Source organism: Salmo trutta, chromosome 20 (assembly GCF_901001165.1).
Source record: "Salmo trutta chromosome 20, fSalTru1.1, whole genome shotgun sequence".
In the NCBI taxonomy this organism is placed as follows: domain Eukaryota; kingdom Metazoa; phylum Chordata; class Actinopteri; order Salmoniformes; family Salmonidae; genus Salmo; species Salmo trutta.
Genome location: NC_042976.1, coordinates 36,006,083 through 36,060,667, shown reverse-complemented (window position 1 = coordinate 36,060,667; position 54,585 = coordinate 36,006,083). Strand labels below are relative to the sequence as shown.

Below are 54,585 nucleotides of genomic sequence, written 5' to 3'. Positions count from 1 at the left end.
CCCCTTCCTCCCTTCCCCTCATCACCCTGCCACACCTCCTCTTTCCCTGCTGAGCAACACCCACGCTGCTGCTGTGATCTCTCCTCCTTCCTCCATACTTTCATTCTCAAAACACAACACATGATGGTGGGAATTGATGAGACTGCCCTTTGCAGAGGAGAGGAGGAATTCAAGGAACAGGCTCCATCCATCAGCAGTGATTTGTGTGCCCTACAACCCCAGCGTCCCCCCTACATCCCACCCTCTCTTTCTCGCTCTCTCTCTCTCCCTCTCCCTCTTGCGCTCTCTCTCTCCCCCCTCTCACTCAGCCCCTCGCTCTCTATCTCTCTGTCTCTCTCCCTCTCTCTCTCTCTCTCTGTGTCTCCCATCGCTCTCCCTCTCCCTCTCGCTGTGTCTCTTCAAAGCTGTTTTTACTGCACGGCCCCTGCACATCATTCCACTGCGATGGAAATGAAATGAAGGTGGCTTAACGCAGCTGAACGGAGGCATGCTTTTGAAGGATGTAGCCGGGTGAAGCACCACTGCCAGATTCTTTTCCAGGGGCGGTGGATTTGTGCTGCTGAGGCGAGGACACAGCAATCACTCAGCCATGCAGAAGCCCTGACAGGAGAACTAATCTCTCCACCTGACTTGTGGAAGCTCCAGCTTTTTTCTCCCTGCATTATTTATCCCCAGTGCTAAAGACAGTGGCACAATGGAGCCAGCAACATGAAGTAGATGGTCGATTTGTAGTCTTGGACGCACTGACCATAGTCTGCTGCGCACATGGATGTGTTTAGCTTTGTGAAGATGCCAAAGCTGTCAGGGTGAGTCGGATGGATGCTGTTGAATTTGCCTGTCTACTTCCATGCCACTTGTGTAATAGGTGGTGGTGCATACTTTACCCACAGGCATGATTTACAGAGAAACATGGGATTTAACAAGCACTGTTTAGAATGGAATCTGGTGTAATGATTGTAGAAACGGCACATACTGTTAAAGGATTATTATAATGACAGTCTGAGTGCTGTCGCATGCGATTCCCATGAGAGAGAGAGAGAGAGAGAGAGAGAGAGAGAGATAAGGGGGAGTGATGTGGTCTATGTGTCTAAACTTAATGAGGTGCTTTGCTCAGAATGTGAATATATGGTCAGGTTTTAATCTTGCATTACACTGACTCTGTTGCATATGTGCTGGAGTGTTTTATGGTGGGCTTTATAGCATACGTACATAACCATGAATAAGTGGGTGTCAGCGGCACTCAACTGAAAATCATATTTTGGTTGATGTTTAATTGGATGAATCCTATAGTTGTCTTTTTCCAATGGAATATTCAATATTTATACAGGAGTGTTTATAAAGTTGTATTTTGTAATGAGTCAAACGTAAAATAATGACAAATAGATATGATGATAATAATTAGACATGAGTGTATTCCGTATAAGTGTATATTTAGCTAGAGGTTCTTGTGTTCAGTCAGTAGATTGAACTGAGGAAACTTTTGTTAATGATTGCAATGACTTCAGTTGTGCGCTATGAGGCAGAAATCTTGCCATGTTGTGTTATTTTAAGCCTACTATTTCCATATACTGTTGTCAGCATCTAGCAGACAACAATTCAATATGATATGAAGTGTGTTCAGCCCCCAGGGTGAGTTGCCAATCTATATTGTCAATGCTGTTGCATCTGATTAGGTTGCAGCTTGATCATGTCACCACATTACTTGCACATATTGTAATTTACAAAACTCAACTACAGTACCATGCAGTTATAACTAGGCTATACAACATAAAATGAGAGGAAAGGTGACTGGAATCTGTATGTCTGTCTGTATATTGTAAAAATTCTGAGTAAGATGAAAGGTCTCCCAGACAGACCTTTTGCCTCTGTTGAATCTGGTTCAATCTACAACACCTCATGTCTATGGCTTTGACATCAGTTTATCATCTAACCTCATATCACATTAAATGTCACATTTTCCTGATAAACAAACACTTGTGATGTCAAGTGTCTCAATGAAAGACTTATAAACTCAGCAAAAAAAAAAACGTCCTCTCACTGTCAACTGCGTTTATTTTCAGCAAACTTAACATGTGTAAATATTTGTATGAACATAACAAGACTCAACAACTGAGACATAAACCGAACAAGTTCCACAGACATGTGACTAACAGAAATGGAATAATGTGTCCCTGAAGAAAGGGGGGGTCAAAATCAAATTTAACAGTCAGTATCTGGTGTGGCCACCAGCTGCATTAAGTACTGCAGTGCATCTCCTTCTCATGGACTGCACCAGATATGCCAGTTCTTGCTGTGAGATGCTACCCGACTCTTCCACCAAGGCACCTGCAAGTTCCTGGACATTTCTGGGGGGAATGGCCCTAGCCCTCACCCTCCGATCCAACAGGTCCCAGACGTGCTCAATGGGATTGAGATCCAGGCTCTTCGCTGGCCATGGCAGAACACTGACATTCCTGTCTTGCAGGAAATCATGCCCAGAATGAGCAGTAGGGCTGGTGGCATTGTCATGCTGGAGGGACATGTCAGGATGAGCCTGCAGGAAGGGTACCGCATGAGGGAGGAGGATGTCTTCCCTGTAACGCACAGCGTTGAGATTACCTGCAATGACAACAAGCTCAGTCCGATGATGCTGTGACACACCGCCCCAGACCATGACGGACCCTCCACCTCCAAATCGATCCCGCTCCAGAGTACAGGCCTCGGTGTAAAGCTCATTCCTTCGACGATAAACGCGAATCCGACCATCACCCCTGGTGAGACAAAACCACGACTCGTCAGTGAAGAGCACTTTTTGCCAGCCCTGTCTGGTCCAGCGATGGTGGGTTTGTGCCCATAGGCGACGTTGTGGCCGGTGATGTCTGGTGAGGACCTGCCTTACAACAGGCCTACAAGCTCTCAGTCCAGCCTCTCTCAGCCTATTGCGGACAGTCTGAGCACTGGTGGAGGGATTGTGTGTTCCTGGTATAACTCGGGCAGTTGTTGTTGCCATCCTGTACCTGTCCCGCAGTAGAAAGGCCTCTTTAGTGTCCTAAGTTTTCATAACGGTGACCTTACTTGCCTAATGTCTGTAAGCTGTTAGTGTCTTAACGACCGTTCCACAGGTGCATGTTCATTAATTGGTAATGGTTCAGTGAACAGGCAATGGAAACAGTGTTTAAACCCTTTACAATGAAGATCTGTGAAGTTATTTGGATTGTATGAATTATCTTTGAAAGACAGGGTCCTGAAAAAGGGAGGTTTCTTTTTTTGCTGAGTTTAGGATGATTCACAGAAATATGTCCATACCTGTTGAATGACACATGAAAAGCACATTATTAAATAAATGGCAATGACTTCTACAAGGGACGACTAAAGATTATCGCAAGTCATTTTTGTGCAAGTTAGTAGATTTACCAAATCACTGAATATCTAGATCTGTATCTATTTTATTCTGAATATAACCATAAACAAAACATTGCTGTGTGTTTTGGGGAACACCATGTAAATGTCTTATTTGGAACGAAGGAGGACAGGCCTGTTACTTTAAATGATGTCACTGTTTCTCCACACTGTTGTCTTTCCATGGCAGTGAATGTTTATGATGTTGCTGCTGTTGGGGCATTAACGTCAGTGCACCGCTGTCACTGTTAATAATGGAGCCTATGATTGTCTTCTTACTGTAGTGTTACACAGGCTTCCTCTACTGCCAGCCTGCATTGCAGGCTAGCTGTCCACCCTATAGTTATCTTATGATGGCAAATGGAATGTTTTAGAATGTAATAAGATAGACTGTATGTGTTTCAGAGATCCAGGAGAATACAGATCTCTTTTATATTTGGCTCTGCCTCATGCCTACCGACACCCTGTCGTCTCAGCTGTCACACAGAAGAGCTTGTTCCAACCTTGTTTTTCTCTCACCGCAGCAATGGCACCTTTCTTGTGCAAATGCTCTAAAACACATGGCCAACATGTATTCATGTTTTGTATGAGGGAAAGCTTTGTTTACGTTTTTTGAATCATTATGTGAAGGATACTGAAACACAAATAATATCCCCTTTGATCATTTTTTTACTACAGATGTAGGATCGTGTTGGTGCAATAATCTTGCACCAACAGGAAATGTGGATTATAATTAATGGACATCTTTCTACGGGTTGACACAATTTTCTTAAGGGAAAATCAAGTCTGAAATTTCAAAGTGGAAATGACAAACATCAAAATACTTTTTAAATGTCAAATACATTACAGGCTTTGAATGTCCTGCATTGCAGGAAAGTTCTCCTACAGCAGAGGGTAATCAAATGAATAACCTACATCTGTACATTATGGGTGTAAGTCTTGTTTTTCCACAGTATGAGGGTTAAGTAGGAAGGCCAATCGGTAAGAACAGGACCAGCAATTGTTACACTTCTGGGGGGTTCACAAGCCCAGCTATGTAAACCAGGTTAAAAGGAGGATATAAAAGTGAGAGCTACAGTGTGTCTGTCCATTGCTGTACTATGAAGGTGGTAAAATACACACTTTTTTTTGCAGTCGAAGTTTCACCAAGGTTTCTACAGCCTCAGATATTTATCACTTACAAATAAACACTCCTCAAAGCTTAAAAACTCTGTTCAACATAAACATATATATTTTTACAAAATGCCCCAAACAGATTTTTACTTAGTGACATGTATATGCAAAACTGGTTGGAGCCAGCCAGCATGTCTTTATGGTAAAAGCTCTAACATTTGGTTTATGAAAAGTCATATAAAAATAAGCATTTGGGAGGAAGTATGGAATGGCATGTTTAATGCATGATTCCCCCATGCCTGTGTGTGTGTGTTTTTTTTTATAAAGCGCTCTGTCTAAAATAGAAGTTGTGAGTATACTGTAATGAGATTGCAATTCAGAACCAGTGGTTGTTTGGCTTAAAGCGTCTTTACTCTCTAGAAGCATGAAGCCAAAGCCTACTTAAAAACAAAGCTACTGTATGTTGAATATTTAGACAACTAGACATGATGGCTTACAGCACTTTAGTACTTTCTGTTGTTTTACTCAATTTTCTTCTAGGCGTTCACCATTACAGCTTTAGATAATGACATTCAGGAAATAAGTTTGCCTAGATCAAGCCCATTTTACCTATCCAGTTTCCACATACATAACTCACTGGACTGGACAACATTTGATTACCCTAAATGTTCATTAGAGTACAAGGGAGGAGGTCTGTTTTAGAAATGGGGGCCTCTTGGGGACAAGTATGGCGGAGATGGCATGGCAGAGGATCCAGCTGGCTGGTGAAAAGAGAAAGAGAAATAAAGAGAGTGAGAGGAAAAAAGGATGAGCGAGGAAGAGAAAAAAGGAGAAAGATAACTGGAAAAAGAGAGGTTTCAGGCAATCATTTGTTTTGTTCTCTTGCTTTAAAGCATGAATGCAGCACTACAATAATGTACAGTAGAATTCAAAGGCAACCCTGTGGCCAAGGGTCAATTGGATTTATTTAAGACTTAACATGAGCATTGGGGGGCGAAAGGATCTGGGCAGGGTTTATATTGTACAGTATGAAAGGGTCTGGGCAGGGTATATACTGTACAGTATGAAAGGGTCTGGGCAGGGTTTATATTGTACAGTATGAAAGGGTCTGGGCAGGGTATATACTGTACAGTATGAAAGGGTCTGGACAGGGTTTATACTGTACAGTATGAAAGGGTCTGGGCAGGGTATATACTGTACAGTATGAAAGGGTCTGGGCAGGGTTTATACTGTACAGTATGAAAGGGTCTGGGCAGGGTTTATACTGTACAGTATGAAAGGGTCTGGGCAGGGTTTATACTGTACAGTATGAAAGGGTCTGGGCAGGGTATATACTGTACAGTATGAAAGGGTCTCGACAGGGTTTATATTGTACAGTATGAAAGGGTCTGGGCAGGGTATATACTGTACAGTATGAAAGGGTCTGGGCAGGGTATATACTGTACAGTATGAAAGGGTCTGGGCAGGGTTTATACTGTACAGTATGAAAGGGTCTGGACAGGGTTTATACTGTACAGTATGAAAGGGTCTGGGCAGGGTTTATACTGTACAGTATGAAAGGGTCTGGGCAGGGTTTATATTGTACAGTATGAAAGGGTCTGGGCAGGGTTTATATTGTACAGTATGAAAGGGTCTGGGCAGGGTTTATACTGTACAGTATGAAAGGGTCTGGGCAGGGTTTATACTGTACAGTATGAAAGGGTCTGGGCAGGGTTTATACTGTACAGTATGAAAGGGTCTTGGCAGGGTTTATACTGTACAGTATGAAAACGTCTGGACAGGGTTTATACTGTACAGTATGAAAGGGTCTGGGCAGGGTTTATACTGTACAGTATGAAAGGGTCTGGGCAGGGTTTACACTGTACAGTATGAAAGGGTCTGGGCAGGGTTTATACTGTACAGTATGAAAGGGTCTGGACAGGGTTTATACTGTACAGTATGAAAGGGTCTGGGCAGGGTTTATACTGTACAGTATGAAAGGGTCTGGGCAGGGTTTATACTGTACAGTATGAAAGGGTCTGGGCAGGGTATAAACTGTACAGTATGAAAGGGTCTGGGCAGGGTTTATACTGTACAGTATGAAAGGGTCTGGGCAGGGTATATACTGTACAGTATGAAAGGGTCTGGGCAGGGTATAAACTGTACAGTATGAAAGGGTCTGGGCAGGGTTTATACTGTACAGTATGAAAGGGTCTGGGCAGGGTATATATTGTACAGTATGAAAGGGTCTGGGCAGGGTATAAACTGTACAGTATGAAAGGGTCTGGGCAGGGTTTATATTGTACAGTATGAAAGGGTCTGGGCAGGGTATAAACTGTACAGTATGAAAGGGTCTGGGCAGGGTTTATACTGTACAGTATGAAAGGGTCTGGGCAGGGTATATACTGTACAGTATGAAAGGGTCTGGGCAGGGTTTATACTGTACAGTATGAAAGGGTCTGGGCAGGGTTTATACTGTACAGTATGAAAGGGTCTGGGCAGGGTTTATACTGTACAGTATGAAAGGGTCTGGGCAGGGTTTATATTGTACAGTATGAAAGGGTCTGGGCAGGGTTTATACTGTACAGAATGAAAGGGTCTGGGCAGGGTTTATACTGTACAGTATGAAAGGGTCTGGGCAGGGTTTATACTGTACAGTATGAAAGGGTCTGGGCAGGGTTTATACTGTACAGAATGAAAGGGTCTGGGCAGGGTTTATACTGTACAGTATGAAAGGGTCTGGGCAGGGTTTATACTGTACAGAATGAAAGGGTCTGGGCAGGGTTTATACTGTACAGTATGAAAACTTCTGGACAGGGTTTATACTGTACAGAATGATAGGGTCTGGGCAGGGTTTACACTGTACAGTATGAAAGGGTCTGGGCAGGGTTTATACTGTACAGAATGAAAGGGTCTGGGCAGGGTTTATACTGTACAGTATGAAAGGGTCTGGGCAGGGTTTATACTGTACAGAATGAAAGGGTCTGGGCAGGGTTTATACTGTACAGTATGAAAACGTCTGGACAGGGTTTATACTGTACAGAATGAAAGGGTCTGGGCAGGGTTTATACTGTACAGAATGAAAGGGTCTGGGCAGGGTATATACTGTACAGTATGAAAGGGTCTGGGCAGGGTTTATACTGTACAGTATGAAAGGGTCTGGGCAGGGTATAAACTGTACAGTATGAAAGGGTCTGGACAGGGTTTATACTGTACAGAATGAAAGGGTCTGGGCAGGGTTTATACTGTACAGAATGAAAGGGTCTGGGCAGGGTTTATACTGTACAGTATGAAAGGGTCTGGACAGGGTTTATACTGTACAGTATGAAAGGGTCTGGGCAGGGTTTATACTGTACAGAATGAAAGGGTCTGGGCAGGGTTTATACTGTACAGTATGAAAGGAAGTGAACAATGGAAATATACACAGTGTCGTAATAGTATCTTTGTAGAGTATTTCAATATTTTCTTTATTATAGCAAACAACTTGTGATTTGTATATAACATGCTGTTACATACATTGATACAGTTAATACTGTAAGTACAGCAAAGTACTGCCATGGGTGGTTTGAGTGGCGTGTGTGTGCCTGGGCAATAGTACAATTCCTTTCTCTGTGTGTGTGTGTGTGTGTGTGTGTGTGTGTGTGTGTGTGTGTGTGTGTGTGTGTGTGTGTGTGTGTGTGTGTGTGTGTGTGTGTGTGTGTGTGTGTGTGTGTTCGTGCGTCTGTCTACAACTGATTTCCAATTATATTCCACAGCATTTCTCAACAGGAAACATTCAGAAACTCCAAGTCATCTGTGTAGCTTCCCACTGGGAAGTTGCAATGGCATAGTGCATTTTATTAGTTGTACAGTACAGATAATATTTATAAAGAATACACATACACTACCTTTCAAAAGTTTGGGGTCACTTAGAAATGTCTTTGTTTTTGAAAGAAAGCACATTTTTTGTCCAATAAGATAACATCAAACTGATTAGAAATACAATGTAAATGTTGTAAATGACTATTGTAGCTGGAAACGGCAGATTTTTTATGGAATATCTACATAGGCGTACAGAGGTCCATTACCAGCACACATCACTCCTGTGTTCCAATGGCACGTTGTGTTAGCTAATCCAAGTTTATCATTGTAAAAGTCTAATTGATCATTAGAAAACCCTTTTGCAATTATGATAGCTGAGCAGAAAACTGTTGTCCTGATTTAAAGAAGCAATACAACTGTCCTTCTTTAGACTAGTTGAGTATCTGGAGCATCAGCATTTGTGGGTTCGATTACAGGCTCAAAATGGATAGCAAAAAATAACTTTCTTCTGAAACTCATCAGTCTATTCCTGTTCTGAGAAATGAAGGCTATTCCATGTGAGAAATTGCCAAGAAACTGAAGATCTCGTACAACGCTGTGTACTACTCCCTTCACAGAACAGCACAAACTGGCTCTAACCATGATAGAAAGAGGAGTGGGAGGCCCCGGTGCACAACTGAGCAAGAGGACAAGTACATTACAGTGTCTAGTTTGAGAAACAGACGCCTTACAAGTCCTCAACTGGCAGCTTCATTAAATAGTACCTGCAAAACACCAGTCTCAACATCAACAATGAAGAGGCGACTCCGGGATGCTGGCCTTCTAGGCAGAGTTCCTCTGTCCAGTGCTGGCCTTCTAGGCAGAGTTTCTCTGTCCAGTGTTCTTTTGCCAATCTTAATATTTTCTTTTTATTGGCTAGTCTGAGATTGTGGATTTTTCATTGCAACTCTGCCTCGAAGGCCAGTTTCCCGAAGTCTGATCAATTTGATGGACAAAAAATTTGCTTTTCTTTCAAAAACAAGGAAATGTCGAAGTGACCCCAAACTTTTGAACGGTAGTGTAAGTAGAAGCAGATCAGCCTTTATATAACATAGGACACACATTCGCACTGGAACTGGTGCAGACAGACACAGTTTCTCCCAGGCTAAATGAGGAAGAACATCTCTATTTGATTATGTTCTGGCTCTCCCTGAATAACATGTAGACAGTGTTCAGACAAAGAGCCAGCAGGATTTCAACCACACTCACAACAACAATACTCAGTAAGATCTTGGCGGGTGGTTTAATTCCCAGATGTCAATTTTTCTCAACACAGAGGAGATTAGCTACGACGTAAAATATCCTATAGAGAAACGGTAGAGAGAGAGAGAGAGAGACTGCCTGCCATAACATAGTAGTTTCCCATGGCAACAATATCAGCACTTACAAATAGGGGAATGTAATATTCAGCTCTTTTGAAATAATGGTAAAATATAGATAGACGGTCTTGCCCAGCAGCAGAATCCAATGCACGGCACTAGATACCGATACTCTCCTATCTTACTGTATGGACAACAACTGTGAAATGTTCACACCACTCTGGGGTCTGGATTTGGCTCCATTTACTGTGTTAATTATTCTCTCCTCCTGCTGATCATTTTGCACGTGTGATGTAGGTGGTTTACAACGTTTTGTTACCTTTACATATGCCAAATAATCAGTGAGAGATTCTACACAACATGGACCTATTAAATGGCTCACCATGACAGAGTGGTTCTACATTTCTGCTGCATGACAAGTATTCAAGTGTAGCATTTATACTTTTAGCTTGAAATGACGCAATGTTTTCATAGATTCTCTTTCAAAAATCAAAATAAATTGTATTTGTCACATCACGTGTTTAGCAGATGTTATTGCTGGTGTAGCGAAATGCTTGTGTTTTAAGCTCTAACAGTGCACTAATATCTAACAATTTCACAACAATACATACAAATCTAAAGTAAGGGAATGGAATTATATAAATATTATATAAATATATTAATATTCAAGCGAGCAATGTCAGAGCGGCATAGACTAAGATACAGTAGAATAGTATAGAATACAGTATATACAAATGAGATGAGTAAAATATGTAAACATTATTAAAGTGACTAGTGTTCAATTATTAAAGTGGCCAGTGATTTCAAGAGTTATGTATATAGGGCAGCAGCCTCTAATGTGCTAGTGATGGCTATTTAACAGTATGATGGCCTTGAGATAAACTGAAAAACAGCTTCTATCGGTCCCAGCTTTGATGCACCTGTACTGACCTTGCCTTCTGGATGATAGCGGGGTGAACAGGCAGTGGCTCGGGTGGTTATTGTCCTTGATGATATTTTTGGCCTTCCTGTGACATCGGATGCTGTAGGTGTCTTGGAGGGCAGGTAGTTTGCCCCCGGGTTATGGGGTCAGAACGCATCACCCTCTGGAGGACCCTGCGGATGCGAGTGGTGCAGTTGCCATACCAAGGAGTGATACAGCCCGACAGGATGCTCTCAATTGTGCATTTGTAAAAGTTTTGAGGGTTTTAGGTGCCAAGCCACATTTCTTCACCACACTGTCTGTGGGTGGACCATTTCAGTTTGTCTGTGATGTGTACGCAGAGGAACTTGAAGCTTTCCACGTTCTCCACTGCGGTACCATCTATGTGGATGGGGGGTTCTTACTCTGCTGTTTCCTAAAGTCCACAATCAGCTCCTTTGTTTTGTTAACGTTGGGTAAGAGGTTATTTCCCTGGCACCACATTCCCAGGCCCCTCACCTCCTCCCTGTAGGCTGTCCTGTCATTGTTGGTAATCAGGCCTACTACTGCTGTGTCGTCTGCAAACGTCATGATGGGTGAACAGTCATGATGAACAGGGAGTACAGGTGGGGGCTGAGCACGCATCCTTGTGGGTCCCCACTTTTAAGGATCAGCGAAGTGGAGATGTTTAATCCTACCTTCACCATCTTACATTTACATTTACATTTAAGTCATTTAGCAGACGCTCTTATCCAGAGCGACTTACAAATTGGTGCATTCACCTTATGATATCCAGTGGAACAACCACTTTACAATAGTGCATCTAAATCTTTTAAGGGGGGGGGGTTAGAAGGATTACTTTATCCTATCCCAGGTATTCCTTAAAGAGGTGGGGTTTCAGGTGTCTCCGGAAGGTGGTGATTGACTCCGCTGTCCTGGCGTCGTCAGGGAGCTTGTTCCACCATTGGGGTGCCAGAGCAGCGAACAGTTTGGACTGGGCTGAGCGGGAACCGTGCTTCCTCAGAGGTAGGGGGGCCAGCAGGCCAGAGGTGGATGAACGCAGTGCCCTTGTTTGGGTGTAGGGCCTGATCAGAGCCTGAAGGTATGGAGGTGCCGTTCCCTTCACAGCTCCGTAGGCAAGCACCATGGTCTTGTAGCGGATGCGAGCTTCAACTGGAAGCCAGTGGAGAGAGCGGAGGAGCGGGGTGACGTGAGAGAACTTGGGAAGGTTGAACACCAGATGGGCTGCGGTGTTCTGGATGAGTTGTAGGGGTTTAATGGCACAGGCAGGGAGCCCAGCCAACAGCGAGTTGCAGTAATCCAGACGGGAGATGACAAGTGCCTGGATTAGGACCTGCGTCGCTTCCTGTGTGAGGCAGGGTCGTACTCTGCGAATGTTGTAGAGCATGAACATACAGGATCGGGTCACCGCCTTGATGTTAGTGGAGAACGACAGGGTGTTGTCCAGGATCACGCCAAGGTTCTTAGCACTCTGGGAGGAGGACACAAGGGAGTTGTCAACCGTGATGGCGAGATCATGGAACGGGCAGTCCTTCCCCGGGAGGAAGAGCAGCTCCGTCTTTCCGAGGTTCAGCTTGAGGTGGTGATCCGTCATCCACACTGATATGTCTGCCAGACATGCAGAGATGTGATTCGCCGCCTGGTTATCAGAAGGGGGAAAGGAGAAGATTAATTGTGTGTCGTCTGCATAGCAATGATAGGAGAGACCATATGAGGATATGACAGAGCCAAGTGACTTGGTGTATAGCGAGAATAGGAGAGGGCCTAGAACAGAGCCCTGGGGGACAGGGCTCTGTTCTGTCAGGTAGGACGCAATCCAAGCGTGGGCCGCGCCGGAGATGCCCAACTCGGAGAGGGTGGAGAGGAGGATCTGATGGTTCACAGTATCAAAGGCAGCAGATAGGTCTAGAAGGATGAGAGCAGAGGAGAGAGAGTTAGCTTTAGCAGTGCGGAGAGCCTCCATGACACAGAGAAGAGCAGTCTCAGTTGAATGCCCAGTCTTGAAACCTGACTGATTAGGATCAAGAAGGTCATTCTGAGAGAGATAGCAGGAGAGCTGGCCAAGGACGGCACGTTCAAGAGTTTTGGAGAGAAAAGAAAGAAGGGATACTGGTCTGTAGTTGTTGACATTGACCATCTGTGGGCAACCTGTAAGGAAGTCCAGGACCCAGTTGCACAGGGTTGGCTTGGAGGGTACTATGGTGTTGAATGCTGAGCTGTAGTTAATGAACAGCATTCTTACATACAGTTGAAGTCTGAAGGTTACATACACTTCACAAATTTCTTGTTAACAAACGATAGTTTTGTGCATGACACAAGTCATTTTTCCAAACTGTTTACAGACAGATTATTCCACTTATAATTCACTGTATCACAATTCCAGTGGGTCAGAAGTTAACATACACTAAGTTGACTGTGCCTTTAAACAGCTTGGAAAATTCCAGAAAATGATGTCATGGCTTTAGAAGCTTCTGATAGGCTAATTGACATAATTGGAGTCAATTGGAGGTGTACCTGTGGATGTATTTCAAGGCCTACCTTCAAACTCAGTGCCTCTTTGCTTGACATCATGGGAAAATCAAAAGAAATCAGCCAAGACCTCAGAATTTTTTTTTTACCTCCACAAGTCTGGTTCATCCTTGTGACAAATTTCCAAATGCCTGAAGGTACCACGTTCATCTGTACACACAATAGTACGCAAGTATAAACACCATGGGACCATGCAGCCGTCATACCGCTCAGGAAGGAGACGCGTTCTGTCTCCTAGAGATGAACGTACTTTGGTGAAAAAAGTGCAAATCAATCTCAGAACAACAGCAAAGGACCTTGTGAAGACGCTGGAGGAAACAGATACAAAAGTATCTATATCCACAGTAAAACGAGTCCTATATTGACATAACATGAAAGGCAGCTCAGCAAGAAAGAAGCCATTGCTCCAAAATCGCCATAAAAAAAAGACAGACTACGGTTTGCAACTGCACATGGGGACAAAGATCGTACTTTTTGTAGAAATGTCCTCTGGTTTGATAAAACAAAAATAGAACTGTTTGGCCATAATGACCATCCATCCACCATTATGTTTGGAGGAAAAAGAGGGAGGCTTGCAAGCCGAAGAGCACCATCCCAACCATGAAGCACGGGGGTGGCAGCATCATGTTGTCATGCTTTGCTGCAGGAGGGACTGGTGCACTTCACAAAATAGATGGCATCATGAGAAAGGAAAATTATGTGGATATATTGAAGCAAAATCTCAAGACATCAGTCAGGAAGTTAAACCTTGGTCGCAAATGGGTCTTCCAAATGGACAATGACACCAAGCATACTTCCAAAGTCAAGGTATTGGAGTGGCCATCAGAAAGCCCTGACCCCAATCCTATAGAGAATTTGTGGGCAGAACCGAAAAAGTGTGTGCGAGCAAGGAGGCCAACAAACTTGACTCAGTTACACCAACTCTGTCAATTCACCCAACTTATTGTGGGAAGCTTGTGGAAGGCTACCCAAAATTTTGGTCCTAAGTTAAAATTTAAAGGCAGTGCTACCAAATCATAATTGAGTGTATGTAAACTTCTGACCCACTGGGAATTTGATGATAAAAATAAAAGCTGAAATAAATCAATCTCTCTGCTATTCTTCTGACATTAGCATCGAATAGCCCCTGTGATATGCAACATTTCAGGGAAGTTAAGAACAAATATACACAGGTAGTTAGGAACGCTAAGGCTAGCTTTTTCAAGCAGAAATTTGCATACTGTAGCACAAACTCAAAAAAGTTCTGGGACACTGTAAAGTCCATGGAGAATAAGAGCAACTCCTCCCAGCTGCCCACTGCACTGAGGCTAGGAAACACTGTCACCACCGATAAATCCACGATAATCGAGAATTTCAATTAGCATTTCTCTACGGCTGGCCATGCTTTCCTTCAGCCTACCCCAACCACAGCCAACAGCTCCACACCCCCTGCAGCTACTTGTCCAAGCCTCCCCAACTTCTCCTTCACCCATATCCAGATAGCAGATGTTCTGAAAAGCTGCAAAACGGGACCCGTACAAATCAGCTGGGCTAGACAATCTGAAACCTCTCTTTCTAAAATTATGCGGCGCCATTTTTGCAAGCCCTATTACCAGTCTGTTCAACTTATCTTTCGTATCGTCCGAGATTCCTAAAGATTGGAAAGCTGCCGCGGTCATCCCCCTCTTCAAAGGGGGTGACACTCTAGACCCAAACTGTTACAGACCTATATCCATCCTGCCCTGCCTTTCTAAAGTCTTCGAAAGCCAAGTTAACAAGCAGATACTTCTCAGATAGAGTTCAGTGTGTCAAATCGGAGGGCCTGTTGTCCGAACCTCTGGTAGTCTCTATGGGGGTATCACAGGGTTCATTTCTCAGGCCAACTCTTTTCTCTATATATATCAATGATGTCGCTCTTGCCTTGATCCACCTCTACGCAGACGACATCATTTTGTATACTTCTGGCCCTTCTTTGGACACTGTTAAATAACCTCCAGACGAGCTTCAATGCCATACAACTCTCCTTCCGTGGCCTCCAACTGCTCTTAAATACAAGTAAAACTAAATGCATGCTCTTCAACCGATCGCTGTCCGCACCTGCCCGCCCGTCCAGCATCACTACTCTGGACGGTTCTGACTTAGAATATGTGGACAACCACAAATACATAGGTGTCTGGCTAGACCGTAAACTCTCCTTCCAGACTCACATTAAGCATCTCCAATCCAAAATGAAATCTAGAATCGGCTTCATATTTCGCAACAAAGCATCCTTCTCTCATGCTGCCAAACATTCTCTCATAAAACTGACCATCCTACTGATCCTTGACTTCGACCATGTCATCTATAAAATAGCCTCCAATACTCTACTGAACAAACTGGATGCAGTCTATCACAGTGCCATCCGTTTTGTCACCAAAGCTCCATATACTACCCACCACTGCGACCTGTACGCTCTTGTTGGCTGGCCATCGCTTCATACTCGTTGCCAATCCCACTGGCTCCAGGTCATCTACAAGTCTCTGCTAGGTAAAGCCCCGCCTTATCTCAGCTCACTTGTCACCATAGCAGCATCCACCCGTAGCATGCGCTCCAGCAGGTATATCTCACTGGTCACCCCCAAAGCCAATTACTCCTTTGGCCGCCTTTCCTTCCAGTTCTCTGCTGCCAACAAACTGCAAAAATCACTGAAGTTGGAGACCCATATCTTCCTCACTAGCTTTAAGCACCAGCTGTCAGAGCAGCTCACAGATCACTGCACCTGTACATATCCCATCTGTAAATAGCCCATCCAACTACCTCATCCCCATACTGTATTTATTTATCTTGCTCCTTTGCTCCCCAGTATCTCTACTTGCACATGAATCTTCTGCACATCTACCATTCCAATGTCTAATTGCTATATTGTAATTACTTTGCCACCACGGCCTATTTATTGCCTTACCTCCCTTATCTTACCTCATTTGCACTCACTGTATATAGATTCTTCTTTTCTCTACTGTATTATTGACTGTATGTTTGTTTATTCCATGTGTAACTCTGTATTGTTGTATGTGTCTAACTGCTGTGCTTTATCTTGGTCAGGTCGCAGTTGTAAATGAGAACTAGCCTACCTGGTTAAATAAAGGTGAAATATATATATATATATATATATATATATATATATATATATATATATATATTTAAATAGTCTGGGGATCTATCTGGGCGGTAAGCAAATTGAAGTGGGTCTAGGGTGTCAGGTAAGGTAGATGATCCTTGGCTTGTCTCTCAAAGCACTTCATGATAGCTCATTTAGTTCAGTTACCTTTGCTTTCTTGGGTACAGGAACAATGGTGGATATTTTGAAGCATGTGGGGACAGCAGACAGTGATATGGAGAGATTGAATATGTCCGTAAACACACCAGTCAGCTGGTCTGTGCATGCTCTGAGGACGCGGCTAGGGATTCCGTCTGGGCAGGTAGCCAAGCGAGGGTTAACATGCTTAAATGTTTTACTCACATCGGCCACGGAGAAGGAGAGCCCACAATCCTTGGTAGCGGGCCACGTCAGTGGCACTGTTATCCTCAAAGCGGGTGAAGAAGGTGTTTAGCTTGTCTGGAAGAAAGATATTGGTGTCTGCAATGTGGTTGGTTTTCCCTTTGTGGTCCGTGATTGTCTTTAGACCCTGCCACATATGTCTTGTGTCGGAGCCGTTGAATTGCGACTCCACTTTGTCTCTATACTGACGTTTTGCCTGTTTGATTGACTTACGGAGGGAATAAATACACTTTTTGTATTCGGCCATATTCGAAGTCACCTTGCCATGGTTAAATGCGATGGTTCGCGCTTTAGTTTTACGCTAATGCTGCCATCTATCCACGGTTTCTGGTTAGGGTAGGTTTTAATAGTCACAATGGGTACAACATCTCCAATACACTTCCTGATAAACTCAGTCACCATGTTTCGTGTATTCATCAATATTATTCTCGGAGGCTACCCGGAACATATCCCAGTCCGAGCGATCAAAACTATCTTGAAGCATGGATTCCGATTGGTCAGACCAGCGTTGAATAGTCCTTAGCATGGGTACTTCCTGTTTGAGTTTCTGCCTTTAGGAAGGGAAGGGCAAAATGAAGATAAGATTTGCCGAAGGGAGAGAGAGGGCCTTGTAGGCATCCCAGAAGTTGGAGTAGCAGTGGTCGAGTGTTTTAGCAGCGCGAGTACTACAGTCGATGTGTTGATAGAACTTCAGTAGCGTTTTGTAAGGTGCCACTCCTTTGTCCTACGGTCATTCTCACCTCTTTTCCCTGCAGAAGATCACTACGGCTCCTAAAGCTCTTCTCAGCATGACTAGATCCCTGTCTTCCTACTTAACTTTTTCATGCGAACCGTGAGGTTAATGCTGCCGAACGTAGGACCTCAGCTTCTGTCAATAGTGTTGTGTATCGGTATTGGTATTTATTCAGATCCCCATCCTCCCAGCGGTCCCAGCTTGCGTGGCCGAAGCCAAATGCAACTGGGACAAACATTTGTCCAGCATAGTCCAAACCAGACATTTTGCTATCATGGACATGGAGGAGCTAGGGTTCGGCAAGCTGTCACTGGCAAACCACCTCAACCACAGTGCCTAGTCACTGACTGGCACTTCTCTCCCTGGGGAGACAGCACTTTTCCACATCCCGGCAAGGTCTACTTGTCTGTGGCACATTCAGTACGGGCGTTGAACATAATGTCCCTACTGTTGGCTTACCAGGCCCATTTGTTACTGGAGATCGCAATCTTTTAGACATCAACATAGCCATCCAGAACCTATTGAAGGAGATGTGCATCATTACAGATTTCAACCTCCGGGCCTCCAGAGGAGCCATTCAAGGCTGTGGGTGCTCCATGAGCCTTGCTGTGTTAGGGGAGAGAGCCCTGTGGCTCAACTTGTCCAGCCTCTTGGACAAGCAGATTTCCTTGACGGTCCTATTGAGCCGAACGAACTGTTTGGGCCAGTACCGCAGCAACCCAGTCTACCCCTTGACGAGCCAAGGCTTTGCGGCAGGGAAAGGGCAACACACTGGCACCAGGGTTTTCCACACTGCAAAGCCCCCAGCGATGAAGCAGGCAGCGAACCCACAGTTTGAGTCTCCTAACAGAGGCTGGCAAGGGGTTGGCAAGGGGCACTCGACTTAGTGGTACTTTCCGAGCGGCAGAAGGGGCAGCCAACAGTTCACATCGTGTCCTGGCCTGTCCCCACTCGGGTGGAGCATAGACTTCCTTGCCAATCTAAAACCCTAACCCTTGTGCAGTGGCTCATTCAGATGTATCTGCTTAAATGGAAGACGGAGGGGGCTCACTCTACCCCCAAGTGCCCAGTTTACCCCTCCGTGCTACATCTTTCCCCCCAGTTCTCGTTCAAGTAGCCGGGGCAGGTCGCCACCAAGCACCATTGTTTTGATAATATCCCTTTAAATCAAATAAGTCTCTGTCCCATTCAAGAGTCTTGTCAAGGCCACAGAGCAGAAATATGCCAAAAGGGCAACTCGCTATAACGCCACCAGGGGGCACTCCAGGACCACTGGCGAGCGAGTGTCATCCAACTTGTGGGTGACTCACCACAAGAGCAGGGAACTGGCCCGCATTCGCAGCCCAACCCTGGGTCTTGTCCACAGTTACAAAGGGGTACAGACTGCAGTTCGCTATGAAGTACAGGAGGTTGGTAGCACCTCAATTGGGGAGAATGGGCTGGTAGTAATGACTGGAGCGGAATCAGTGGAATGGTATCAAATACATCAAACACATGGTTTCCAGGTGTTTGATGCCATTCCATTTGCTCCGTTCCGGCCATTATTATGAGCTGTGATCCCTCAGCAGCCTTCGTTGCTATGAAGCCACCTGTTTTCAAAGGGATTTTATCTTCAATAGCTAGAATCCCGTGGTGACTCAGCTTGAATACCAGAGCAGGAAATCTCCTCTCTATTGAGCAACAGAGCAATCAGAGCAATGCCAGCGAAAGAGAGCTGTAACGGAATCTACTCCCGGTACTTCCTGGTTCCCAAAAAAAGGAGGAGATATGCCCCATTCTGGACCTACGGGTCCTTAACAGCTATCTGAGAAAGTTCACGTTCCGTACGCTCTATTCCCTGAGTCGACTGGTTAACTTCAATTGACCTACAGGACGCTTATTTTCACACAAGTATTTTGCCAGCACACAAGAGGTTTCCCAGTTTTGCCTTTCAGGACACAGCCTACGAATACCTCGCTGTCCCCTTGTTAGCACTACCTCCCTGGACGTTCATCAAGGGTGTGGAGGTGGCTCTAGCATCCCTGAGAATCAGGGGGCTGAGAGCCTCTGCCTACGTAGACGATTAACTGCTTTTCTCCCTGACACAGGAGCAAGCAGTGTGAGATACGGCTTCCCTTGTAACCCACCTCACAACCATCTCAGTTGTTGTACCGCTAGGTCTACTGAGAATGAGAGACTTACAATGTATGTGTACACTACGTCACCTCAATCAAAAGATAAACAATAACCTCAGAATGTCCTTCGGCTCTCTGTCACTAGACGAGCCCCTCGATCTTTGTTTCTGGCACTCCCCTAGCGGTAGTATCATTGAGGAAGGTGGTGATGACAGAGGCATCACTCACAGGGTGAGGCGTAGTCCACGAGGGAAGAGCAGTAAACGGAGCATGTCTGCGATATGGGAGTTGGCCATACCCACATTGTGAGATATTGAAACAAGTATTTGAGGGGCCTCCCGAGTGGCTGCAGCACAGTGCTAGTGGCGTCATTACAGACCCGGGTTCGATCCCGGGCTGTATAACAACCGGCCGTGATCAGGAGTCCCATAGGGCAGCGCACAATTGGCCCAGCATTGCACGGGTTAGTGGAGGGTTTGTCCGGGGGGGGCTTTACTTAACTCATTGTGCTCTAGCGACTCCTTGTGGTGGGCCAGGCACTTGCAGGTTGACCTCGGTCGTCAGTTGAACAGTGTTTCCTCTGACACATTGGTTTGGCTGGCTTCTGGGTTAAGTGGGCGGTTGTTAAGAAGCGAGGTTTGACAGGTCATGACTCGACCTTTGCATCCCGAGCCCGATGAGGAGTTGCACTGGTGATACAAGAACAAAATTGGGGCAAAATGGAGGGTAAAATACAACATCAACAAAAATTTGAGAAACAAGTTTTTGAAAGAGAACTCAAGTTTTCTTTTGTATCAGAAACCAACTAAGGGTCCCTTACTTTCACTCATACTATTAGAACCGTGTAATAGTATGAGTGAAAGTAAGGGACCCTTAGTTGGTTTCTGATTCCTAATTATATGGCAGGAACTCCTTAGCTGGGTCAAACAAAGGGGAGACATTACTTTCACACTCCCCCAAAATTTCAGATGCCAAAGCAGGTGCCTCTCCACCCCAGGAGGAGGCATCTTGTCTGAGAGCTTTGGTATGTGTCTCAAATGTCACCCTACTCCCTATTTAGTGCACTACTTTCTACCAGGGAACATAGGGAACAGGTGTGTGTGTGTGGGGGGGGGGGGGGGGGGGGGGGGGGGGGGGGGTCAACAGAGTGGCAGATGATAAACCAGTTAAGCAACATTTTCACTACACAGCTGAAAATTACTTCCAACACACCTGAAAACACTAGCAATATTCTCCCACTTTGGGGTATTTATGCAGTGGTTATGTTGAAGAAAACTCTGTTGTACTGTACAGCAGCAGATACACTGTCATGACATTATGGTGATAAACATTTCTTTTTTTTACAATTTGACCTGCATGTAGCTAAGGTATTTTAATGTTAATAGTACAGTAGTGAGGGGCAAATATATTGGAATCTCCTACAGGGATGTTTACTGTAGGTCAAAGGGTCAATCTGCAGTTGCTACATCCAATTTTAGACATCCAATGTTAAATAATGATATGTACACAATGATTTTTTAAGAGTATAACTTATCAATGCCTCATGAGCTCAGTCGAACCCCATCAGAACCCACGATATAAGCGTATATACCTCCAATGTTTGTAAGGAAAGTAAATGTAAACAAACACTGTATAGCCTCAAAATATGGTTAAAACTATAACTTTGATCATCCATAGCCCTGCCTATGAATTTGAGAGTAGTTACATTTCTCCAGCCCCATCACTCAGCTTTTTACCAAAACAGTGGTGGGGATTGTTATTGTTTAAACGGCGGATTGCCCCTTTAAGGATAATAAAACTGCGTATTGCCCCACAAGCACAATAAACATCAGGAGTTATACCTATTTCCTGTTTATAATGATGTGTGTCTTGTTGTAGCCATAATGGCCGACAGCCACTCGAATCCTTAATGGTGAAACTGCCACGTCCGTTTGCGATATTACAACAACAAAGAAGTTACTGCAAACACTGAACACTGTTATTTTCCCTCGGACATCATTGCAAGCGGGATAGAGCAGCAGCATATGGACTGCAATTTTTTTTTTACCATGATGTGCAATGCTCCCCCAGCCTTCCCCACCTCTGCTTTGTCAACAAAACAAAAACAATAACGGCTGTGGGGTGGACAGTGGTACTGTTTCCCCCTACTGTGGATTCCATCTTTAACCCTCAATATGGGTAATGAGAGTGATGTCGATGCCAGTGTCTGGCTTTAGTTTCACTCATGGAGATTATCCCTGTGAATTATTCAAGCAGAGTGGAGTGGTCTTGTGTTCCAATGGCCGTGCTTGGTGTAGTCTCTGCCACCTATCAAGCAAAGGAAGATAATTCATTAGCACCAAGTCTTCAGGGTATATACTATGACATGTTCTCACCAAAATCTGGTTGATAAAGACAAAGAGAGAGAAAGAAAGAGAGGGAGAGGAGAGAGAAAGAAAGAGAGGGAGAGGAGAGAGAAAGAAAGAGAGGGAGAGGAGAGAGAAAGAAAGAGAGGGAGAGGAGAGGAGAGAGAAAGAAAGAAAGAGAGGGAGAGGAGAGAGAAAGAGAGGGAGAGGAGAGAGAAAGAAAGAGAGGGAGAGGATAGAGAAAGAAAGAGAGGGAGAGGAGAGAGAAAGAAAGAGAGGGAGAGGAGAGAGAAAGTGCAAGGTAGTGAGTGGAGTGATAAAGAAAGGATGAGATTAATTTAGTTATGCTATGTTTATTACCGACTGAAAAGGGATAGCGCCCCTGACTGCATACAGGCTCAAGACCATTGGATTCTTATGGTCGATTGTTGGTTTGATGTTGGTTTCAACTTAATAAACTATGCACAAAAATCGGACACCTTTTGAGGCAAAGATGTTTCTTCCTCCTTCCCCACACATAGATGTTGACATTTAGCCGGTGTAAAATGAAGTCCCTTTAATAAATGCGGCGAGGTTGTGATCTTTGTGTTTAAACTTGGAGTATAAAGTAGAGCCTGAACTATGCCTGACCTTCATTGTCATGGCAACAGAGGCTATGAGCACTCCCAGGAGTGCAATACTTCTATTGGTTATTATTCACAATCCGTAATGTTTCCAGAAGGTTGACTGCTGGTGGAAAATTATAGCCTACCTACCTGTACTCTGAGGAAGGTCATTTAAAATTGTTGATCTTATTATTGTCTGTGGTTTATGGACTTAGGTTGCTATGTTTCAGTTGTATACAACATTGTAGAAGGTAATGTTGGTATTTAGAACAGATTGATCATTTATTAGAATTGAATAGTTCATCATTAAACATCCAGTACCATACTTAAAAACAAAATACACACAGTATCCTCTTGTCTATCCCCTTTCTGTGGTGTTCTTTATTCCAAGGGAAGTCTCAAGGAACCCCTTATTCTCAGAACACAACATTGAACAGGGACTCCCAGTCCATCTATTAACAGCATTTTTGAGCATCAGAGACAAACAACGTCCAGAGGCCCAGTTTCTCTGACTCCTGTCTAACCTGGTAATGAATTGCGCAGCGGGCCCGGCTGGGCCCGGCCTGGCACTCTACTAATGCCAGATAGAGTAGTCATCATTTATTAAAGCCTACCTGGGCTTAGTTTCACTGCCCACCACTGCGGCGAACTTCCTCAACTCCTCTACTGGCTATTATTCTTCCTCCAGGACACACAGCCTCAATGGCATAATGTATTCCGGGACTACAGATAAAAGAAGGCAAAGATCAAAATATCAATGACTGTGCCATTAGAGGAGAGTAAGATAGGGGAGTGTGGCTGAAAAGAAAGAGAATGGATATTATACAGCTTCTGGTCGATTCAGAATGGCATTTTGAAGGCACATCTTCGGAATCTGTGAGTAGAACCATGCTCCATTTGTATAGCAAAGACATCCGGAGAATTGTCATAGCCACCATAGCTGCATGGTGCCCTGCTTGCTGTTCTGAATGTGGAGTACTGAAGATAATGGGTGTCATTAGAGTTCAAGGACTTCTTTCAATTGAGAGGACAGGCTCAATTCTCCACAGTCACATTTCAGTGATGGTGCCATGCTATTCAGTACACCACTTAGAGAGTTCAAACTTGGCATTGAACTTTATTACCAATGCCTTATTGTAGGATACCACAAAATCCCCACTGCTGTGAAAGAGTGTACAGTGTTAACCAAATAAATACAACATGGTATTTGGTGATGTAAAATATGTTTTAAAAATGTTTTTGTAAGAAAGAGACAATACAATGCGAACTCATTTCCCAAATGTGGAAAAAGAGAATGAAATTATGTGGGCAGAATCAATGTGATGAGGACCTCTGGCCAGGGGAACCTGCTGCTTTCTGTTAATGCACTGTGGCACCCATAAATCCATAGCATGTGGAAACGCTAATACCTCTCAAACACACGATTGTATTGGAGGAAATCAGATTGCACCCGTTAGGAGCCCAGCCTATCCCACTGCTCTGCTGTTCTATGGGTTACAGAGTAGGCTACAGACGCTATTTCCAATAGACTCCCCTATGATTTAATATAAACACATGCAGAATCAATGCATCCAGTAGCACTTAAGCGCTTTTCTAACGAGGTTAAGTAATCTCAGAACTACCGTAGACCTATTGGCTGTTGCTTTATTTAATTGCTTCTGGATGAAAGTAACATAAGCCTTGTTATCAAGGTCATGCAGGTCACGTTCATGGCAGAAGTATACAATATAGCTGCTCCGTTGTCTATTGTTTTCTCCTCTGGCTTTTGAATCTGCTTTACATGTTGTGTTTTCATCCATAGAGCATGCTATGTAATATGACACACACACACACACACACACCCCACACACACAGACATAGACATTAAGTTGGTTGGTAACCGGGGAGAAATAAAGAGGGGAAGAAAGAGAGGCTTTGAATAATGAATGCGAAGAGGCCTGTTACACAGCAGACAAGCCTTTGAAGTGACATAACTTACTGCCACAGCTTTCATATCTTCACCCATTGCTCACATAGAGAGAGAGAGGGGGAAAGAGAGAGAGAGAGCGATAAAGAGACCAAAGCTAGTAAGAGAGGGGAAGGGACGGGGCAGGGGAGAGAAAGAGACAGAGAGAAAGAAAGAGAAAGAGAGAGAGAAGTATGGGGGCATCCATCATGCTCTTAGGCTCATCATGGACCTATTCTGAGTGTCCATCACTCTGTTAGGTGACAACTGTGACATGTTACATAGTGTGGTACAAGAGGAGATAGTGTTACTTGAACATTGAAGACACAGGAAGGGATCTGTTTAATGACTTGATTTAAGTCTTGTGGCAAAATAAGGATTAGAGCCTTTGGTGATTTCGCTCTTAGACTATTTGATTTAGATAATTTTCAGCTGGAAGACAAATTACAGCACAGATTTCATAGGAAAGATGGGTTCTTCTTTGCTCTTTCAGTACTATCCATTATTTCCTGAAAAGGGACATAACACATGGGTTTCCGTTTTCTCACTTATAAACTCTGAACTCTTCCTGGCACTGCCCTTATCACAGAATTACTCCGGGTTCCCTGCTTTCTGAGGAATCTGGGGACATCTCGGAATAAAAACGATTTCATGCCTCTGATAACACAAGAGTGAGGCATGACAATTACGCCTACGTGTCTCAATTACATTATTCATGTGATTTACATTCATTAACTGAACACTGGTTAAGGAACATTGTTCGTGATGTTCAAATTAGACATCCACTTGTTATGAGTTGGGATGCCTCAAACTGTGCCACGATGACTCACCTAGTGTCAAAAGTAGTGCACTATATGGGGAATAGGGTGGGTTTTAAAATGCAGCCTATAGGACTTTTGTCATTACTGTAAGTATGTTATGCCTGACCTCCTCCCCCTGTCCTCCTCCCCAGCCACAGGACCAAGTCATCAGGCTGGCCACCTCCTTCTGGCATCTGGAGCGCCGCTCATGGACCCCCCAATGGATGGGATATGGCCACCAATAGAGACGGACGAGACTGCTACATCAAGTAAGTCGAGTCGAGGAGAGAGGAGAGGAGAGACGAGGAGAGGAGAGGAGAGACGAGGAGAGGAGAGGAGGGGAGAGGAGGAAAGAGGAGAGAAAAAGAAGACAGTGGTTCTCTCTCAGTCCCAGATGTTTGGGAGGCTTTGGCAACCTGTGATTATTTCAGCCACGTCATTGCCTAGTGCCTCCACACTCTCTCTCTCCCTCCATCTGTGCCTTCAGAATACTGATTCTCCTTTTCTTTCCATTGCTGCGCACAGACACAGACCCTGTCTGCACACAGACTCTCTCTCTCTCTCTCTCTCTCTCACACACACTCACAGTCATGCTCCAACCACTTTACTGTAGCTAGCTCTGGAGCAGAGAAGTAAACCCTAATTATGTTCTCTGCCGGCTCCTGATAAAGAATTCACCTGCGTAGTGACTTTCTTTGATCTCTATGAAACTGCATGTAGCTGCAGAGACGCTGGGGTGCAGTGCTATCAGCATAATCGATTCATAGCCATTCTGGATATCTGAGGAGGACTACAGGTAAAATAATCCTCTCTGTCTATCTGTCTCTCCTGTGATCTGAATGTGGTTTGACTGTACTGTTCTGCTCTGTACTGTACTGTTCTGTACTATATGCGGGCAAGAAAGCCCAGAGTAACAAGTGAGTGTTTGGCTGCTTCTTCATGTCTTATGATGTTTCTGTAGGAGGATGAGGCTTTGCAACAACAAAAAAAGACAAGATTCCTAGCCGTACTGTGGCATTCGTACTTATCTCTTCATGCATAATATAGTGCTTTCTTATTTAGACACAGTGTGTCCTCATGGAATATGCACCCTTCTGTAATACAATATTACATACAGTATGTGCACATTGTTTGCCTAGTGATTACATATAAACCTAGCTCTCATAAGGAGATTTGTGATATGTTAAATTGTGATCTTGTGCTGCATTGAGATAGGTACTGTCGGAAACAGGCTAGGGAACTTATCATACTTGGGTTAGAGCTTGAGCAGCGTGATGTCAGACAGGTTACATAAGAGCTCCAGAGGAGGACGGAGTGTATTGGATGTACATAGTCTGTCTGGATGAGGCACGTCACCGAGGCTGGTTTGGCTCGAACCATGCTAAATAGGAAGAAGACTAATAAATAATGTGGCGTGTCTGTGTCAGTAGTGATCGCTCAGTTTTTCAAGGTTCTAATTGTTTGACATCAAGTTGTGGTGTTGCTTAATGGAACAGGTATAGTATGCATGACAAGATGGCATGAATAAACCAGTGACAGTGACTAAGCATACTGTATCACACCATATACACTGAGTGTATAAAACATTATGAACACCTGCTCTTTCCATGACATAGACTGACCAGGTGAATCCAGGTGAAAGTTATGATCCCTTATTGATGGCACTTGTTAAATCCACTTCAATCAGTGTAGATGAAGAGGAGGAGACAGGTTAAAGAAGGATTTTTAAGCCTTGAAACAATTGAGACATGGATTGTGTATGTGTGCCATTCAGAGGGTGAATGGACAAGACAAAATATTTAAGTGCCTTTGAACGGTTTATGGTAGTAGGTGCCAGGCGCACCGGTTTGGGTCAAGAACTACAACAGTTTCCCGTGGGCATCCAGCCAACTTGACACAACTGTGGGAGTATTGGAGTCAACATGGGCCAGCATTCCTGTGGAACTCTTTCGACACCTTGTAGAGGCCATGCCCCGACTAATTGAGGCTCTTCCGAGGGCAAATTCTCAACCAAATATTACCCAATTATCCACATTGAATTGACGTGGTGTGCCCAGTGGGAAACACTGCTTTTTCCAGATTTAGCACTAAAAAAGTATATGGCAGCATCTTACTTGCATGTGATTTTTCAGCCATATGGGAAACCAGAAATAGAACGTGTGGCCATTGGCCAATGAGCCTTTGACCTGTGTGAGGCGGTGCAGTATGCTGGTGATTAGGGAAGGGCCAAGTCCTGAGGTTTAAACAGAGACAGATTGGCTTCATGTTGGACCTGTGGAACCACTGTGGCTGGCCAACCTGTCACTGGTACCTGTTAGTCTGTTGCCGAAGATTTGGTCCTGGTGGAGACTCAGTAAGGACAATAGTTTGTGTTGCTTATGTTTATACATCTTGTGTTGCTTATGGTCAGTCACTCAGCTGCTTAGTGATCAGTCACTATGGGTTATGAGGGATGTGTAGATCATAGAAATAAAAGTTCTAGAGCGATTATATTTCTATGTTGTAGAATGGGGCAAGCTGCAGAACATTAGTAACTAATGGTGCTGATTAGTGTCCATTAGACACAGCCCAGCTAGCACATAGTGTTCTGAGAACCATATGTTTCTTAGAGCTTGGTGAGAGCGTGGTTGTCTTATGGTTATTTTGGACACAACCTTTCCACAACTTTCTGGGAATGGTGCAAGATGCACCCTCGACAACTACAGTGATTATTATTATTTGACCATGCTGGTCATTTATGAACATTTGAACATCTTGGCCATGTTCTGTTATAATCTCCACCCGGCACAGCCAGAAGAGGACTGGTCACCCCTCATAGCCTGGTTCCTCTCTAGGCTTCTTCCTAGGTTTTGGCCTTTCTAGGGAGTTTTTCCTAGCCACCGTGCTTCTGCACCTGCATTGCTTGCTGTTTGGGGTTTTAGGCTGGGTTTCTGTACAGCGCTTTGAGATATCAGATGATCTAAGATTGGCTATATAAATTGATTTGATCCATTTTTGTTGTTGTTGAAATAAGAAGAAAGGAGAGAAAACTTCAAACTTCTGTTCCCATTCACTTTTCCAATTGTAAACGAGTGAGATAGATCATGGAGCATGTGGAGGACGCATAGAAGTTCATGTGGATGGAGAAAGAAATGCATTGCTTTACACTGACCATCAGGGTGTACCCTGTCCATGCATACTAAATGACCGACATTGCATACTCTATGAATATGACTATGGTCTTGGGAGAGGTGAGCAGAGGAAACGTATGGCTTCATTCCAACAACCAATGTGAAACCAAAAACATACGTTCACACAACTTCCAAGGAACTAAATGTGCTAGCTGAGAGGGCTTGTCAGTACGTTGGGAGGCGGGCCATCTCTAGCAGGTGGACGTGGTTGGAGATGAGACAGCACACTTCCTGGTTGCAGATGTCCATATGTTTTTCCACTGCACACAATCTGTTGTGGTTGTCATGTATAAGTGCTGAAACCAACATCACAAATCCAAAAGTGACTTTGTCTCAGTGGCACCTTAGCAATATGATATGTTTTATTGCAACCCAAAACCAAGGGAATCAACCATATAACATTACTCACAATGTGCTTCAAATGTCAGTAAGAAGACGTCTGTGTGTCTGTTACCATAGGCCTCCGTGTAAATGTCAAGAAGCCCCTGCCTGCACCTCCCCTGCCCTCGCTCAGTGCCTTGAAAGATTAATTGTGGGTATTTAGTGACGAATGGAACATGTGTCAGGAATGACTGTGAATTACACACTGGCTCCCCAGTCAGCCCACAGGCCTAATTACCCAACACAGTGGCTACCATGGGAAGAGTTGCTACTGCTGCCTCTGATGCTACAGTTCTGCTGCTGGAGAAGGGAGAGATACTGGATAAGGAAAAACTGGAGGAACATACAGAGGAGATGCAAAGCTACAAATTGGCACATAAACAGTTTTGTTGACAGTTTATGTGGTGTAAATGTAAAGGATATTATAGTTTGATTAATTGATGTACTGTATGTGATCTACAAATCCAGTTATTAACACAGTTAACATGATAGTCTAATTGAATTGCAGTCTATTTACATAGATCCATCTAGAGGGAATATCCCGAATTAAAGTCAATGTTGACTAGTTCAAATGAGAGGGGTGATCGGGGTTCAGACTGAGGTGTGTTCGGCAACAGACTAACAGGTACCAGTGACAGGTTGGCCAGCCACAGTGGTTCCACAGGTCCAACATGAAGCCAATCTGTCTCTGTTTAAACCTCAGGACTTGGCCCTTCCCTAATCACCAGCATACTGCACCGCCTCACACAGGTCAAAGGCTCATTGGCCAATGGCCACACGTTCTATTTCTGGTTTCCCTTATGGCTGAAAAATCACATGCAAGTAAGATGCTGCCATATACTTTTTTAGTGCTAAATCTGGAAAAAGCAGTGTTTCCCACTGGGCACACCACGTCAATTCAATGTGGATAATTGGGTAATATTTGGTTGAGAATTTGATCAATGATATTACAATCTATATTCACCCACTCAAAATACCCAAAGTTTGTTGAATTTCCAATGCTTTAAAACATCTAAAAGCACAACCAAATTCCAATGAAAAAACAATGTCTTATTTTTGCTTTAGTTGTCATCCAAATGTTTATCACTGTGCTTTCAACCATTTAAAGGCACAGCAAAGATCAAATGGAAATACAATGTCAGATCTTTTTTTAAATGTATACAACAAATTCATGTGTTATTACTGTGCTTCATCTAATAGCAGAACCAAATGACCTGGATTGCAGTTGAGATTACATTTAAAAGTACATGGTGCAAGCGATCAATGCCCTTCGAGATTCTGCACAGATTATTACAGCAATTACTCTATAGCACTCTATAATACTCCGTGAACTGGTCATCTCTGTATACCCGTCGCAATACCCACTGGTTGATGCTTATTTAGAAAACCCTCTAAGCCTCACTCCCCCCTATCTGAGATACCCACTGCAGCCCTCATCCTCCACATACAATACCCATTCTGCTAGTCACATTATGTTAAAGGTCCCCAAAGCACACACATCCCTGGGTCGCTCCTCTTCAGTTCGCTGCAGCTGGAACGAGCATCAAAAAGCACTCAAACTGGACCGTTTTATCTCTATCTCCCGGGCTCCTGAGTGGCGCTGCTGTCTAAGGCTGCATCTCCGTGCTAGAGATGTCACTAAAGATGTCACTAAAGACACCCTGATTCAAATCCAGGCTGTATCATAACCGGCCGTGATTAGGAGTCCCATAGGGCGGCGCACAATTGGCCCAGCGTCGTCTGGGTTTGGCCGGCGTAGGCCGTCATTGTAAATAAGAATTTGTTCATAACTGGCTTGCCTAGTTACATAAAAAATGTAATTCATTCCAAGATTCAATCATGGACACTCTTACTGACAGTTGTGGCTGCTTTGTGTGATGTATTGTTGTCTCTACATTCTTGCCCTTTGTATGCTGTTGTCTCTGCCCAATAATGTTTGTACCATGTTTTGTGCTGCTGCCATGTTGTGTTGCTACCATGTTGTTGTCATGATGGGTTTTCATGTGTTGCTGCCATGCTGTTGTTGTCTTAGGTCTCTCTTTATGTAGTGTTGTGGTGTCCCTCTTGTTGTGATGTGTGTTTTGTCCTATATTTTCATTTTCATTTTTAATCCCAGCCCTCGCCCCCGCAGGAGGCCTTTTGCCCTTTGGTAGGCCGTCATTATAAATAAGAATGTGTTCTTAACTGACTTAAATAAACTAGTTAAATAAACGTTTAAACAAATGTAAAAAATGTTACAAATGAAGATCTTCACAGACCTGCAACCTATGCATGCTATTTTGAACATGCAGGCTTTGATTAAGAAGAAATGTATAGTTACAGTAACCTTGAAATGTTGTCATGGATGTGTTACTCATTTTAAGCTTGAATGTTACGTTAGTTTGTAAGATAGCCTTCACTTTAGGTTATCTACTGTATTACAACAGGAATATTGAATTGTGTTTGGTTGACAACACAACCAACTATCAACATTCAAAGGAGCTTGGATAGATCCATCTGTGCTACTGGCTTAATCCTATTCTTGAACTTTTCTTTGTGGTATTATTTGTGGTTGAGTTTTCTTTTTGGTTGAGGAGATGTGAATCCAACATATGATTTGTTACCTTGTCGACTAAATCAGTTGCACAGTTGAAACTATCCAAGCAGAAGATAAAATGTAGCTTTTTTTCCAATCCAATGAATTTTCAACATAGACTCCATGCGACAATACGTCGGCAAATTACGTGGAAATAACTTTGATTCAACCAGTTTCTGCCCAGTGGGTTATCTGCATTAGAATGTGTGCATGTTAAGTTTGAGATTTTCTTGATAAGAGTGAAAGTGAGGCTGCATGAAGATATAATCACAGCTAGATTGTCATCGCCCACGTGTTCTATTTTGAGGCATGGCAGTAGTTTGTAATTTCAGACTAAATGCTACTTTTCAGCTTTGAACGTTTAAGGAACTTAATAGACTGGGAAACGTCCAGTTGGTTCATATCTAAGAGCATGACATTTACTGATGTACTCCTACTGTATGTTTCAGATTTATGGAAGAATATATATTCATTTGTAATGTTTTGGATTTTTTTTTACATATTTTGTTAAATAGATTTTTAACACCTTTTGGCCCATTTTGGATATACTGAATCACATCTCCATTTTAAAGATGAAAGGTCAAATCAAATATAATTTTATTTGTCACGTACACAGGATACAGCAGTTATAAACAGTACAGTGAAATGCCTGTTTGTAAGCTCTTACTCAACAATGCAATAATACTAAGTCATATAAATAAAATACACACAAGAAATCAAATACAATAAAACAAGTACACATGAAAATATACACTACATACAAGGTCCATACCAGTACCAATGGTAAAAATAGATTTGTTGGTGTTCAGTCTTGTAGTGACACTATCACCTGTTTAGTGACCTGTTGGACTTATGGTTGTCCCCTTCCCTCTTCACTCTCCCAGCCACGTGTCCCAAAGCAGCTCCCTGGAGGAGGTTCGTCTGGACGGGGACAAGTTTGTACCTCCAGCCCCCCGCAAGGTGGAGATGAGACGAGATCCAGTCCTGGGCTTTGGCTTTGTGGCAGGCAGTGAGAAACCTGTGGTGGTCCGGTCAGTCACACCAGGTAAACATACCAGCCCACTTGTAAACCAATCATGTCACCATTAATAACCACAGCTTCACACATAGCCATTATCAACAGGAAGTAAGATGTATTACTGTATATCCAGTGGTGACCAGATGACAAAAGATGGCGACCAATCGGTGATGATAACCAATGAAAGGCCACATTTTATTTATAAACCATGCACTTCAGGGTACTTTATAAATTAGCCAACCTTACGCCTAAAGAGTACAATGAATCCAGAAAACAAAGAAGAATTACTAGCTAGAAACTTTGTAATTGGTACCACTGTGGTTCCCTGTGTCTTGGTAGGAGGTCCCTCTGAGGGCAGACTGACCCCAGGAGACGAGATCATCATGATTAACGATGAGCCGGTTAGCTCCGCCCCCAGGGAGAGGGTCATCGACCTCGTCAGGTACAGGAACTCAATGTCTCTAACATACATACAGTATCCCTGCTGAGTTTAGATGGGATTCATGTATGCACAGGAAGTCATTTGGACATTTCTTTCCTGAAACATTGTAATGTCAAGCTGTGTGTGCCTTGCCTTGCTGAGTCATTTCCATGGCTCGTGAGTCATGACAATAGACAGTAAATGTCTATATGAATGAGACCCCTGTTTTAATTGGTTAACTAACTAAAAAAAAAACCTGCAGTGAAGGATAATGCCATATGTATAGATTCAATGTCAATGCCAGAAATACCCAGATTGTGTGGGGTAATGGGGTAGAGTATTTTGCCCACGTTTGCACCATGCGGGTCCAACTACAGTGAGGGAAAAAAGTATTTGATCCCCTGCTGATTTTGTACGTTCGCCCACTGACAAAGAAATGATCAGTCTATAATTTTAATGGTAGGTTTATTTGACCAGTGAGAGACAGAATAACAATAAAAAAATCCAGAAAAACGCATGTCAAAAATGTTATAAATTGATTTGCATTTTATTGAGGGAAATAAGTATTTGACCCCCTCTCAATCAGAAAGATTTCTGGCTCCCAGTTGTCTTTTATACAGGTAACGAGCTGAGATTAGGAGCACACACTTAAAGGGAGTGCTCCTAATCTCAGTTTGTTACCTGTATAAAAGACACCTGTCCACAGAAGCAATCAATCAATCAGATTCCAAACTCTCCACCATGGCCAAGACCAAAGAGCTCTCCAAGGATGTCAGGGACAAGATTGTAGACCTACACAAGGCTGGAATAGGCTACAAGACCATCGCCAAGCAGCTTGGTGAGAAGGTGACAACAGTTGGTGCGATTATTCGCAAATGGAAGAAACACAAATGAACTGTCAATCTCCCTCGGCCTGGGGCTCCATGCCAGATCTCACCTCGTGGAGTTGCAATGATCATGAGAACGGTGAGGAATCAGCCCAGAACTACACGGGAGGATCTTGTCAATGATCTCAAGGCAGCTGGGACCATAGTCACCAAGAAAACAATTGGTAACACACTACGCTGTGAAGGACTGAAATCCTGCAGCGCCCGCAAGGTCCCTCTGCTCAAGAAAGCACATATACATGCCCGTCTGAAGTTTGCCAATGAACATCTGAATGATTCAGAGGACAACTGGGTGAAAGTGTTGTGGTCAGATGAGACCAAAATGGAGCTCTTTGGCATCAACTCAACTCGCCGTGTTTGGAGGAGGAGGAATGCTGCCTATGACCCCAAGAACACCATCCCCACCATCAAACATGGAGGTGGAAACATTATGCTTTGGGGGTGTTTTTCTGCTAAGGGGACAGGACAACTTTACTGCATCAAAGGGACGATGGACGGGGCCATGTACCGTCAAATCTTGGGTGAGAACCTCCTTCCCTCAGCCAGGGCATTGAAAATGGGTCGTGGATGGGTATTCCAGCATGACAATGACCCAAAACACACGACCAAGGCTCAAGAAGAAGCACATTAAGGTCCTGGAGTGGCCTAGCCAGTCTCCAGACCTTAATCCCATAGAAAATCTGCGGAGGGAGCTGAAGGTTCGAGTTGCCAAACGTCAGCCTCGAAACCTTAATGACTTGGAGAAGATCTGCAAAGAGGAGTGGGACAAAATCCCTCCTGAGATGTGTGCAAACCTGGTGGCCAACTACAAGAAATGTCTGACCTCTGTGATTGCCAACAAGGGTTTTGCCACCAAGTCATGTTTTGCAGAGGGGTCAAATACTTATTTCCCTCATTAAAATGCAAATCATTGTATAACATTTTTGACATGTGTTTTTCTGGATTTTTTTATTGTAATTCTGTCCCTCACTGTTCAAATAAACCTACCATTAAAATTATAGACTGATCATTTCTTTGTCAGTGGGCAAACGTACAAAATCAGCAGGGGATCAAATACTTTTTTTCCCTCACTGTATAAACCAGTGTGAATTATTTCCATGTGTCTTATTATATGCTTGACTCGGGCGAGTGAGTGAGTGGCTAAACGGCCATATGACCTACATGCTGTGGACTGTGGAGTGAGTCTGTACTGTAGATTAGTGCAGTGAAATATGTCCATAAGGAGTCCAGTCCATCACCGCTCCCCTGGCCTTGAGTCAGTGTGCTGGGCTCCATCTCAGCAGTAAACTACTGTTTCATTATAGGAGTAACAGCCAGGCTTGAGGCATGGCTAGAATAGACTGCTCATCTTGTTAGACCTTCTTCATGGGCTTACTTCAACAGTCATAATCTGCTCACTGTATAGGAGAAACAACGCCTGAATCACGCCTGATTAATCGACTTCCGCTGCACATGAATATGACATATTTTCCTTTTTAATCTACGGTATAATTATGTTTTCTTTGACTTGTTTGTGTTGTGTTCCTTCTCTGTAGGAGCTGCAAGGAATCCATTGTTTTGACAGTGGTTCAACCGTACCCAGTAAGGATCAATCATTCCATATTTAAAGGTTTCCATTGATAAAATTCAGAGCGAACTTCTGGGATATGAAGTTCAATGGACTGTGTGTCTGTTGACTCGGTGAATCCAAGAAAATCCGAGACATAAAAAGGTGGCCATATGTCTCTGCTGGCCTCAAAACAGGGAGGTAACTGCTTAGTGTTCGCCTGGCTAACTCACTGGGATTTCAGTCCAAACACTGAATACTGAAAGTTGTCCAAGTCCTCTCATGGTAGCATCAACCCCTAGCCTGAGACCCCAGATGAAACTCAACCTGCCACATTGACAGCTGTTAGCACCCGGGAGGACCATATGAGGATGGATAGAATGCCACAATAACAGCTACTGTGAATGTCGGTGATATTATGATTCATAAAATAGGTCAATGAGATGGATTTGCGCCGTCACCACCAAAATAGACAATGACTTGAATATCAAATAATCTGAATATCACCATGTAAATTCGAACTCTGGCAGAAATCATTTTGTGTTGTATCCTGGCTTTAGGTAGCATATTTCAGACTTCAACTCAACAACAATGGTTTATATATGACAAAAGTAGCAATTACATCCAGAAAGACCGCACAGAACTTGTAAAACATGTTACATTTCATATTTTCACACCCAGCTCTGAAAATTATATAATTTGAGCATTCATTTCTTCTAATTATATTTTCCTGTATGAAGACTATCTCAAGGGAAATAGCCTGATGTGTTATTCTACTGGAAAGGGCCTCAACTTGAGAAGAAGCTCATCTTGAAAATGTCTTCGGTTTGCAGAAAAAAAACAGATAGAGAGAGCTCCAGAATCCCATGAGATGCATGCAGAACCGGCTCTTCTAATTCAACCTTTAATTGTTCTCACTTATCAGACATAGCTGTGCTGTGACTCAATGACACAGACCTTCCACTACAAGCCCTTATAGCATCTCTAATCATATTCATGTATTACAATATGGGGAATTGAAAGTGAAAACACTAGTGTTAACGGTAGTGGGATGAGGATGAGATAGTGTAAATGGAACATTCTTCTTCTCCCGCCACGGGGGAATGGCTGATTGGTTGTGGCTTCTCTGAAGGGGTGGACCTGTTGCCAACTGTGTTTTTTATTCAACCCCCCCCCCCCCCCCCCCCCAGTCTCCCAAATCTGCCTTCATCAGTGCAGCCAAGAAGGCCAAGTTAAAGTCTAATCCAGTGAAAGTCCGCTTTGCAGAGGAGGTCATCATTAATGGACAGGTCCCAGTAAGTACAACAGTAGTGTTCTACAACCCTACATCACACTCTGCCTCATATTATTGTATACCAATGTTTTCCAAAAGGTAAAAGTATGCACCTATGATATTGACCTTGAATCTACTAATATTGCAAAATATCTTGGACTGTTAAGCTGTATTGTCGTGTTCTTCTTTCCATTGCCTTTACTTGCCATTACACATTGTTCTCATTATATTAAAACAAATATGTTTAGGTGCAGGGAAATGTGTTGTTTTACAGGGTCAGACATAATAGTGCAACACCCCTGGAGAAAATTGGGGCTAAGTACCTTGCTCAAAGGCACATTGACAGATTTTTCACCTTTATCAGCTTGGGTATTTGAACCATCAACCATTCGGTTGCTGGCCCAACCCGCTAACCGCTAACCGCTAGGCTACCTGCCACTATGTACCCCTCTAAACATTTACTGTGACCATTTAACAGTGTATCGTAGCCTACAGATCAATTAAAAGGCTGTAATTATCACCATTTTCTTCTCATTTACAGGAATCTGTGAAGGACAACTCTCTACTCTTCATGCCAAATGTTCTGAAGGTGTACCTGGAGAACGGACAGACCAAATCCTTCAAGTTTGACAGTAACACATCCATTAAGGTACAGCAGTACACCCTGCCCTTCACTAAGACATCTTAATGGGGACATTGATAAAAAATGATTTTTCAATTGAACCTTACATCATTCATAGGCCACTTACAGAACAGCTAATTTCTTTGATCACTGTAGCATACCATATTATCTTTACTTATGATTCAGCAAGTGTCCAAATGTGCGTTACACACAGCACTCCTACAAAGGCAAGTGAGCTGTAACTTCATTTAAGTGTTATGCACGAAGAAGTAGGCCCGCACTTTTTTCTCATGGTATTTCTACACAAAACATCTCCAAAGTATGCTGTTTAATCTGTGTCATTGTACGTAATGCAGCTGACATTTAAAGTCAAGTTACGCACTGTATATTTGTGATTATGAATGTGAAAAATCCTCAATTTTGAATAGGTTTTATTGAGAGAAAAAACATTTATTTTCCATCATCTTTCTAGGATAGGCAGTATTCCATAATCAAATTGTTTGCTTAAGAATTTATACATTTTTTAGCTACACCTACAGTATCTGTAATGCAAATGAGGGCTTTACACAGCTTTTCTCCTCTCCTCTCTTCACACCTCAGTCCCTCACACGGTGGTCCCCTACGCTGCAGCCCTGCTGTGCACGTTCCTGGCACCTGCCATATTAATAACGAATGTCTCTTCTGTCTGTGTGAAAGGATGTCATCTTGACCCTGCAAGAGAAGCTCTCCGTTAAGAGTATTGAACACTTCTCGCTGATGCTGGAGCACAGAAACGAGGGCTCGGCCAGCAAACTCATGATCCTCCACGAGCAGGAGATGTTAACTCAGGTGAGGCGTTGTGGGGTTAACTACAGTGGGGTGAGCAGCCTCACACCCGGGTAGACGACATATAGACAATATTAGGCCCTCATTCAGTTACAGTGCAATCAAATATGACCCACGTTCATTCATAGCAAGTGGGAATTGGGTGGTGGTGGGCATGTGATTAAATTATTTTATGTGAACAGGATGTCATAGGTAACGTAGAGCACAATGCAGACCCTCCATAAGACAGACTGTAGATAGAAATGATACATTTACATTTTAGTCATTTAGCAGACACTCTTATCCAGAGCGACTTACAGTAGTGAATGCATACATTTCAATTCATTTCATACATTTTTATTTTCTCGTACTGGCCCCCCGTGGGAATCGAACCCACAACCCTGGCGTTGCAAACACCATTGCAAACACCATGCTCTACCAACTAAGCCACAGGGAGGCTGATCATAATGGGGCTGGAATATTGTTTTACACCTTTTGCCCATTGTTGTTTTATGTATTTTATTATTATCATTATGGTTTATACATTTTTGTAACATTGATGTTGTTTCTGTATGTATACAAATTAGGATATATATTTTAAGACTATTTTGTACGTTTGTGATTTAAAAAATAAATAAATGTTGCAGTGATTTTTAATTCATTATTCATTATTCGTGACATTTCATCACTAAATGTTAATTCCGTGGCCTCGCCTGTTGTCCTAGGTGACACAGAGACCAGGGGCACACAAGATGAAATGCTTCTTCCGCATCAGCTTTGTCCCAAAGGACCCCGTTGACCTGCTCAGGAGAGATGCAGTCGCATTTGAATACCTCTATGTTCAGGTGATTCACAGCACATGGAAGACAACACTGGCTGATTAACAAGTTATTATGTTGATTGTGTAATCAACATTTTTGTATGATATTCATTGATAAGCATTTGGTAAGATTTCATATAGAAACATTAGCTCAGAAAAATGTAAATTACCTAGTGTTGACTTGGAGCCCAACACACTAACTGCATTATGGTCAGCAACAATAGTCCAACCAGTTTAACCTTCTCTCCTCCTCTCTTCCTCTCGTCTCCTTTCCTCCTCTCTTCATTCAGAGCTGTAATGACGTGGTGCTGGAGCGATTTGGGTCAGAGCTGAAATACGACACGGCCCTGCGTCTGGCTGCCCTGCAGATGTACATCCTCACCATCAACACCAAGCAGTCACAGAAAGTCTCGCTCAAATACATTGAGTGAGTGGCTTGTGTTTTCTCTGTAGCTCAGTAAGTAGAGCATGGCGCTTGCAACGCTAGAATAGTAGGATCGATTCCCCGGACCACCAATAGGCTACATAACATGTATGCGTGCAAGTTGCTTTGAATAAAAGCGTCTGCTAAATGGCATATAATATAACACTGCTGCACCACCACCAAGTCAGTATGGACTAGGTCCAGTGTCTGGTCTGGTCCCCTAAAGTTCACACATGTCCCTGCATCTTCTCACATGTTCCATCTGGCAGCACGTTGTTATGAGGGCTTTTTACGCCCTTACACCATCAGACTCTCAACACTTACTCAGTTACTTGAGAATAATCTGAAAAGAATAAATCGCATCCACGTCAGATTAACTAATGATATCCATGTCAGCTACAGTAACGATTTTCCCCCTGATTGTTATGTCGTAAATACCACAGGTAATTCATATGGATGTTGATTATAATCGATCACCTGTTGGTTAATCAACAAATCCTCTCTTTATAAAGGGATTGATGTTCGCTGAAGGAATGTATTCTGCTGTTCTATTATGTTGTACATAAAACTTATGTTACCAGTGTTTCTTGCTCTACAGGAAGGAGTGGGGTTTGGCACTGTTTCTCCCTCCTGCAGTACTGTCCAGCATGAAAGAGAAGAACATCAAGAAAGCCCTAACACACATTCTCAAAACCAACCAGAATCTGGTACCTCCTGGAAAAAAGGTACCTTTATTCCCCCTCCCTCTATCTCTCTTGTATCATAAATTGTCGTGCTCTCGTAAATTTTCCCGCTGTTAGATAATGTAACGCGTCAATGTGACTAATCACAGCGCCAGTTTCATTGTAAAAGAAATCCCCTGTGCACAATCATATTGTCAATAGCCTAAATTGCTCATGTTCTCTTTCAGCTGTCAGCATTACAGGCCAAGGTCCACTATCTGAAGTATCTCAGTGACCTGAGACTGTACGGAGGACGGGTTTTTAAATCTATACTGCTGGTAAAAAACAAACTCTTTTTTTCTGAGCGCAAACTATTTGAATAACAAGACACAAAATATCAGAATATCATATCTCATTAACGAGTTCATGTGTATTGTGTTTCAATTGTTTCCCCTCTGCTCAATGCCCACAGCAAGGAGAGAAGCACACAGAGGTAACCCTTCTAGTTGGTCCAAGGTATGGCATCAGTCATGTGATCAACACCAAGACTAACCTGGTTGCGCTGCTGGCGGACTTCAGCCACGTCAACCGCATCGAGATGTACACAGAGGATGAGAAGAACGTCAGGGTAGAGCTACATGTTCTGGATGTGAAGGTGAAATCAAACATATCTTCAAAAGGGACTGAATGTGATATGATCATGACGATCAATGCAATGAGTTGACATCTAACCTGATTTAATAAGCTATATAATAGCTTTTCAGCAATAACATTATACAAGGAAATGAATGCTCGATGAGAACATTGTGTTAATGTGTTAATGTGTTCGTTGTCGTCCTCTTATCTCCCTGTTCTCCAGCCCATCACTCTGCTAATGGAGTCCACTGATGCGATGAATCTGGCCTGTTTGACTGCTGGATACTACAGACTACTAGTGGACTCTCGCCGTTCCATCTTCAACATGGCAAAAACAGGGAACGCAGACACCGGTGAGTCTAGAATCTAAACAGTTCAGTTGTTTTCAAAAGCCAACAATACTGTAAGTTGATATATTAGCATCACTGCTATTATAGAAACGTGATTATCAACCGCTGTTTGGTTCCTTCTCAGGCCATGACTGCAGAGTAAAGCAGAACTATCAGGCTATAGAGTGGGCGTACAGCACCTCCTTTAGAGGGTGTGAGGAGCACCAGCACCACAACAACCAGCGCTGTACGTCCAGGGAGCACTCCTCTAACAGAGACTCAGACTGCATGGACCATGGGAGGAGTGAGAGTGACATGTCCCCCGTCTATATCACTGAGATCCAGCAGCCGCCCCAGAACAACATGCACATGGCAGAGAGGGTAGATACCAGAGGGGGGACCAGAGGCCCAACACACCCCCAGCCCTACCTCTGTGCCCCCAGACCCAAAGCCCAGGACTCCCCCCGCAGTGCCAAGGTCTCCTTCATCTTCGGGGATCCACCGTTAGACAGTGTGAACCCCCAGAACCTTGGCTACCAGAGGCTGATGGACGAAGTCCCAGAGGTTCTACATGACAACAGCCCCATGTATGAGCGACTGGAGGAGGACTACAAGAGCAAGGATCCCATGGGGATGGACGGGGAGGGCTATCCGTACGGCGCCAAAATCTTCGGCAACACCGAGTGCATTGAGGAGCCGCTGCTGCACGACATCTGCTACGCCGACACCACGGACGCCGATGAGGACGAGGATGACATCAGCTGCGAGGAGGACATGGGGCTGATGGGGGATCTGGACAAGGCCACGTTCCTCTCGCTCTCGGGGTCCAGCGATGACATCATCGACCTGACCTCCCTGCCCCCGCCGCCAGAGGGTAAAGATGAGGAGGATAACGAGGATGTATTGCTTCACTCCCTCAACTTGGCCATCGCAGCCCCACCCCCAGGCTTTAGGGACAGCTCTGATGAGGATGAGCAGCACGGAGGGGCCCAGGGGCATGTCAGAAAGGGCCAGGGGCCCTGTGACGATATCCCTGTATCCCTCATAGACTCAGTCCCCACACAGGGGGAGGAGGGCCCAGAGGTGGAGGGGGCCCTGGACGATGCTGTGGTGTCCACCTTACAGGCACTGGAGGCCCTTGCGGCTTCTGAGGAGCAGAGCCCACACCCACAGTCAGAAAATAGCACAGGTTCTTCTTCTTACACTATTGTAACGTTTATTCATTAACACCATGCGGATGTTCCAGCCATTAACTTTTAGATTTGTTGTTGTTGATTTTTCAATAAAAAAAAAACATTTTATTCAATGTTTCCATTTAGTGTGCGCATTGTTTCATTCGTTTTGAACATAAAACATTTCCTGTACTTCACTCATTTTTGGTTCCAGTCCTTTTTTGGTTGTTTTGTTGTTTTGTGGATCATTTCTCTTTTTTTTATCATTTATGATCAGTCGCACAAATGTGTTTCAACTCAGAGCTTTCATACTCTTTGTACCAATGAATTGTGTGCTTTTTTATAATATCTCTAAGATGCCTCAGGTAAAATGTGTTAACAAAATGTCTGTCTCTCTGTGGCACACAGGTGTAGAAATATCAAGGGCCTTTAGCCCCGAGTCCTCATCGGACTCTGGCAACGAAACTAACTCCTCAGAGATGACGGAGAGTTCAGAGCTGGTCGCTGCCCAGAAACTCTCTGAAACCCATCTGAGACTCTATGTGGCCACTGCTGAGGGCTACCACACTCTGACTGAGGAGAAAACAGAGTTTCCCATAACACCTTGTGAAGGAAAGGTCGCCCTGGCCATAAAGCAGAAACCTCAGGAGACCTGGGAGGGGGGGGAGGAGGAGGAGGAGGGGGCCAAGTCCTCAGCTGTGTCCTCCACCCAGATCCTCCACTCAGATGGGGGAGAGATGGAGCCAGAGACCATGGAGACCAAGTCCCTCACCGACTATTTCAACAAACTGCACATGGGCTCTGTGATGAGAAAGCAGCCAGGGAAGCCGAGTGACACTGAGGGCAGGATTCAGGGAGATAACGATGACTCAACAGAAAAACGACACAGCAACATCCAGAACTCAAATAGAGGGGACCCACCCAAATATAATTCAGACCCACCCAAATATAATGCTATTCTAAGGGAACCTCCATACATGAACCAATTCGAATTGGGGCGAACACCCTATCCGTATCGAGAGAAGCCCCCAAGATATCACCAGCCTCCTGAAAACAAAATGGCAGACAATCTTTCCCCAGACTGTGTGAGTGATTCACAAGCCTTGCACTCTGATAGGGGAACAATTAAGGGAGATAAGCAGGACTCAAATGAGAGAAGCCTGCGGTTAGACTCTCATTCCCGCTCCCCCGCCAAAGTCCCCCACAGTACTGAGGAAGCCAATTTACCCAGCAGCGACCCACAGCAGCAGCAGACGAGGGTCCCCTCAGCCGAGCAGGATGTTACACGGTTACACGAGTATCACCTGAGTAAGCGCATGTCATTGTTACAGGGCAGCGAGGGCATCCACTCCCTCCAGAGCTCCCAGTGCTCCTCCATAGATGCTGGCTGCAGTTCAGGAAGCAGTAGCTGTGTCACTCCCATGGACTCTCCCCTCTGCACTGGAGAAAACATGCATCTGCTCTCAGAGTCTTCCCTCAAGGGGCTGGGCTATATTAGTGGGGAGGAGAAGGCCTATGGCACCCAAGGCCAGGGGACACAGCAGGGCAAGGCTAGACATCAGACCATAGATCCCACCTTGCTGAGGAAGATCCACGCAGCCACCAGTGCCGAGCCTGGATTCGGTACCATACGAGGAGATGGCTGCCACCGGATGCCCAAGATAAAAGAAACCACAGGTACAACTAAATAGAGCGGTCTTTTCCTTTGACGTCTGTACGCTTAAATGGTAAACACGATTCCAGGAGCACATTGAGGCTGTTGATAAATTATTCACTAGCTGGGGATTAGGATATGCATCATGATGTCAGAGTAGCATTATCCATTCAGACAGAAAGACAATAACAAGCATGTCACTAGCTAAGGACATGCAACAGTGCATACATGTGTAGAGGATGTGATAGGTATAAGAAATACTGCTGTGTACTGGTTCATCATGTAACACTTGCTGCACAGAGATCTGATAAAAGTGCTGAAATGCACCTTTATTCTATTTTACCCCACTCTCTGTTATGAAAGGACAATTAGAGCAACATTTTACTAAAAAGTCCTCTAATGAAAACAGGAAAGGGTTAGAGATCAAAGCAAATCACCATGTTGTCAGGGAGATGCTTAACGATTCTATTTGATTTTCTCCTCCCCCTAGTGTAGCTTGCACCCAGCTCGAGACGGCTGCAGGGGAAGACTCCTCCTCTGCTCTCTCCAACGAGGTCAACGCCGCCGCCACCACCACCTCACCACCATCATTAACCAGTAGCAGCAGCACAGAGTCCAGTGTGCCCAGTGCCACAAAGCAGCAGGGGTGCCCCTGCACTGAGCCCATCCCATGCCGCGCCCAGGCTTTCCCTTCAAGCTTATACCCATGTGACCCTATTACAGGCAGCCTCAGGAAGCCACCGCAGCAAAGGGGTCGGATGCTGAGAAGGAGCTGGAGCAGCATCACGCCGGGCTCTAGGAGCCTCGAAGCGCTGTTGGAGAAAACCAAAGCCACGCTGAGTGGGAGGAGTGCCCAGACAGTCCATTCACCCGACGACCCCTCCAAGCCACAGAGGAGATTTGCTTTTTCCAAGACACTTTCCAAGAGCTTGTCCCAGGGATCAGTATGGTCCGTTAGATCAGTTAGCTCTCAGTCCTCTGGCAGGAGGCTCTTCAGAGGCGCCTCTATCATGCTGCCAGCGTCATTGGATGCCAAGCAGCTCCAAGCCGTGCCACCACCCAGACTGGACAGCAGCACCTGGATGAGGTGCCATGGGCCCTTCACACACTGCTTCCCCAAGAGGAAGACCAACACTGATGATGATGATGACGATGAAGTCGGAGGTGGAGCAGGAGAAAGCCCCACCTCCCAGCCATTCTCTGGGGGTCAGAAGGCACAGTCACTCCCTACCAGCCCCAGTGTTGACGCAGAGAACATAGTGTCTTTGTACGCCTCTGGATCTGAACCCTCCGCTGTGGCTGAACAGCTCAACATGGCCAGTGGTGTGACTGTGAGCGGCATGAGCCTGGGAGCAAAGCTGAGCCGTGTGAACTTACTGAAGGGAAAGACCTACACCCTCCCCCAGGGGTTCTCAGAAGCACAGAGAGATGCCCTGGATATGATGTGCCTGGTGCGCTCCGGTGTATGCCAGGGAGGTGGCCAGAGGTCAGAGGTCAGTGAGTCCAACCTGTGGAGGTTCAGTCAGCTGCTCTCCATGGAGGCCCTAGAGCTGGGCAGCGCCTGCAATCACATGGCCCTGGTGCAAGGCAGCCCCCAGGACACCCTACTCACCCTGACTCACAGTTTCCACACGGTCTGTTGCTTAACACAGGCCTGCATGTCACTGGTGGAGGGCTTGAGCCCTGAGAGCCGGCAGCGCGAGGTGGTAGCCAAGGTGGACGAGGTCGTCATGAACTATGTGTGTCTGCTCCAGGCTGCTGAAACGGCTTTGGATAGTTCCCCCGATGACCAAAGTGTGAATGCATTGACACGTCACTCCACCACCATGTGTGCTATCGTCAACAGACTGAGTCACTCACTCACAACACTCTACAAGTAAACATAACACGGTTATGATTAGCGATTTCAAAGCCATACATAAGAGACATGGGTTTATTCGACCCAAACCAATGTGAACTGCTGTGACAAAACCTTGCCTTGTGTATATTTTGTTTGATATGTAAAGTCAAATAAATTCTATTAATCATGATGACACTTTTAAAAGTGGTTATATTCAGGCCTCTGAGAAGAAGAATATGAACCTAAGGGTATATAAACTGATATTACTTGATAAGTACACTTTTACAAATTGATAATCACCTTTTGGGGTGTAATGTGTAGATGAACCACCAATAGGTCCGCCTTTTATTTGTATGAATTAACATTAATTATGTTACACATGATACATATTATGTGACAAAGAACTCTAGACAAATCACTGCGCAAGACAAGAAATTATATTATATGATACAGTCCCTGACGTCAGTATTTTTCATTTGCTGAATCCAACATAGTTTATGAATCTTTGCACATGTTCACTGAGTACTTTCCTCTTATTTTTGCCAGCACTACCATGACATATTAAAAGTAAAAAATGTTGCAACCTGAAGTTGATTATTGTCTCCTTTATTGCTCTCATAACGATTGTTATACAAAGTAAAGGTCCATTTCAATTATCAATTAAAAAAGCATTATTGTTCTCTAAAGCCAAGTAATTTTCTGCTTACAGTGAGCGGGGCTTTCTCCTGCTTTCTCTAAAACCTATTTGTCACAAAAATTGCATAATTTAATCCAAAAACACTCCTGGACCATGTTTGGTTGTATTAAATAATGTTTGATTATTTACTGTTTTACCATTTACTCAGTTCAGGGTGATGATCATGCATTTTGCATTAATGATGATGGACTGTCTAAGTTTGAAAGCCGGAGAGTATGTCTGCATAATGCATAATCTGCAGAGTAACCTTGCTTGAAGGCACAGGCTGTACAGGTTATCGTCACAGCTACTAGCTAATGTCCCAACTGTCCCTATGTTTCTCTGAACTGAGGTTTCACTTTTATTTACAGAAAAGAAGTGGCATTTATTTATGTACGCCAAAGTAAGCCAGGCTTCCCTCAAAAAATTTGCTACAAAAAAATATACTAAATAATTGTTCTTTCATGTCTCTGTGTTTTCATAAATGTCCTTCAATTCGCAAGAGGCTGAATGTATCTCACCGGAGAAAGCATCCGAGCGAAGGAAACAGCGCCCCTCTATCTCAGTAGGTGTTGCCCATCTATCTGATGCTGTCTGATCAAAAATAGTGTGATCTTGTTGCCGCCCCTAGCATTGAATGCAAGGGCAGCAAGCGAGCATTTGGCCTCCCTTGATAATAATAATAAAAAAGAATAGCCATACTGAGTGAGCTCAAATGTGAAGGGTCCTGGCGCACCCAAAAAAAGTGTCAAAGGAAGCCAGATTGGATATGGCTACACACCTATCACATCACATCAGAAGCCAAACGTCATTGACAGAAAAATTGTTGCATCTCGTTGTTGTGTTGTTGTCCTCCAGTGGCTAGCTAGCAATTTCCTAAATTAGCCATGGATAGAAATAGGGATTTGGACTTGTGGTTATACATAATTCTCCATACTGGTCAATGATTATAACAGCGATTCTATACCAACCATAAATACAGACATAGTGCTCCTGGCCTGAGAGTAGGGAAGTTCAACATATAGCTAGATGTAGTAGGCTAATGTCAATTAACTGGCCTGGCTTTTCGTTGCCCATGAAAAGAAATTAGGCTAGCGAGCAAACATTTTACTGTTAGCCAGGTAGCCTAAAAGTGTGTACTGAACGACAGAGTCATAGATCATTTAAATCAAATCAAATTTTATTAGTCACATGCTCCGAATACAACAGGTGTAGACCTTACAGTGAAATGCTTACTTACGAGCCCCTAACCAACAATGCAGTTAAAAAAAATATTGATAAGAAATAAAAGTAACAAGTAACTAAAGAGCAGCAGTAAAAAACTATTGTGAGACTATATACAGGGGGGTACCGGTAGAGAGGCAATGTGCGGGGTTACAGGTTAGTTGAGGTAATATGTACATGTAGGTAGAGTTATTAAAGTGATTATGCATAGATGATAACAACAGAGAGTAGCAGCGGTGTAAAAGAGTGGCGGGGGGGTAGCCATAGTCTGCAAATAGTCTGGGTAGTCTGGGTAGCCATTTGATTAGGTGATCAGGAGTCTTATGTCTTGGGGGTAGAAGCTGTTTAGAAGCCTCTTAGACCTAGACTTGGCGCTCCGGTTCCGCTTGCCGTGCGGTAGCAGAGAGAACAGTCTATGACTAGGGTGGCTGGAGTCTTTGACAATTTTTAGGGCCTTCCTCTGACACCGCCTGGTATAGAGGTCCTGGATGGCAGGAAGCTTGGCCCAAGTGATGTCCTGGGCCTTGCCTTGTGGTCGGAGGCTGAGCAGTTGCCATACCAGGCAGCTGCCATACCAGGCAGTGATGCAACCCATCAGGATGCTCTCGATGGTGCAGCTGTAGAACCTTTTGAGGATCTGAGAACCCATGCCAAATCTTTTCAGTCTCCTGAGGGGGAATAGGTTTTGTCGTGCCCTCTTCATGACTGTCTTGGTGCGTTTGGACCATGTTAGTTCGTTGGTGATGTGGACACCAAGGAACTTGAAGCTCTCAACCTGCTCCACTGCAGCCCTGTCGATGAGAATAGGGGCGTGCTTGGTCCTCTTTTTCCTGTAGTCCACAATCATCTCCTTATTCTTCACGTTGAGGGAAAGGTTGTTGCCCTGGCACCACACGGCCAGGTTTCTGACCTCCTCCCTATAGGCTGTCTCGTCGTTGTCGGTGATCAGGCCTACCACTGTTGTGTCATCGGCAAACTTAATGATGGTGTTGGAGTCGTGCCTGGCCGTGCAGTCATGAGTGAACAGGGAGTACAGGAGGGGACTGAGCACGCACCCCTGAGAGAACCCTGTGTTGAGGATCAGTGTGGCGGATGTGTTGTTACCTACCTTTACTACCTGGGGGCGGCCTGTCAGGAAGTCCAGGATCCAGTTGCAGAGGGAGGTGTTTAGGCAACATGAAAGAGGATGACATTGGCGTTTCTCTACAAGTAGGGTGAGTCAACATGTTTTTTGTACTTGCACGCACACACACCACACACACACACACACACACACACACACACACACACACACACACACACACACACACACACACACACACAGAAATCAGTATCATGGACAGCCAAATATTTAGCTTACATTGACTGGACTAAATAGTTGTTGGTACCTTTTAGTTGTTACTGTATTATTAGATGATGTTGAAATGTTGAATTTGAAATGGTGCTGGAATAGTGGAGGCAGTGCCTGTTTTCTTTGCGACTTGCGGTAACTCTCCGTGGTTCTAAATCAATAGTTGTTTAATAGTCTAAAAATGTCGGAAATAATATTAACTTGTTTGACAATGATGTAGGTCATGTAACGGTTTGTTACATGCAAAATATTTTGTGGAGTTCACAGGACAGATGTTGCTCTTCAGTTTTGTGATGGAACAAAGGTGTGGTTGAATTTATTCTGCCACTGTGTCTTCTTATTGTCTCGGCCTATATATCACGGTGTCGCAATTATCACAACACATAGGTTGTAATATGGCTTTTTTTTCCTGGCATGGTTTCAGCAGTGATTTTACCCACGCACCACTATTGCAAAAACGTTTGACCTAATACTGTGTTAAAGTGACATTATTTACAGTGGCATTGTTTCAAGTCGCTAGTGATCCATTTATTAAAGTGGCCAGTGATTGGGTCTCAATGTAGGCAGCAGCCTCTCTGAGTTAGTGATTGCTGTTTAGCAGTCTGATAGCCTTGAGATGTTTTTCAAGCTGTTTTTCAGTCTCTCGATCCCAGCTTTGATGCACCTGTACTGACCTCGCCTTCTGGATGGTAGCGGTGTGAACAGGCAGTGGCTCGGGTGGTTGTTGTCCTTGATGATCTTTTTAGCCTTCCTGTGACATTGGATGCTGTAGGTGTCATGGAGGGCAGGTAGTTTGCCCCCGGTGATGCACTGTGCAGACTGCACCACCCTCTGGAGAGCCTTGTGGTTGAGGGAGTTGTAGTTGTCGTACCAGTCTGTGATACAGCCCGACAGGATGCTCTTGATTGTGCTTCTGTAAAAGTTTGTCAGGGTTTTGGATGACAAGCCACATTTCTTCAGCCTCCTGAGGTTGAAGAGGCGCTGTTATGTCTTCTTCACGACACTGTCTGTGTGGGTGGACCATTTCAGTTTGTCTGTGATGTGTACACCGCTGAGGAACTTAAAACTTTCCACCTTCTCCACTGCTGTCCATTCGATGTGGTTAGGGGGTGCTGGACAACCAAATTGAAGTCAAATTGATTGATGAAATCGAAGTGTGTCAGCTGTATGGTGATTTACGATTCATAACTTACATTTTACCAGTACTACCAGTAGTAGTAGGCCAACCGATAACACCACAATGTAATGTGTTTGAAGTGATGATGCGCCGCCGAGAACAGCTAGCATGTCCAGCAAAGTACATCGCCAGTGGCACGCACACACTTCATGCAGATTAGCAGGTGGGGGCTTTTTGTGGCTAACAGACGAGACAATCGAAGGAGTATGCGGTGAGCAAAGTACTGGGCTCGAATTTAGTCACGCTTACTCTATATAGATAGATGCTTCTAATTGTGCATGTTATAAACCAACAAAATTCAAATGGCACTCGCACATCTGAGCAATCTTTTTTGCAGGTGCATGGTAACAGTTGAACAAGTAGAAGAAAAAGGAAACCGCACACTGCTCTTGATAGTATCACTGATCTTTAATAAGCTTACGTATCGGCCTCACGGCGTTCGTCAGAGCTTTTGTGAGTTTTTTTTTAAATGAAAGAGATTCTAGGCCCAAATTTCACAGCCATAGACAACACGATCAATCAGTCCATTGGGAAATACAGAGACTTTCTACAAGCAACAAAGATCAATAAATATCAACGAGACACAGAGGACTACCAGCTCAACCAGGTGTACGCATGGGAAGGCCCAAGGACAGGAGCACGGAGAGGCCGACGTAGGGACGCACCACTGATCAGGGGACGCAGATACGCAGAAGTGGGAGGACATGGAAACTTGGACACAGAGGCATCCACTGAGAGCGAATTCCCTACAGAGAGCGTCTCCAGCTACCATTGCACACAGTCTGTTTTTTTAGCCCTGGAAGCAACACAAGGCTCCACGAAAGAAAATAAACGATGTAGGAGAGACAAGCGGTCGAAGAGGGGACCAGAAACACAGGCCGTGGACACGGAGCTAAAGCAGGACTCAGTAATTAACCTCTCCAAAAAAGACCTTACTGACGCGCAAGTCTCAGTCTTATCTAAGGGCCTCTCTTTCGTACCTACATGCAGATAAACCATTCGATACGAAAGTAGATCTGTTTAAATTCTTTCGCAAATTTAATTTAAGCATGTGTTTTCTCAAAGCACTGTTTTGGGCCTAGAAACAGATCAAAGAACTGGTACCCATTTTAAGCCCAAAAGCAAATTCTGTCCTATGGTTAACAAGTCCTCGATTAATACCTATTGTAGGTTAGTCGAACAAGAAGCCATGTCAGTATATACGAGACAAACAAACCACATTCAGAAGAATCTCACTAGAACAGAAGAACAGGCACTTAATGAATTATGTCACAACTTCCGCCGAAGTCGGTTCCTCTCCTTGTTCGGGCGGCGTTCGGCGGTCGGCGTTACCGGTCTTCTAGTCATCGCCGATCCACCTTTCATTGTCCATTTGTTTTGTCTTGTTTACCCACACACCTGGTTTACATCCCCTCATTACTTGACGTGTATATAACCCCCTGTTCCCCCCATGTCTATGTGTGGAATTGTTTGTTGTAAAGTGTATGTGCACTTCTGATTGGTTGTAACGGGTTATTTCAACACATATTTTGTTGTTCTGGGTGCCGTTGGTTTTGCCTCATGAAACTTGCTCACAATTTGGGAGACAGAGATACTAAGGAATATCCACCAACAAACTTTATTCTAGAGCAGGCTGAATATGTTTTGACGTTTAACTATTTCAGGTTTGATGATGAATACTACCTCCAAACGAATGGAACATTGATGGGCTCCACATTCGCTCCGAGCTATGCTAAACTTTATGTGGGTCTTTTTGAAGAACGTTTTGTTAATAATGAAAACGAAAATACATTTTTGAATAAAGTCCTGAAGTGGTATCGATATATTGACGACATTTTTTTGCATATGGGAAGGAACGGGAGAAGAGCTGTCAGACTTTATGCCATTACTCAGTGACATTGACCTCAATCTCAAATTCACCATTGACTGTGACACTAAACGTGTTCATTACCTCGATATGTGGATTGAGAAATCAAATGGAACCCTGTTAACAACTCTGTATAGAAAAGAAACGGACAGAAATACTCGATTACAGGGGGACAGCTTCCATCCCGAGCCATTAAAAAGAGGACTTCCAAGAAGCCAGTTTTTTCAGACTGCGCCGTATATGCCAGTCCACAGAGGATTATCTAGAAAAAGCAGCAGAGATGCGCATTAGGTTTCTAAGAAGAGGCTATTCGCCACAATGTGTGGATAAAGCTCTTAAAACCTGTTGAGGCCAGGGGGCAGGATCTTATCCCGGTATTGGGATTCATTGTCATGTGACCATGGCGGGGAATTCAAAACTGCAAGAGTAATCATTTCAAATAATCAAATAATCAACTATTTTCCTCCATTTGAAAGATATATCTCCTAAATCTAACCACGCTGTCCGATTTTCAGAGGCTTTACGGAGAATGCATAAAGTTAGGTTATGTGAGGAGAGTACATTGACAATAGCTGCGTGTAATGTTTAGCCAATTCAAAGAAGGGCATCAACAGACAGAAAACTAGCTAGAATTATGCACTTACCTTTGACAATCTGCATCAGATGACACTCATAGGACATTATGTTAGACAATACATGCATTTTTAGTTCCATCAAGTTCATATTTATATCCAAAAACAGCATTTACAGTCGCGGTGAAATTCAGAATTTTTTTCGGCTCGAATGCTCCCAGTGAATCCAGCATTACAAATCACGGAATTACTATTCGAAAACATTGGTAAATTATAATATTGTCATTCAAAGAATAATATATTATCATCTCGTAATTGCTACCGAATGGCCAGATCTCAAAATAACTTTACTGGGAAATCACATTTTGCTATAAACTGGGTACTATGCTAACAACATAAGCTAAGCTATAAGCTATGCTAAGCTAAGCTATACCGTTAGCATTAGCATCATCTAATATCGATAATAACATTCTAAATATCCCCTTACCTTTGATTATCTCCATCAGAAGGCGCTGCCAGCGATCCCAGGTCCAGAACAAATGTGGTTTCTTTTGACAAAGTTCATAATTTATGTCCAAATAGTTAGCGTTCAGTAGGCTCCCACAAAATGAGGTGGGCAGTGTAAAGTCACGCCGAAAAGCTAAAGAAAACCTAGTAAATAATCTATTTACGTTTGTTTAAACATGTCAAACGTTGTTTAGCATTAATCTTTTGGTCAATTTTTAACGTGAAACATCAGTAAACATCAGTAATAGTTTCACACAACCTATCAAGTGTCTAGAATAAACGATTATGACAAAGACACTCTCCTCAGATTTATGCGCAGGCGCAAAAAATGAAGTGATGACGTGTCAACTTGTAAGCATTCTAATTCGGTCTGTATTCATCACAGATGCATCAAACAACTTTATAAAGATCGCTGACATCTAGTGGAAGCCTTAGGAGTTGCGAACTGAATCCTTTCTCACTATGGTATCTATAAAACAATGACACTAAATAGTACAGCCACAAAATTCTCATTTTTTTTAATCTATTTTTCTCAGGTTTTTGCCTGCAATATGAGTTTTGTTATACTTACAGACACCATTCAAACTGTTTTAGAAAATTCAGAGTGTTTTCTATCCGAATGTGTTAATAATATGCATATCCTAGCTTCTGAGTTGGTGTAGGAGGCAGTTAAAAATGGGCACATATTTTTTTCAAAATTCTCAATACTGCCCCCGTGGCCCGTAGAGGTTAATTTGGCATTGGGAAAAACACGAGATGAACTTCTACAAAACAGACCCGCTAAAGCTAAACAACACTCCGTAATGTTCACAACCACATATACTTTGAACTCGCGAAAAGTGGAAGATGCGGTCAATAATTATTTTATCATCGGACCCAGTTTGCCAGCTGAATTTAAAAATAGACCACTTATTGTCTATAGGAGAGGTCGCAATTTACGCGATAAATTGGTTCATGCCAACTGCCAGCCACAAAAGAAAATCAGCCAGGCTCTTTTCGCCCTCTTCCAAATGGTAGCTATAAATGCAGGGTGTGCGCACAGTGCAACAATATGATGAAGTGTGAATGTTTCTGCCACCCACATACAGGAAAACGGTTCCAAATAAATGACATTATTACATGTTCCACCACCCATGTTATTTACATTATTAAATGTCCATGTTGGCTGTGCTATGTAGGTAAAACCTCTCGTTCTCAAACAGAGAATCAGTGAACATAAAAGTTAAATCAGGAGAAAGGACAGGGATTATCCAGTAGCAGTACATTTTCATGACCCTAAAGCATGACATTTCTACCTTTAGATTTTGTGGCATAGAGAAAGTTAAGATATCAGACAGGGGAGGTGATATTAATAATACTCTGAGCAAAAGAGAATGTTTTGGGATTTTCACCCTCCAGACATTATTTCCTAAAGGTCTTAATGATGAAATGCCTATGTATGTTATCTTGTAAATTTGAACATGAATTATGCCCCTATTTAAGATGACTCTGATGTTTTTCGTACGATGTACCCAATGATTTATGAAAACTTGCTCGGTAGGTCTATGTCCTCATTGTGGTTTTACAGACGCGTTTAATACGTCTTATTTTCACACTTGATTCGAATATTTATTGGATATTGTTATATTTGGTAGCACTTATTTGTTTTGTTTTTCCTTCGCCTCCAACCCCTTTCGATGCGTGGAACGGATGTGGGTGGGGCTAGGTCTACATAAACCAACAACAACAAAAAAATGTGATGATGAAAGGTTATAGTCTATGGCTGGATTTATGTATATTTTTCCAATGCTACATTCATTTGACAGACCTATCTTGATTGACCCTCTTTCTACAAGGCC

The 54,585-nt window shown here is 43.8% G+C and overlaps 1 protein-coding gene across 2 annotated transcripts; it reads left to right on the top strand.

Moving 5' to 3' along the window:
- Nucleotides 1-403: 403 nt before the first annotated feature.
- Nucleotides 404-45,962, top strand: LOC115155959 (FERM and PDZ domain-containing protein 4). Of its 2 annotated transcripts, XM_029703086.1 has the most exons (17): nt 404-806; nt 25,292-25,408; nt 32,150-32,310; nt 32,623-32,725; nt 35,127-35,172; nt 36,328-36,432; nt 36,952-37,059; nt 37,729-37,860; nt 38,562-38,681; nt 38,947-39,083; nt 39,679-39,805; nt 39,991-40,080; nt 40,215-40,397; nt 40,602-40,731; nt 40,853-41,896; nt 42,288-43,556; nt 44,029-45,962. In XM_029703086.1, the coding sequence occupies exons 1-17, from the start codon at nt 766-768 to the stop codon at nt 45,411-45,413; spliced, it is 5,298 nt and encodes a 1,765-aa protein (XP_029558946.1). In that variant the 5' UTR covers nt 404-765; the 3' UTR covers nt 45,414-45,962. The 2 variants fall into 2 exon arrangements, with proteins under 2 accessions (XP_029558946.1, XP_029558947.1); XM_029703087.1 differs by lacking the exons at nt 404-806; nt 25,292-25,408 and adding an exon at nt 25,727-25,935.
- Nucleotides 45,963-54,585: the final 8,623 nt, after the last annotated feature.

Coding starts and splice junctions, on each gene's coding strand:
- LOC115155959 (XM_029703086.1), top strand. CDS start 766: ATGGATGTGTTTAGCTTTGTGAAGATGCCAAAGCTGTCAGG. Junction 25,409..32,149: donor GGACGAGACTGCTACATCAA/GTAAGTCGAGTC, acceptor TCACTCTCCCAG/CCACGTGTCCCAAAGCAGCT. Junction 40,398..40,601: donor TACATGTTCTGGATGTGAAG/GTGAAATCAAAC, acceptor CCTGTTCTCCAG/CCCATCACTCTGCTAATGGA.